The sequence below is a fragment of the Panicum virgatum genome, chromosome 6K (genome assembly GCF_016808335.1).
Source record: "Panicum virgatum strain AP13 chromosome 6K, P.virgatum_v5, whole genome shotgun sequence".
In the NCBI taxonomy this organism is placed as follows: Eukaryota; Viridiplantae; Streptophyta; class Magnoliopsida; order Poales; family Poaceae; genus Panicum; species Panicum virgatum.
The window spans coordinates 45,071,709-45,124,021 of NC_053141.1; the positions used below are offsets into that span (position 1 = coordinate 45,071,709).

General features: G+C 47.3%; 4 protein-coding genes across 5 annotated transcripts; 3 read left to right on the forward strand and 1 right to left on the reverse strand.

Moving 5' to 3' along the window:
• The first annotated feature begins 8,903 nt into the window (after positions 1-8,903).
• On the forward strand, positions 8,904-14,608 carry LOC120712968 (teosinte glume architecture 1-like). Its single transcript, XM_039998921.1, has 3 exons — positions 8,904-9,966; positions 12,750-12,880; positions 13,707-14,608. The coding sequence occupies exons 1-3, from the start codon at positions 9,440-9,442 to the stop codon at positions 14,393-14,395; spliced, it is 1,347 nt and encodes a 448-aa protein (XP_039854855.1). The 5' UTR covers positions 8,904-9,439; the 3' UTR covers positions 14,396-14,608.
• Positions 14,609-20,155: 5,547 nt separating this feature from the next.
• LOC120712969 (MADS-box transcription factor 7) lies at positions 20,156-25,311 on the forward strand. The gene is made up of 8 exons (XM_039998922.1): positions 20,156-20,700; positions 21,913-21,991; positions 22,759-22,829; positions 23,496-23,595; positions 23,749-23,790; positions 23,866-23,907; positions 24,468-24,610; positions 24,895-25,311. The coding sequence occupies exons 1-4, from the start codon at positions 20,516-20,518 to the stop codon at positions 23,557-23,559; spliced, it is 399 nt and encodes a 132-aa protein (XP_039854856.1). The 5' UTR covers positions 20,156-20,515; the 3' UTR covers positions 23,560-23,595; positions 23,749-23,790; positions 23,866-23,907; positions 24,468-24,610; positions 24,895-25,311.
• A 3,835-nt stretch (positions 25,312-29,146) lies between these two features.
• On the forward strand, positions 29,147-37,885 carry LOC120712970 (MADS-box transcription factor 51-like). 2 transcript variants are annotated; one of them, XM_039998923.1, is made up of 6 exons: positions 29,147-29,767; positions 32,133-32,229; positions 36,848-36,915; positions 37,016-37,103; positions 37,241-37,319; positions 37,415-37,885. In XM_039998923.1, the coding sequence occupies exons 1-5, from the start codon at positions 29,493-29,495 to the stop codon at positions 37,280-37,282; spliced, it is 570 nt and encodes a 189-aa protein (XP_039854857.1). In that variant the 5' UTR covers positions 29,147-29,492; the 3' UTR covers positions 37,283-37,319; positions 37,415-37,885. The 2 variants fall into 2 exon arrangements, with proteins under 2 accessions (XP_039854857.1, XP_039854858.1); XM_039998924.1 differs by having other exon boundaries at positions 36,857-36,915.
• A 970-nt stretch (positions 37,886-38,855) lies between these two features.
• Positions 38,856-41,024, reverse strand: LOC120712971 (nuclear transport factor 2-like). The gene is made up of 2 exons (XM_039998926.1): positions 40,610-41,024; positions 38,856-39,185 (listed from the first exon to the last, which is right to left on the reverse strand). The coding sequence occupies exons 1-2, from the start codon at positions 40,910-40,912 to the stop codon at positions 39,114-39,116; spliced, it is 375 nt and encodes a 124-aa protein (XP_039854860.1). The 5' UTR covers positions 40,913-41,024; the 3' UTR covers positions 38,856-39,113.
• Between the last annotated feature and the right edge of the window lie 11,289 nt (positions 41,025-52,313).

Genomic DNA, 52,313 nt, shown 5'->3' on the forward strand with positions numbered 1-52,313 from the left:
TTGAGTGATGACAAAGCTAGAATTGCAATCTATTTGGGACAACAGTAGTAAATATATTGTACCTATATTCAGTATTGGCATTTTGAGATAATTTAGATTGTTATTAGATCATCATAAAATCCAACAATGTATATTCTTTTTTTATTAATGTGGTAATTTCTAAGCTCTTACACCGATTATTGATGGAAATTAACGCTTTGTCTATCCCGACATATCAAGATTATCTTCTTTTTTTTTGACACATCAAGATTATCACACGTGTGCCATGGTTTAATTTACCGTGGCGTATGAAGGGTGCCATGCATTCTCCATTTGGGTATGGGCTCAACCACATTGGTGGTTGGTGCCATCCTATTCGTAATGCTGCTTCTTACTCTTTAATTAGCTCGACAAATAGGTTTGCGCGTGGAAGCCACGCTCCACAACATCAAAGAAAAACACCCGCAGGATGCCCAAACAGTCTATATGGTGCCGATAGATACACGTAGCACAAATATTTGAACCACGATTCCATTGTCTAGTACTGGCATGCAAGTCCTGCCTCTCGTTTTTGTTGGAGTGCTAATCAGCCTAATCAGTTTCTCAAGGCACAGCAAAACAAAATTAACTTGCACCTCGGATGGCAACGGCATCACTCAAATTGAGGTCATCACTCGTTGGATTGAGTTGTTTTATGCCCAAACGAAGTTCTCATTGCTAAATTTAATTGCTCCTTGTGTACATTGAATTTTCTCGACGCCGGATTGTGGCCTAGTCAACGCTATCGAGATCAAGTTCCTTTTTGGATTGAGCTTCTTTTCATCAATAATTGAGTTGCTGATTCTTGGATTTAGCTTGTCTAAATTGTCTCATTGTCCGGAGTACCCAGACCTTGATGCGAGTGACAAAGGACAGGTGGCGGTGGGTGAGTGGTACACAGATGAAGCAAGCGAGATGCGGGGGGGGGGGGGGGGGGGGGGGGGTGCTGTACGTTTGTGATTAGGGAAGGGATACATTGAGTCATCGAGTCCATGTTAGATAATAGATAGTAAAACTGAATAGATGCAGGGGGGCGCTGTACGTGTGTGATTAGGAAAGGGAAACATTGAGTCAGAGTCCATGTTAGATAGTAAAACTGAATAGTATTTTCTATAATTAGTACAAATGATGCAAAGTATTTTATATGGTCTCTTTAGGATAATATAAACCGTTAGATCTTCATAAAATCCGACGGTGCAAATTCTTCTTATTTTTAGATTAACATAGGAATTTCTAGATCCTCTCGGCGAACATGGTGGCTTTTTTTAACACTATTGTATTAAGATAATACGATGTGTTTGGCTTGATTGAATTCGGCATGAACCGTAGCGCCGTCGGAAGCTTCCAAGCATAAAAAACCGTGGGAAACACATGCCAAAGTTCAGTCTGAAAACCGCGCCGGCTGAGAGTTCTGCTACAACATCACACGCAGCCATCAGATCCCCTCTATTCAGAACTACTGTAGTAGTATCAGTACTACGATCGAGGTGCGGGGAAATGTGTCAGCGGTCTCCATCGAAGTGGTGATATCTACTGTCAACAGCGGGCAAAGGTAGACGCGCGCAAGCTCTCTGCATCTCTGGGTCTCTACGCAGCATCGTCACTGAAGCCTGATGATTGATGAAGCAACAGCTCGTACCCGAGACAAGCGGTGGCGAAAAGCAAACAGTGCCCGCGAAGCTGCGAAGCCACATCGATCGCCGTACTACGACGACGCGCTCGATCACGCGCGCAGACCGGGATCTCGATCCGTCCACGATCCATCCATCCCACGGGCGACGGCCAACTGCGATCAGCCAGCCAAGAACACCGTGCCATTGAAGATGCATGGCCAGTGCGTGGCCGCGCCGGACGCCAGCAGCATGCAGCAGCAGTACTAGGTTAACGGCCTCGGCAATAAATCGGCGCAACCAGACAGCTGCAGCAAACAGTGCCGGCGGGCTGGATCGCCGGCGGCGGTGGTCCGAACCCCGGCCGGCCCGGACCTTTTGTTCATGACTCCCCGAACAAAGTCGTAACCACTAGGGCATTCAAGCGATCGATGCCGTGCGTGCCGGGCCGGCATTGACGCCGCGGCAGGCAGCTAGGCTAGCGCTGGAGCCCCGACACGGGCCGCCCCTCGTACGCCCGCCGCTGCCCGTGTACTTGCAAGTTGAGCAGCGTGCCGGCGGCGTACTGCGCCCGGCCTCCTCTCCGTACGCGCTTAATACCGGGGCGGATCTACCAGCCGGGTTTTACCGTGGTCCGCGGTGGCGCGTCAGGCGGCGGAGCCTTCCGGGCTCCGGCTTTGCCGCCGGCGGCCTGGGTCGGAGGCAGCTGGCCGCCACGGCAATGCTGCCGTGCCGTGCCATTCCCCCAAGCCCGGTTGCTGTTGTCCAGATGCGCGTGCTACGGCGCGATCGGCAGGCGCCGCCCGCGGCCGGCCGGCAGAAAGCGGGATACGGCGCCCGGCGCACGTGGACGGTGGCCTCGGCGCGGCAGGCGCCAGGTAGCCCATCCGCCCGTGTCGCGGCGGAGCGGGACAGGACACGGGAGCGGGAGCGGGAGCGGCTGGCTGGCTACTCGGCTAGCCCGCCCTGTCCCTGGATGGAGAGGACCAGCAGCACGGCAGGCGGCGGCACCACTGCCACTGTGCCACATGGCCTCTCTGCAATCTGGATGTGCCGGGGGGCGCGGCCAGCCTGGGCCCTGGGCTCGCGAGCGAGAGGCCAGGCAGGCGGGCCGCGCATCAGAGGCCCGTCCGTACTTGGAGCCAGCCCCGGCCCCCTCCGCGCGCGCCTCACGTGCGGCATGGAGCCGTGGAGGCCGGACGCGGCCGCGCCGGGAAACACGACGGCGGGCGCGGCGCACGGTAACTTGGGGGACCAGGTGTACGGACATCGTAGACGTGGATCGCTTTGCTATTCCCACGCCCCGCGACAAGAGGCACGCACGCACGTACATGCGCCCGGGGGGGCGTTCGTCTACGTACATCTACACGCCACGCCAGATCTGTACGCGGAGCGTGCACGCAGTATGTTTGGTTCATGATGTGAAAACAATTTCAAAAAAAAACCAATGTATGCATGGAGTACTAAAGAAATTTTATTTGTGAAACCTTTTCACGGATGGGTATAACTTTCCGAGACGAATCTAATGAGTCAAGTTACACCATAATTGGCTACAGTGATGCTACAGTAACCGTACCTAATCATTCTCTAATTCTGCGGTCAAAAACCTTATTAGCTGCAGCACATGTTATAGTACCATAATTATGGATGTTGTTTTGTAATTAGACTTCATTTAATACATCTAATTAGTGGTCAAAATAACGAAAAGTTTTCATAAAACTTTTTCACCCCCTAATCAAACACGGCCATGTTCTCGATCAGCACATGTCGTCCTCGTACACACCCTGACACGCACGTACGTGCGTGGTCCGGCCCCCATGTCCGTACGCCCTCCGCCCACACGACGAGATTCCTCCCTCTCCATTGCCTGCCTGCCTGCCTGCACGCATGTCGACGTGTCCCTCCCTCGCCGTCCGATCGAGGCTCATGATCTGCGAATCATGCGCCCTGAGCTGAGACTGACGCCCGCGTAGATCGCACGTGCCGCGTCCAGCTAGGCATACGCGTGCTCGATTCAGACCAAGCCGATACGATTACGACGCGGTCTGCAGACTGCAGGGCCGTGAGGGTTTAAGTTCCTTTTTATTTTACCGCACCCCTTTATTACCACACGCTCGCTGTTACTGTTGAGCGGAATTTTACAGTAGTGGCCTAGCTGAGCTTAGCTGTGGCAGCAGCTCTAGCTCTGCACAATCAGGCACAGTAACTGTGTCCGTTTCCCCTGTAGCAACCAACGCGGGGAGCCGGGGACGGGGATGGCCGGATCGGATGGGCCGATCGATCGTGCTCTGCTGCTGCTCATGCCCTAGTAGGTGTAACTAGCTGCAGGACCACGCTGCACGCCTAGCCAGCTTCGTAACGTAGCTGTTGTTGCCATTGTTTCAGTTTTTCACCCCTCCTTTTTCAAAAAAGTTTTTGACCCCTCTGCTTGGATGGACCCATCGATCGACGCGACCTTGTTTTTGCCCGCCGTCGCCATGGCTGCTATTCTTCGAGAGACCGTACACGTCGTCATATTTTTATCTGCGTCAAAAGGAGAGAGAGATGACGACGAGAGAGAAAATCTAGCTCTTAGGGCAACATGTGAAAATGTTAGAGAAAATGAGTAGTGCCGGTGGATTGTAAAAACTTAAGCTATAGTGATCGGGTGAGCTAGAGATTGTAAGGGTTATTTGGCACAGGTACAGTCCAGCTCTAAGATTAAAGTGGGTTAAATCGTATATCTTTACCTATTTATAAAGAGCGAAATGTTTCTGCGGTGTATTAACTTTTGGTCCGTCACATGTTGTTGGTAGGTGGATCCGGAAGAACCAAGAGTCTGAAACCATATGGATATATATAGAATTTCTAAAGTAAGCAATAATTCCTTGGTCCATCGATTGAAATTCTAATTGGAAGGAGAATAAATCAATTGGAATCGGAGAAATTAATCGAAATCCCAATGGAAACCGGGACAATCAATGTCTCGCGCGATCACGACACAAAGTTGACGGTCTCATATATGTTCGGGCAAAATTTATATTACCTGTGGCAACATAGGAGCATCTTACTAGATCTTACTAGTTTACCCTAAACCATAAACTGCCCATCTAAATATTAGCAAGCATACCCTCCAACTTCATATCCAACCAATATCTAGCTTCAAAAGATGTACAGTGTCTGAATCTGGAGCTCTACCACACGCCCGGCCTCCTCCTCAAATCTATGTCACAAACAGCTAATCACGCTCACACTTTGCTCTAGCGTACTATAGCTAGTACTAGCCCTACTAGCTAGGTGTCTACCCAAAATGAGAGAGCGATGAAGGAGCCATTAACTGCCCAGACTTTCCCTTCATCGTCTGCAGGTCGGCCAATCAGGCTGCACGCACTCGCACACCCTCTTCCTCCGTCGCGTCACGCCTGTGGGGATTCCGAAAGTGACCAAGTGAAGCGTCGCTGTCCCGGCGCTGTCGCCGCCAGCGAGGCCGAGGCCGGCACGCAACAGGGAATTGAAGGATCGATCGATCTGGGCGCGAGGCTTGTTGCCGGGAAGCTCAGGACGGCGACGGCCAAGGGGGAATCTAGCGTGGGCGAGCCCCTGAAAACTTCATTGTAGCGTGAGGTGGACGACGAGAAGGAGAAGAGAGGAATAAGAAGAAGAAAGAGAGGAAAATATATGAATGTAGAGGAAGGAAGAAGAAAAGAACCCTGTAAGATGCATATCCGCTTGAGAATTGGGCAGTAGACCAGTTGGTCGCACCACTCCTGGCTGCATCCGCCGCTTGCGACGGCCACGAGTACTGACGCGTGTGGTATCTTTTTCGAGCTATGCCATGTACACGCTCGTCAGCTTCTTTTTACCACACCACTCACTTGCCAAAAAGGTCTGAAGAGGAGAGAGTTTATTCGATGGCTTGGCTTGGTGGGTCATGATTTTTGTCAAAAAGATCTCAGCTCCGTACCCATACCTTTCTTTCGGTGTAATCCTCCTTCTGTTGCATGATTGCAGGCCTAGACGGCTAGACAGGGACCTTCCCAAGAGAGTAGAAGATACGGAGTAGTATCTGTCAAGGATGTGCAGATCAGATCCTACAAGAATTCTGTGGAAAGATTTGCTCTTTCAGTTCACTTTTTCACCGAATAATAAGGTGATAAGGATGTGGATCAAGTACACCTATATCGATCCCTGCCGGAAGAGGGGGATCGAACCCATCGTTGCTCTGCTCTGCTTGGTTCATCTCCCTCTCTCACTCTCCGGGCAAAGCAATCCAGCAGTCAGATTTGATCATCCGTGGATGGGACGCGACAGGGTTCGCCACATCTCAATGTGCGGCACCTGTCATCTACATCTCATCAGACGCTCAATTTCGGCGCCACAAGAAACCGAGACTGGCGTCCCTATCAGAACAGATCTTTCGTATTTGTCCCTGCAGGATGGCTCGTTTTCAGTAAGCTACAGCTCCAAGGGCGAGCTTGACGACCGAGCTCTTCAAATTCTCTTTTGCTGAGGTTTTGGCTTTAAACAGTATAAAACACAGTAATACTATACTAGTAGTAGAACCTCCGATCGTCAGCAATCCAACAGTAATTTGGCTGGTCAGAACGTCATCCATTACTTTTTTCTTTTCTTTTTGGAAATAAATCGTCAGACCAGAGGTTGACAAAGATCCTTAGCTGCTTGCACAGGTTCTCACTTACCCGATGGATTCTTGCAGATCTCAAATCTCTACTCCACATAGTACCATGCATTCGAAATATCGACAAGGAAGGTGCCAGAAACCAGCCAGATGGCCGATCGAGGAGCTTGATTGCGCACAAGTGGGGCGATTAGGACCACGAAAAGAGGGGCAGCAGCACAGTCGCAGGCAGCTGACCTAGTACCAGGTACTGTCGTCTCTCGATGCTGTTGGATGGATCGCATGTAATGCCGGCAGCTTGATCCGTCGTCAGGACCGCCGGCGCCGGGGGTTGGGGTACGGCGGCGTACCCCCCGTGGATTCGCATTTCTTGCGAGCACGGCGTTGTTCCTGGATCCCCCAAAAGGCGTCCGCTCTTTCCGTCAGAGATGGTGGTTTATGATGCTCCCCGGGCTGTCTGTCTTTAATTGACAACCAGACGGCGTGGCTCCGATATGGTAAAAACTAAAGCTTTTTACTTCGGACAGGAGGAGCAGTGCATTTTCTTACATTCTGGTGAATTTCGGATCTGAGAACAGTTCGCTGTCCTGAGCCGAAGGTTGAAAGCCGCGGCGAATCCATATGGCAGCGGCGGCGGCAGAGCGCGCGAGTACTCGCTCGTTCGTAGATCGGCCACAACAAGGTGCCCGCAGCAAGCCAAGTTCAGGAGCCAGCCGAGCAGGACGAGCGCACGGAGTAGCTGATGAATGCCGCGACGGGGAGAGTCTCTCCCTCTCGTTGCTTCGCAGTCACACTCGCGTAGCACAGGAGAGCACCCAATCTCCCAAGCTCTCCATCACACGCGTAGCAGGAGCAGGCGCTGCTGCGGGCCTCCTGTCAGTACCCTGCCGCCCTGCGCTTCTTGGCGCTCCTGCACTCCTGCCTCCTCCCAGTAGCAGCCGGGGGCAACACGTTGACTCTTCGCCGGCGATTTCACGGGCAGTACGGCGGCCGGGGTCCGCCCCGTTCGACGGGACCTCCTCATTTACGGCGCCTGTCCGTGCGGCCGGTGACCGCGACGAGAGCGGCGGCCGGAAGCAGGAACCCGTGCACGCCCGTGACGCCAGGCCGGGCCGCCGCGCCGGCGGAGTCTCCGCGCGCGGTGTGGCAAGGCCAGGCCCAGGCCAGACCGGACTCGTCTTCGCCGCGTGCGTACAGTACAGCGGACTACACGCGGGCTCCCGGGCATGGGGCTTTCTTCTTCGCCGTCCCGCGATACGGCTTCCTGCGCCGCGCCGGCCGTCGCTGTCCGCCGCCAGCTAGCCGGCGGCGGCGGCGGCGGCGCTTTGCCCTGCGGGGCCGGCCGGCGCCGCAGCTACGTGCTATACTGCTACGCGCTTGACGAGCTGCTGGCCTCCCACCACCCATTGGCCGAACCATGCCCATGCACAATCGAACCAAGCGAGGCCAGTATCTTCATACTGTTCGGGAAGCCCACCACCTGAATGATAGCACGGCGCGCGCGCGCGCACACACACGCAAGCAGAGCAGTGACTCCACTCCACAGTGACACAGCTCCTCGCCGCCACGTGGCACCTTCATTTTTGGCAAAGAAAGCTGGGCGCGGCCGCCCCCTGTTTTTTCACAGAGGGGAGCGCCAGCGCGCCGGGTCGTCGATGATCCCTCACAGGGCCAGTTAGTGTTCCCCATCACGCTGCCACCGTCACGAACCCACAGGGCGGCCATCGGCGCATTATCGCCGGTTCCGAAAACAAAAAGGCTACGAGGACGCGCGCGAGCTAGAAAGAGCAAACGGACACGCGCCACGTCACTCGCAGGTCTGGATTCCCCGCTCCCATCCAAAGTTCCAAACCCCACCACCACCAAACCCAAACCGCCGCCTATCCTTCTTTTTCCATTCATTTCTGTCCTAGCAGTGCCACGGAACCTCACATGAACCCCTCTACTGCCCTTTCTTTTCGCAAAAGAAAACTATATATATATATACACAACACGCTAATTAACATTAGTCAAGGACTGGGAGCAGCAAGCCAGTAAACAATGCGGTGCAAGTGCAGTTCGCGGAGCTATAAAAAAGCTGGGATTTTTTTTTTGGGTAAGTGGGGGGCCGAATGTGTGGTTCGTGCGCTGCCAAACTCGAAAACATTCATCCCCAATCAAGCACGGTGACAGAGCTCTCTCTCTCTCTCTCTCTGGTGATGTAGGGATTAATCTAACCTGCCCGGGACCAAAAGTGGGGGGTTAGCAGGCTGATGAGGCCAGCAAATGGCGGTGTCGCTGATGATCCCGTCCTGATCAGACGGCACTCGAGCAATTTTATATTCCTGAATATGATTATTGTGAGCTGCAATCCAGCTTTTCTTGTTTTTTTTTTAACGAAAAAGACATGTTGCAATCTCAGCAGCAGTAGGGAGCTAGGAAAAAGAAATTTGTAGGAGTAGCAAGGGAAGAAGACCCTACGGCACCCTCCAATAATTGCTGCACAACACCCTTGCATGGCAGTGTGTGAACGTGGCGGCGGGGCCCGGCCCACTGTTCCTCCTTTAGAATACCTGTCAGGGATGGGAAGGCTGCGGGCCCACCATGGCGCCAAGTAATAATGTCGCCTGCCCTCCTCCTCCTCCCCCCTCCTCCACCACCTCCCCCCCCCCCCACCGTCTCTTTTCATGCACACACTCCCTTGCTACAGTCGCTGTTGCCTCTGCAAGTACTGACTGCTACTACCCCCCAGTTCCTGGCCTCCCGGGCCTCGCTTTTGTTGCCGCAAATCTTTGTTGGCCGCCGCCGCTATCTATACACTGCACCTTCCATTTCTGATTTCTCCAACTCGGCTCAGCCCGCAGCTCAGCAGCTCTCCCTCACTCTTAATAGTCTTCTCCACCAGCCTCTCAGGTCAATCGCTTGTTGCATTTGCTGGCCACCGGAGCTCGGGCTTCGATCTGGCCGAGCTCGTCTCGGACACCAATTAGCCTGTAGATCCGGTGCTGCCACTGCCATCTCCCCGATCGACCTCGCCCGTGGCAAGAAAATGCCCGCGGAATGAGAGGGAAAGGCCCGGGAGGGGAGCGGCCCGAAATAGCCATTCGAGCGCGTGCGGAAGAGGAGGGAAAGCGACAGCTTGAGCTTGGGCAGGCAGTAGATAGGTAGAGGAGAGCTCGAGCTTGAGCTGAGCTGAGGAGAGGCCGGCGTCGGCATGGACTGGGATCTCAAGGCGCCGGGCGCGTGGGACCTCGCGGAGCTGGAGCACGACCACGCGGGCGGCGCGGCGGCGGCGGCGGCGGGAGCGGCGGGGACGTCCGGCGGGCACGGCAATGCGGCCGCCTCGGCGTACCGCCTGCCCGGGGCGCCCGAGTGCTCGGTCGACCTGAAGCTCGGCGGGCTGGGCGAGTGCGAGCTCGGCGCGGGGCCGGCGCGCAGGCACCCCGCCGCCGCGGCGGGGAAGGCCCCCGTCTCCGCAGCCTCCGCGGCGGCGGCGGCGGCGGCGGCGGGCCCGTCGTCCTCGTCGCCCGGCCCCGGCGCGCCGGCGAAGCGGCCGCGCCCGGCTGGCGGCGGCGGGCAGCAGCAGCAGCAGTGCCCGTCGTGCGCGGTGGAGGGGTGCACGGCGGACCTGAGCAAGTGCCGCGACTACCACCGGCGGCACAAGGTGTGCGAGGCGCACTCCAAGACGCCCGTCGTCGTCGTCGCCGGCCGCGAGATGCGCTTCTGCCAGCAGTGCAGCAGGTAACCCCACCACCCCCGCGCTCCCTGACGCCCCCGCCGCCGCCATCAATCCAACACCTGCCGTACACAATCGAGCAGACAGGATGCACCTGCCATCGTGTAGGTAGCTGCCCGGTCGCTTCCGACCCTTTGTTCGTCAGTTATTAGCTGAGGACCAGCATCGGCTCCGTCCACCATTGCTGCCTTCTTCTTCTTGTACCTCTCTCCCCGCTGTCTCGTTTCAAGGATGCACAACTTTACCTTTTCCGGCATGACTTTTTCCAGTTTTTCAGTTCCGAGAAAATTCCTCCGATCCCTACCATCACTGTAGCATTGCCTGGTGAATTATTGCCACGCCTTTTCCTTTCTCCCCCTGCCCGCTGCTCGCCTGCTCCTGCACTGCGTGCTCAGCGCTTCACTTTCTGACGCGCTGATGAGAGTTAACGCTGCTGGCAAAGTGGTCAGCTGCTCCCCAATCGTCTGCCCAAGATCACCTACACACACAGTAACCCGTCGATGCTCTCTCCCTGACTGCCTGACTCCTTTGTCACCCTCTGTGTGTTCGGCGAAAAAAGAAAAAACGCGACTGCGAGCTGATAAGTCCGGAGGTCGAGCATGATTGCCTGCTTTGGTAGCTGGAAACGGGGGGAATCGACGTGATCCCCTGCGCTTTTCCCCCGTGGATGCTATGGCGGCGACAGGATGCTCTTTTTTTTTCCCTGCAGGTGTGGGGCGGCCAATCCCTTGGAGAATGGAGGCAGCACTGAATCTGAAGGCGCGTACAGCCAGCTTTGGTTTACCATCATTTCAGGCGGCAGCTGCTGGCCTACCACATCTGCCACTACTGCTAGCCGCTAGTAGCGGCGTCTCCTGTCTGAGATAGGGCAAAGGCGATATACTAGTATCTCTGCAGATATTGTGCCCATACCCAGAAAGTCAGTACTACTGCTGAAAGAGGTTTATATGATGGATCTAGGCCATATTTAGATCTTTGCCCGTAAATCTCGTAAACACAAAAAAAAATGTCACATCGAATATTTTGACACATGCATGGAATACTAAATGAAGTCTATTTACAAAACTTTTTGCATGGATGAGCTGTAAATCGCGAGACGAATCTAATGAGCCTACTTAATCCATGATTTGCAACAGTGATTCTACAGTAATCATCCGCTAATTATAGATTAATCATGGATTAATTAGCATTATTAGATTCGGCTCGCGATTTACAACCCATCTGTGCAAAAATTTTTGTAAATAGACTTCATTTAGTACTTCAAATTAGCAAAATTCCATCACAAATTTTTTTTTGCGTTGGAACTAAAAACGGCCCTAGCCTACTATACCTAAACCTTTTTCCCTGGGCCATTGCTATGCTTTGAAAGGGCCATGGACGAGTCATGAGTATGAATCCACAGTTTTATGGGCTATGGCTGCTGTACAAGTCAGTAGTCCTATATATGGCCTGTCAAAATGAGATTCTGCTTATTCTTGGGAGTTTAGGGGCTGTCTGTCCCTGTCTTCTTCATCTGTATTCCACTTCAGCCTTTGTACTTCTGAGCTAGCAATGGCAGCAAATATGGTTTTCTGGGCACTGCTAGTCGCGAAGACTTAATGAACCATGACCACAAAATTCAGCTACATTTCTGAGCATTATATACATTTTTTCTAGGCCACCACAAATGTTTCGCTGTTCATGTAGTCAATCTTCCAACAATATTCTATCACTGAATATTTTGTTTCCTTTCAGCCTGAACCATCCTTTTTTTTGTCTGATAGTAATTGAATTTTGGCATTATGAAGTATCACTACATTTGCGATCTTAGTTCGGTCCACTTTATAGTACAGCTGTGCTGGTTCCCATTTTTGTCTTGCTGATCAATAGCAGACGGTCCCTCTCTGTTGTGGTGGACCTTTACACTATTAACTTGATAGAGGATGCTAATGTGATACTTTCGTCATATATTCTGCGAATATCTTACTCAGTGGGGGACAATTCTCCATGATTGATTACCTTGTCTTTTGGTGCGAATTGCAGACTTTATAGATTAAGTGACAGTCAGTGTGCCAACAAAAATTTCAGCTTTCTTATCCCTTTGGAGAATGAAACTGTCAGTTTCTACCTATGTAGGTTGAGTGCACTATGTTGTGGTCCAAGTTCAACAGGTCTTTCAATATTTTCATGGGCTTGGACAGTTCTTTGGTCCAAAAGATAGCATCTAAGACAAGCCTCTCAGCACTGAACGGCTTCATTGACATAGGAACATTGGTCCCTGGTGTGCTGTGTATTAACTATTGCAAGCATATGTGCACAGTACATTAAATATTCTGACAATAATTATATTGATGATTCTTTAGTAAGGAGCATCTTCATAGGATCATGTGCCTGACTACGCAGGTCCATCCTATCTGCCCCATTTAAAAAAAATCCAAACTCGGAGTATCTTCCTTGTCTATAGATTAAAAAAAGAAGCGCGAGTATATTCTAATTCAAATCATCGAGGACGATCCTTGTGGTCCTGATCAATTATGCCGTATTCAAGGTCATGCGTTTATGAGAGCGGCAAACTACACTGCCACAAAATCTGCAATGACTGTAGGATAATTGGCACCATGCCATCAAGGTTTTTTTGTCAATTAGTCACTTATCAAGTTGATTATTTGAATTAGAATAAGTGTTGATCCTGACCTTAATAGACAATGTATTATCAAGAGAGATGCTGTTAGCATATTGACATATATAGCAACTTTCTCATTTGCCTAACTCAATTCAGTAGTCTCACCAAGAGATTATGTTTATTCAGGTTTCACTTGCTTGCGGAGTTCGATGACACCAAGCGCAGCTGTAGGAAGCGCCTAGATGGGCACAATCGCCGCCGCAGGAAGCCACAACCAGATACCATGGCTTCCGCAAGCTTCATCGCGAGCCAACAAGGTTTTCTTCAGTTTTACCAATTTTCTATGTTTCTTGATTCTGCACATGGTTCCGATACATCTTCGCAATTTCCATACCTTGCTGGAAAGGAAAAGAAAACAAGACTGTAAAATAGGTCTGCCCATACATGAAAAATAAATCAGAGGTTCAATTCTGCCTCTCTGCCTCTGCTCTTTTAAACTTTTCGAGGTTGCCTAGCACTTTAACATGTTGCGGAGTGAAAACTTTGTTCATAGCAATAGGTTAGCATTATCAGAAAGAGAGGGGATAGCACCATATTGTACATATAGATGCATCCAAGTTATTATGAACTAGTACCTTACACGCATTTAAATTTTCGGCTCATTAGGAAGCTCTTGTTTCTGCCAATTGTGTTCTCATAATTGATGCAAGGTCCTTCTAATGCTTTCTAGATCATAAAGGTCGCTACAGAACCACTTATACTGACAAACTGTTCTTCACTACTTCTGGTGCTTGAAGAACCACAACTTAATTGACAACCCATATGAGTTCATATGTAAAAAAAATGATGTGGGCTACGGGGAGGTACTAAATACCGCACCTGAACAAATGTGAGGAACCAGGATTTGAACCCTAGTCCGCTAGTTCTTTCCCAAGGACACTAGCCAGTTGCACTAAGGTAGCTTCTCTATGAGTTCATATGCAGGACTAGGATAACTACAAGACATATCCGATTCTCATTAAAATGATCTGAGAACAGTAGTAATTTGCTCATTTATGATTTGTGTTGCTAGATGTATGTCTAGCAGCTGGCAGCTGTATATCTTATCAGTCGTCACCTAATCAGCATTTCTTTCATATTCAGGGACACGATTCTCACCATTTGCGGCTCCGAGACTTGATGCAGCGAACTGGCCGGGTGTAATCAAAACCGAGGAGAGTCCATATTACGCTCACCAAATCCCTCTGGGCACCAGCAACAGGCACCATTTCGTCGGCTCGTCGTCTGCTTACGCCAAAGAAGGCCGCCGCTTCCCTTTCCTGCAGGAGGGCGAGATAAATTTCGCCACCGGCGTGGTGCTGGAGGCTCCGGCTTCAGCGCGCCAGCCGGTCCTCAAGACGGCAGCACCTCCCGAGAGCAGCAGCGGCAGCACCGTCGGCAAGATGTTCTCCGACGGCCTGACCCGCGTGCTCGACTCGGATTGTGCTCTCTCTCTTCTGTCAGCTCCGGCGAACTCCTCCGGCATCGACGTCAGCAGGATGGTCCGGCCGACTGAACACGTCCCCATGGCGCAGCCCGTGGTGTCGGGCCTGCAGTTCGGCAGCCCGTCGTGGTTCTCGCGCCCCCAGGCCTCGGCCGGCGGCGGCGCCGCCGCGGCCACGGCCGGGTTCCCCTCCTGCCCCGTGGTGGAGGGCGGGCAGCAGCTGAACACCGTGCTGAGCTCCAACGACAACGAGATGAACTACAGCGGGATGTTCCACGTCGGCGGCAGCGGCGGTGGCGGCGAGGGCTCCTCGGACGTGCCTTCTTCGCTGCCCTTCTCGTGGCAGTAGTTCTCACGTCCCAGCGGCTGTTCTTGCGTGCTTCCGATCTGGTAGAGCAATTCGCTTCAGTGAATGATCACTGATCAGCACTGGTTTCTGTCTTTTCTGCATCCATTTATTTTTCTCGAATCGATTCTACCCCCCAGCATTCGTGTGGACATCCTGAGCATAATTCGGTGCTCGTTTTCCTGAAATTGTCTTTGCTGTTGTGGTGCCTGCCGACTGCTGACCGCCTGACCGCAGTGTTGCTTCTCCTGTTTGTCATCGTCGTGCCTGATGCTTTCAGTTTCAGGCTGATCGTCTCGTCATTTTCTTGACCTTCACTTCATCTAGGCCGCACCTATCCGTCTATCCGACGCATTTGCAGGTCACGATCCAACGCAGTGGGTATGTGGCGTCAAGAATCACTTGCTAGATCTGCAAGAAAAAAGATTGGGTCGAGACTTGAGAATTATACTGCATTTCATTACCCTAAAATTAAAGGCTCGTCAGTAGTCAGTGCCGAGGGGCGTACGTAGCAACTTCAACAGGCGCGGCAGTTGGTGGTGATCGAATTGCTGGCGTGAAGCGTCGTCCATCCGGCTGGCCACGTTACACGGGGAGACGCGCGCCGCCGCGGGTGGGATTGGGGGATGCGCCGTGCGGTTTGTAGGCCGAGGCGCGCACTTGAGACTGGGCTTGTACGAATTTTATGGCGAGTTTTTTCATTTTTATATTTAAAAAAACAAAATTTTAAAAATATATGTCGAATAGGGAAATTTTCAAAAATGGGTGACGGCGACAGGGGGCCTGTCGCCCGTCCAGTTGGCGGCAGGACCTTACATTTAGGTCCTGGCGCTCAGAACGTATTAAACAGTGAATTTTTAAAATCGATATAAAATCGTAAAAACATTGGAAAAATATAAAATCAACTGTTCTGGATTCTATGAAACAAGATCTACAACTTTTGTTACATAAAGTTTTTTATTTGATCAATGTATCTTGCTCTATTTTAAATACCAGTTTAATATACTTTTATTTAAATCTCAAGATCCATCCTTTGGATGCATGCCATCTTTGGCCAGAGTGTTGCATGCGGTGAGTACAGGCTTGTGTAAAATTGGTAGGCCCAAAAAACACTTCTAGCATAAGTTTTTAAATTAGATCTTGCAATATATATAGTTTAAATGAGTTATTTATCCATGCTGCTATACTGAGTTTTAGGAGCCATAACTTTTACAGTAGCCTTATTTTATTTCCTAAGAGCTATAGAAAAAGGTTGGTAAATTTTATGTAAGCACAACTGGACCAAATGAATTATGACTATGGTAAATGCACTAAATCAAGAAAAATAGTTCTTGTAGCTAGAAAAATCTGAAATAATTCATTTGGTATAGTTGTGCTTATCTAAAATTTACTAAACTTTTTCTATAGCTCTTAGAAAATAAAATAATGGAACTGTAAAAGTTATGGCTTCTAAAACTCAGTATAACAGCATGGACAAATAACCCATTTAAACTAGACATATTGCAAGATCTAATTTAAAAACTTATTCTAGAAATGTTTGTTGGTCATAACAATTTTGCACAAGCCTATTCTCAACATATGCAACACTCTGGCCAAAGATCGCATGCATCCAAAGGATGGATCTTGAGATTTAAATAAAAGTGCATTAAGCTGGTATTTAAATTAGAGCAAGATACATTGATTAAATGAAAAACTTTATGTAACAAAAGTTGTAGATCTTATTTCATAGAATCCAGAACAGTTGAGTTTATATTTTTCTGATTTTTCTACGATTTTATATCGATTTTACAAGTTCACTGTTTAATGCACCCTGGGCGCCAGGACCTAAATATAAATTTGTTTTTACATTTAGGTCTTGTCGCCAACTGGATGCCCTGTCGCCCATTAAGGGGGCGACAGGCACCCATTTTTGAAAATTTCCATATTCGGCATATATTTTTGAAATTTTGTTTTTTAAAAAAAATATAAAAATGAAAAACTCGCAATTTTATGGGGTAAGACCCAAATGAACCCGCACGCCCAGTTCGGTCCGTCTAGACCAAACTGCCAACCTGTGCAGCCAGCACCGGTGCCAGCCCAGCTGCTATATACTGTGGACCCTCTAAGGCTATCCGCACTCGTCGTACTCCAAATTCACTCTCTAATCAGAATATTTTGTCCTCGTCATCAAGATTCTCTGATTTATATCCAGTTCTTCCGCACCCATCCATACTCTATCTCACTCTCTATTCCAACAACCAGCACCTGGGGTCCAGATGTCATACACTATTATATTTTTTATCCCCACCCACCCCACTCACCCGCGCAATGCCGCCACCGCCGGCGCTCCTCCAGCCCCCTCTCCGGCGCGGCGGCCTCCTCGCTCCTCCTAGATGGCGTGGCTGCGGCGCAGCAGGCCCGGTCCTCCCCTAGACCTCAACACGGTGGAGCAGGGGCCCTGCACCCGGCGCGAGCTCCGTCGGCCCATGGAGCTCACCATGGAGATGGCCGGGCGCGGCGCGTGCGGGGCGGGGCCCGCCTCGGCCCCCCGCGTCCATGGCGCACGCAGGGCGGGGGCCGGCGGCGGCGCGTCTCTGCCCACCGCGTCCAGGACGCACGCGGGGTAGGGGCCGGAGCGGGGCAGGGCACCCGGCGGGGCTCCCGGGGGCGTGGGGCGGGGCGAGCCTCCCCTGCTCCCTCCGCGCCTCCCCTGCGCCGGGCCGAGGAGCCTCTCGCAGCCGCGGGAGGTGGATGCGGCGAGGCCTGGCCGCCGCGGCGAGGCAGGGGCGTGCGCGCGAGGTGGGCCGGGGTGGCATGCCGGAGGTCGGTGCGCGCGGCGGGTGCCGGTGCACGCCAGCGGAGGGGGCACCGCGGGGTAGGGATGCGCGGCGACGGAGGCCCCTGCTCGCTGCGCCGGCGACCGTGCGGGCCAGCGGCGGCGGCGGTGGGGAGCAGCAGAGGCGTAGGCCTCCTCGAGCTTCGCCGGGCTCCATGGCGGGAAGGGCGGCCTCCGCCGGCGGCCATGGCGAGGCGGGGCAGGGCGGCCCCTGGCGCGGCGGGGCGGCCTCCGCTGGCGGCCGGTGGCTTGGAGGCCATGGCCGAGCCCCCCTCCGCCGCGGCCCCCTCCTCCCTCCCCATCCGGCGATAGGGCCCCTCCTCCTCTCCACCTCGAGCGCCAGGCAGGGAGGTGTCCATGGCGGCGGCCAGGCCGAATAGCGGTCGCGCGGCGGCCGGATCCGCACGCCGCACCGCCGCGCACCTCTTCACTGCTTCTTCCCCGCGGTGCACCCCTCCTCGTCGGCCGCAGGTGCGGCGGCTCGGATCCGGCGGCCATGCCTCCACCGGCGGAGGCTCGGATCCCGGCTCTTCCTCTACTCACGCGCGCACCGCGGTGGCCGGCCCCTTCGGCGGCCTCAACGGATCCGGTCGCCATCGCCTCCTCCCTCCTCCGTCCGTGCGTGGCGGCGGCGCTCAAGCTCCGCCCGCGCCGGCGGGGCTCGAGCTCGTCCGCGGGCGGAGCAGGGGCGGAGGAGCAGGGAGCAGAGCGCGGCCCTCGCGGTGGCGGTGCAGACCGCCCTCCTCCCTCCTCCTCTCTTCTCCCTTCTCCCTCCTCCCTCCTCCTCCGTTGCCGGCGCGGGGCCATGGCGGGCCGCGCGGTGAGACGGCCGCCACCTCTGCTCATGGAGCTCGGCGGCTGCGGCGGCGGGCGCGGGAGGAGGACGTAGTGTATCGGCCGGTGGCGGGCCCCCCGCCACGTCGCCGCGTTGCGGACGGCCGCTACCGCGCTAGCTTTGGCGCGCGGGAGCCCCGCCTGCAACGATAGCGCGTGGGGTAGAGAGTCCCGCTGCAGCAGAAAAAATGCGCTATGTGTGCGCTACATCAGCGGGGTAGCGAGTCCCACTGCGGACAGCCTAAAAAAAAGTTGGTATTTTTTCTTCACCTTCTTCTCCCGGGAAAAAAACGAGTATCTACCATAAACTTAAAATCACTTTTCTATCAAACAAAATAATTTGATAACATTTGATATGACTAGCACATGCATTGCTACGGGTAATATAATTGACCTATGCAATATCATTAACTTTGTGTTCATTCACTTCATGTACATGATTTAAAGGAGTATATAATTATATATCTAGCACGGGCAGCAGCAGGAACGTGATCGCATTAGTTGCACGCCAATAAAGGCTGCCTACGGGAATCCCGTCGTCCAAGTGTAGATCCGAACCCCCAGCCGATCGATCTCGCTCGGCGCCAGCAGCTCCGACGGTAGCTACTCGTATTCGTACACGCACGTATCGTAGGCGTACAGCGCGCACTGTGCGGACACGCTTTCCGCCATTCATGGCACGTAGCACGTACGCCGTCGGTACGTGTACGCACTTGGCTGCATCAATTGCAAGCGCTAGGAGTACAGCGGCGGGAACGTACAGGCACCGCTCGATCAATCCCAACCCAACAACCAGGGCAGGCTCGCTCGGAAGCAGAGCTCGAGGTCAGGGGGGTCGATCGACGAGGCGACAAGGATAAAAAGGTCAGGCGGGATCGCGGGTGCGTTCCGTCCACGTATGAATGATGCATGACACGCAAACTTTTTTTTCGAAAAGAAAAGTTGACACGCGAACGTCCGGCCCGGTCGATCGATCGATCGATCAAATCCGTCGTGCCGGTTGACTGATTGCACCTCGGCTCCGTGCAACGAGGCAAAGGCAACACGGATGGGACCGACGGGAAGAAAGCGCCCTTCCTTGCGCCCGTCGAGGAAAAGCGCGCGCGCGTGTCGTGAAGAGAAGCAAGCTGAAGTGCATGAAAGCGAGGAATATACCGCTAAACAAGCTCATTTACTATACTACTTTATTCGTGCTCTCATGTACGTGCTACAGGCCCCTGCAGGTACACGTACGTACGCATTCTTGTGTGTTCCCGTATACGTAGTACGCTAAACACAGTAAAATGACAGACCTTTTTCTCTGTCCCCGTACGTACGCTATGCGGCCAAGTTCTCTCGAGCGGACGGTTCCAACTCGCAACGCGCCAACCACGCACACACCTCAGCCACCCCCACGTTCTCTGATCGGAGGCGGCGACGGCGCGCTGGCCGGCGACGACCGTGGCGGTCGCCGTCGACCGGCGGCAGGCCCGGCGCGGCAGGCGGATCGAACAGTGGTGCCCGAGCATGCGCGCCCATGCACGGCGAGAATTAGATCGGTCGGTCGGCTGCTCCGCCCGGACCCCGGCTGCAAGTGCAACCAAGTGCGGTGGGGGCCGCAGGCGTGGTGGTCGCAATGCGGCATTGGCGGCTTGGCCGCTCGATCTCCGATCCTCCCCCGGCTATTGATGCCCCGGCCGGCGGATCGGGTGGCCGCGTGCGCACGGGGACCACGCCGCGAAGCCCGGGCCGGGGGATTAAGCCCCGATGGCTTGCAGCTGCAAGCAAGGTGGTCTGGACAGCGACCCGGCCGGGCCGGCCGCCGGGAGGAGGCGAGGACGCGCCCGCCGGGCACCTCGCTGGTGCGCGCGCGGCGCGGCTGCGTGCGAGTGGACGGCCACGGGCATTAATAAAGCGGGGCATGTGATCGCCCGCTCGATCACCAGCGGGGCGCGTGTGCGGAGCTGCTTGGCTGGCTCGCCGGCGGGCCCCGCCGAGGTAAAAGCCGGTGGCAGGCAGGGCCCGACGGCGACGTACACGACGCGCGGCGGGGCCCGCCCATGGGCGGAGCGAGTGGTGTGGTGGCGACTCCCATCCCATCCCCTAGCTTTCCGCAAACGCGCTACGCTGCTGGGGGCCTAGGGTTTCGCCCCCTACGGATGCTTTGCCGGAAACGGCAACCTGACGCCGCACCCTTGCGCCCACCGGCTACTTCCCTGAGCCGCCGCTGCTCCGCCTCATCCCACCACCACCACCTCCACCGCTAGGCTCTGGCTGGTAGCCCCGTGCTGCCCCCAACTTTCCCCTCGTTATTTAATCCCCGCTCCGATCCGTCTCGCCTCCGCTCCCCTCTCAAGCTCCCTCCCCGTCTCTCGAGTGTATCTCTCGCTTTTTGCTTTGCCTTTGCTAGCTGCTGCTTCGGTGAGGTCGGCGATCTGGCGGCGGTGGCGGGGGCGGAGGGCTCGGGGGCCGCGAGGAAGGCGGGGGCGCCGGCCATGGGGCGGGGCCGGGTGGAGCTGAAGCGGATCGAGAACAAGATCAACCGCCAGGTCACCTTCGCCAAGCGCCGCAACGGCCTGCTCAAGAAGGCGTACGAGCTCTCCGTGCTCTGCGACGCCGAGGTCGCGCTCATCATCTTCTCCAACCGCGGCAAGCTCTACGAGTTCTGCAGCACGCAGAGGTATATACACACACACACACACGCGCGCACATGTAGTAGGCAGGTTGGCCGTGGCAAGTCTCGGCGGATCTCGCCAGATCCGCCCATGGAACGCATGCTGCTGTGTCGACCATCGCGTGCTGGCAGCTTAACCGAGCTGCGCGCGTTCGATTTTGAGCTGCCGGGAGTGGGATTTCGCACGTACGCTTAGAGCTGGGTCTTCATGGCTTCTGGACACGGGATCTGCCTTAAGACCTCATGGGTTTAGGGTTTTCTTTTCGGCCCCTTTCCTAGCTAGCTAGTAGATCTTACTTAATTTCTCGCCTTGGGAACGTATAATACATTTTGATCCAGCGGTCTTTCAAGTGCACGTAGCAGTGGCTGTCGGCTCAAATTCATGATCCACTGGTTAATTTCTGTGGTACAATAATAATGGGATATAGCCTAAAGCTAAGGTAGCTCTCAATTACAACAATTTCCTGGGGATCCGGTTTTCATCCTTATGTTTCTTATTTTCATATGATAGCCTGATGTAATTACCCAAACTTCAAATTATAGTAGTTTAACAGACAGAAAGAAGGCATACAGACTCTTAGAGAGAAGCACAACAAATCGATCGAGCTGATCTATGAGCTAAGAGGTGTTTTGAAAATTTCGCCATCCCTGTAAAAATATGATTGTCACATGATTTAGCATCCTAGCTCCCCTTTAGTTACTCCATGATCCCACATGTCAGTGACATAAGTTAAGCTACGTATGGTCACTCGAAGAGAGTGGTAGAAAGTCTAAGGTTCGTTTATGATTAGATGAAAACTTGCCCATAGACACAAAAGAAGTTACCTATGCTTGTCATGAAAAAAGGTTCGTTTATGAGTTGAAGAAACTTGCCCAAACACAAAAGAAGTTACCTATATGCTTGTCATGAAAAAATAATTCTTACTCTCATGACATAGGGCATTATGCCATGTCAGCTCTTTATTTTGCTTACGTTATTGACTATGAAATGATCATTTTAGCACTTCAACCGAACTATGGATTCCCTAATTATGAATTGCAGCATTTTTATTAATTTAAAAAATTGTGCTACATATTTACAAATTACTGCAAAACCTTAGATCAGATTCAACAGAACATTTTTGCCTGATTCTTGTGCGTTTGCACACACTCTTTTAATGGCCTGGTTGATTTTTTTAATTCTAGGCATTAATTATATAATTTCTCATTTGCTTTCAGCATGCCAAAGACACTTGAAAAGTATCAGAAGTGCAGTTATGCAGGACCTGAAACAGCACTGCAAAATAGAGAGAGTGAGGTAAAGTCGTACTTTAAGTTTTTTTAAGTTTAATTAGTTCAGACTAATGTACTGTGCAGAAGTTTGTATTCATTTGAGCACAATTTAATATAAACTCATTTGTGTACCCCGCCAATATTATGTATAGATTTAAAAGAGGCACCTGTCAAAGGCTATTTTAGAGGATAGTATTAACATCAAGCAAATGCAAAAACTCCTAAACTTCTTCTCGATAATATATAGGAGTGCCGAAATACAGATGTTGAGTTTCTCCTGATTATTCACTGTGTACATTTCTGAATTGAACAACCCTGATTTTGTTTCGGTTTTGTAATAAATAAACTTGTGACAATATCATTTAATAACTCAGAAATACAATTATGATTGAGCTCTTATTAAGAAGATTTTTCTTGTAAGAAAAATTTAAGCACATTTCATGTGGCATATCAAATGTATATGAGCGTGGTAGCAAAGTTTCATCTATATATATATATGCGCACAGTTCTTGACTTGTATTCTGCAGCCAAAAACTCGCTGGTCCTATGGCCTTAAGATTCAGAACTACATATTCTTACTAACATTTGCATCCTAAAGATATATAAAGAAATATGGCAATTAAGGGGTATACTATCAGTGTGATAGTGCCTTGATAGAATATGCAATCCAGACAGTCATATCCCCTCTCCAATTAGTCAGTAAAATAATTTTCCAATAAAAAACATAAAGCATGCCATCATGTTGAACAATTCAGTCATCTTATGATATTCTTTCATTACTTTTTCATCCAGCAATTGAAAAGGAGCCGTAATGAGTACCTAAAATTGAAGGCACGTGTTGAAAACTTACAGCGAACTCAAAGGTTAGTTCTCTTTTTATAAGTTCAGGTAATTCGTCTTTATCTAAAAAAAATAATTAAAAAGAGCATTTTCTTTTGAAAATGAGCTTTGATATGGGAAAACATGCGTGAAAGGACACAACAACAAATTAATAAGCTTGCCTGTCTGTGGTTATTAAACTTTTATCAGAAACCTTTCTGAGAGCATGTTTCGTTTGTTCATCTAGATAAGCAAGTTGATGAAACAAAATAGTAAATTTCAAACGTTGCAAAAGTTGAAGGTTAAAACACTTAAGTGTTTTGTCGATATTGCTATCCTCCCCAATCAAATAGTATTAAAATTTTCTAAATCTTCATTTTGTGGACCATATTTGTTAGCAAATGCAATTGGTCAGATTCTGAAACTAATTACCATGAAGGCGCGTACGTGATCATAAGTAGAAACATTAAATGTTCAGCTAGTCCATATCATCTACTACTGGAGCAACAAGAATGGAATTGTAATTAGCCGGAATGAAAATGAAAATGAAAATTTCAAGTATTGTCGTCTACTAGCAAACAAAGTTTGCAGCTGTCTTTATAAGAGATACAAAAATGGTCAATTTTAATTCAATACATTTCCACAAATGATTTACAGTTCCACATTTTCATATCCATTTAAAAGTCTGCATGCTTTATGGACAATTATAGGAATTTGCTTGGCGAAGATCTTGATACATTAGACATTAAGGAGCTGGAGCGCCTCGAGAAGTAACTTGACTCATCCTTGAAGCACATAAGATCAACAAGGGTACTAAAAATTCTCAAAGTATCAACAAGTTACAAGTGTATATTTTGTGAACTATGTGTGGCACCAGGCATTCTTAAATGGTATGTCAGCCAGGTGCCTAGATCTACCTCCATGTATCAAATATTCTGACCATTATATATGTTCCTCTTGTAGACACAACACATGGTCGATCAACTGACAGAACTTCAGAGAAAGGCATGCTCTCAAAAATTGACCAAAATAGATTTGCCTTCCCTCAATCAGTGAATGACTTGATTTCTTCAATTGCAGGAAAAAATGTTTTCTGAAGCAAATAAATGTCTTCGTAGAAAAGTAAGTCATAGAACTTGACTATTGCCGTACCATTTGAAAAATGCATTCATGGATAAACTTGATCAAATGGTTAATTAGGTTTCAATGCTCAGTCCTTAGAAACAGAAGAACAAAAGAATTCAAGGGTATGCAATATTTTATCTTTTCTTTGTGTAAGTTTTATTGGGAAAGATAGAATCTAAGATTACAAGTTATTGTAAGAATTTTTGGTGGGGTTATTTTCTTTGACTGAATACTTTCATACACTCTCATTTCTTTTGGTCCATGCTGTCTAATGTATATTTCTCTTGTAAGTCTTACATTCTGTGGCGTGCAATCATGCATAGTTGCAATAAGATGCTAAAATTCCAGTGCAATGTTTTCAAACTAATTATCACACTTTGCTTATCAGGAAAAGGAACTATTAATTGGTCCAAGAAATAACCTATTCAGTCACTTAAAGGCTCCTTTATATAAAAAAACACTTCTCGGAGCATGAATGGAGATACACATTATTCATCTTTACATGATAATAATCATGTATAGGATGCTGACCATTATAATTGTTCTGATATGTGCAGCTGGAGGAGAGCAACCAGGTTATCTGGCAGCAAGCGTGGGAGCACGGAGAGCCACAACAAGAAGTGCAGCATCAGCTGCATGGCGGCAATGGATTCTTCCATCCCCTCGACGCTGCTCATGGTGAACCCACCCTTCAGATAGGGTAAAATTCCTCCTACCTTCAAATGATCTCTTCCTACTCCAAATCTCTTGGGAATTTCCCAGTCTTGGCTATCTGTCACACGACCGCGTATACTTAGCCAACGAAATCATGACATGTCATACCAATAGCTAGACAATTGACTCTCTTTATGCTCTTTGGTCTAGCTAGATATATAACTGCTAAAACTTCAAATACAAAACTAGCATAGTGTACCACTAATTAAGATCTCTCCAATTTGCTCTTGGAATGAAATTAAAGTTGATCCTTTAATTGTGCTACTGCAGGTACCCTTCTGAGGCACTGCCTAGCTCGTGCATGACCACCTCATTCCTACCCCCATGGCTGCCATGAGATCACACTACTGTGTGATTCTGAAATAATAAAGATGCGGCAGAGCCGCCCATGGCGCTGGCCATATGTTGTGCTTCGAGTGATAGATTCCACTTCAAGATTCTTGCGTGGCTTGTATGTGTGTAACATTTGTGATGAGAGCTTGTTGGAGACTATCCATTTGATTCTCGACTAATGTATTGGGTTTGGGTATTACAGTATTGTGACTGCTTTGCCTCCACTGTACTGTTGTAGCTTGTGTTATTTGAATTAATGGTGTGGGCTTGTAGCCGCACTACATTTATGTTGTAATCGTGACGACCTTTTGCCTAAATAACCAATGTCTATAGAAATTGGCTGCACTATAGCTACCTTGTATTGTGATGCTTGTCATATTATTGAAAAGTCATCCTGTGTTTGGAAACTTGGTAGAAATTAAGTAACGCATGGAAAGCAATAACATTCTTGCATGTGCTCATAAGAAAACCATGATAATCTGTAGCAATACTGAATCAGTGTTGGTTGCCGAACACCAAGGTCAGCTGGATCCAAGTGTTTTTGTTGTTGTTTGGTCTACTCAGCGGCGAACCACGCACAAGCGAAGTAACGATGCATATATATGATCTACTCGTTTAGACTGAACACTAAAACCTCCAGATGCTCATTTTTATCTGGATTTTTTTTACTTTTCATGGTATGCTGGTGCTAGATGCTGCTTAGTCGTCTGTTGTGGAGAGTTGCGAGGTGCGCGCTCGAGGGCAGCTGAAGATGAAACTTCCTTTCCCTGCATGAACTGTCCACTTCGACCCTGTTCTGCGGCGCGGCCCATCCGTGTTGGCGCCAACAGCGCATAAACCTTCAGTGTGCCTGTGGGCTTGGTCCGGGGAGAGTTTTCTTGGGCCCTCCTGAAGTTGGTGGGTTGGAGATAGGACGGCGGACGGGCCGCAGCAGAGGCGTGGATGGCAGCCCAAAACCGGAGCGAGCGGCCGCCGACGCCGAGGAGCCGTCCTCCTCCTAGGCCACCGAAGCCGACGAGGGAGGCCATGCCATGGCCATGCGAAGCACACGCCATTGTGCTTCCGTCGAGCATGCTCTCTGCTCTCTGTTGCGTTGCGACCGCCCGCGCGCGGCCCCGCGGTCTCGAGAGCGAGATCGCGAGCCTTCTGGGCTGCGCTGCATCTGCACCAGCCTCTGCATCCTCTGCGACACCTACAGGCTACAGTCAGGTAGTGCACACTTCTAGAAGCATCTTTTCTCGCACCTCTAACCTCTTGAAATTTTTCGACGCTACTAGTCTACTACTCCTACTCTGGGTCTCGGCCATGTTTGGTTGGAGGGTAGAAAAGTTTTGATGAGAGAGGAATGAAGCTTTGATCACTAATTAGTGGTATTAAATAAAGTCTAATTACAAAATTACCTCCACAACTGTGGTACTGTAGCAGTTGCTCTAGCTAATGAGGCCTTTGACCGTACGATTAGAGGATGATTGAACGCGGTTACTGTAGCATCACTGTAGCCAATCATGATGAAACTTGGGTCATTAGATTCGTCTCGAAAAGTTACACCCATTTCTAAAAAAGTTTTGCAAATAAACTTTGTTTAGTACTTTATGCATGTATTCGTCTTTTTGTACAAAAAATTTCATGGTTTTATCCAAACATGGCCCTCAACGACTACCTTCGCGAAGCCATGCCACGGTGTCACAACTCACAATCATCGCTTTTTTTTAAGACTACACACAAGACACAACCATCGTACTCCTTCGTAGGGGGATAAACATGTGATGGTACTGACAGAGATACTGTAGTGCTGTCAGGATTGCCCAGCACCTCAAGGGGCCAAAGGAAGGCGGGGAGGGATAAGGATGGATTTGGATGTTTATTCGAATGTCAGATTTTTTGTCATTTTTCTTCGATTATGGACAAATAAGATATAGAATTTACTATGTAAATTCATAGTCTTGTATTTAATATTGATTTTGTAAAGATTCATAACTCAAATTTATCATATATATTCTTAAATAATAGATATAAAAATTCGAATACGAATCGGATACGGATTTGAATTTTTTTCACCTTTTTAATTGTAGGGAGCAAATAATACATAAAAAATCTATACAAAATTTTATTCTTATGTGTAATAATATACTTGATAATATAAAAAAGATTAGCATAAAATTTTAAGCATATTTATTTTAAAATATCAAATTTGTTCTAAGAATTCGGATGTCTAGATCGGGAGGGAGCATAGCATTGGCCTGTTCCCTCTACTAATTAGGAAACTTTGACTGAAACAAAATCAATTTATAAAACCAACTTCAGGACCCCTACGATAGGAACTTTAAAGAATCTAATGAGCCTTTTGACTGCATGATTAAAAAATGGTTACTGTAGCATCACTATAGTCAATCATCGATTAATTACTGTCATTAGATTCGTCGCGAAAAGTTATACCCATTTCTAAATTTTTTTACAAATAGACTTTATTTAACACTCCATGTATGCGAAATTCTTTTCTCAGCTGGTGTGCACTGGAAGCACGAGTGAGAACCAGGCCATTATCGCACGTGGGAATAAGCAACGCGGACCAATCGAAACCTCCTGCCAGGCTGCCACTACAGCCAGCCTTATCCAAACTGGCCATTGGACAGCTCAAGGACCGCGCCCAACCAATGGGGGCAAACGGGACAGTGTGTATGGCGACAACTCCTTGCCCTGCCTTCACACGTTGCCTTTTAATTATAATAAATCCTAATTAAATAAATATTCTCATGTCTCGACCCATATCTTTAATTTTAGAGTTAGTTGGATCCATGCCACTCCAATTTCTTGAAATTGAATCTCATGTTGAAAATCATGCCATTGAGTGACATGATTTTCAACATGACACCCAAATTCACGGAGTTGTGGTGGCATGAATCGAATTTTCCCTTATTTTTATGATCTGGGAGGGCTTTGGCTTCTGTTTTCGGTTCATTTCAGAATGGCTTTTATGAGTTGTTTTATCGAACCTGTTTTTCCTTTCAAGTAAGGACTCCAAACAGGATTTCCTTTAACTAATATTTTGTCTAATAATTTGGATACTATGCCATATAGATTAATTTGATGTTAGTGGTATCTGAAAAAGAACTTTTATATGATGCCTATTTTCATGGTTCAATGTATGAGATATTAAAAGTACGTCCAAATGTAACGTCAAAGACCATGTTGTGTTACAGTACTAGCTAACAAGGAGATGTAACATGAGCATATATCCGAAATAAAATGGTTCTGCCACCCATTGAAATGCCTAACATGTTCTAGATAGAGGTTGATAGCTAGCGGACCTATGCATGACGTGATTTCCATTTCCTTTTGCAACTTTGCATTGTGATGGCACTGACCACTAGCAAAGCCTAATAATCATGATTCTACCAGTATTTTCTGAGTGACTCCAATTCTTCGTTGTGATGTCAACAGCCTAGTGCTACTGCTCCTTCAATTGACTTGTGTAATTGTGTTAGCCTTAAAATAAAGGGCTAATCCAATGATCTATCAGAGTCACAAAGTAATCAACGCTCGTATAAATATAATAAAGCATTTAATATTTAGATTTTGACACTGCAGCACTTTCGTTATTATTTAGTAATTAATGTCCAATTATAGACTAACTAGGCTTAAAAAATTCATCTCATGCTAATCAATTAGACTATGTAATTAGTTATTTTTTCAGCTGCATTTAATGCTCCATGCATGTGTCCGAATATTTGATGTGATGGATACTGCAAAAAATTTTTTGGAACTAAACAGGCAGTAACTTTGTTAGATTACACATGTCACATAGGCTACCAAACGAACCAAAATGACCAGTTATAGTGTTCGGCTGGTTGGTGCTGATTTTTTTGAGAGAAAAATACTGCTGGCTGGTTAGTGATAGACGTTGGTGTTAATTTTATGTGAGAGAGAAATACTGTTAGCCGGATGCAACGAGGATGCAGCGAACACACTGAGAGGCGACTATGGCTTGCTGCAGTGAAGTTGCTGCCGTTCCAGTGTTCCCAGCATTATTATATTTACGGTGAAGACGACGAGTCTGGGCTCCCAACAGTCTACAGCGGCGACACATGGACCATCCAATGCCGTTGCGAAACGCGTCCTCGCGCGGAGCTAGCTCCTCCGCTTTCCGGGGTAGGGGACCGGGACACGGACAGCCGGGCAGGGGCAGGATGGGCACTGTATCCTTTACCCATGACCTATCAGTCGAGCTCGAGCAAGAGATGGAGATGGAGATGGAAGCGGAGGCGACATGCACGGAGCCCACCCCCTCCTGCTGCCATCCACAACTTTCGCAGGAATCCATCGCCCCTAGCTCGCTCGCTCGCCTCGGTCGATCCCCAAGACAAGATTTGTTCCGATCCTCTCTCTTTATATCCTTCCGACGACCTGCTGCCTCCGTCCGCCTCCTCCATTCCATCGCCGCAGCCGCAGTCAAGTGTCGCTGCCAGTGAGTGAGCTCGCTCTCCTGTTCATTGCAAGGTTGGTATTGTCTTGGCGCTAGCTGTTGGGCGAAAGGGATGGAGCAGGCAGAGGGGGCTGCGACCGCGAGGAGGGCGGAGCTCCAGCTGCTGCAGCAGCTAGAGAAGGAGGAGAGCAAGGGGAAGAGGAAGCGCGGCCGGGTGGAGCTGCGGCGGATCGAGGACCGGACCAGCCGGCAGGTGCGCTTCTCCAAGCGGCGGAGCGGGCTGTTCAACAAGGCCTACGAGCTCTCCGTGCTCTGCGACGCCCGGGTCGGGCTCATCGTCTTCTCCCCCGCCGGCCGCCTCTACCAGTTCGCCTCCTCTGGCTCCAGGTGACGCTGATTTGCCTTAAGGCCTCTCATCACGCGTAATCATCTACCGAAGGTTCTGGTGCGGTTAGCAATATGCTGTTCCTGTTGGCTCTTGCGTTTTTTTTTCCTTTCTAAATCCACCCATGCTCTCCGGCCTGGCTTCTTCCTCGATCGCGCGCTTCCCGGCCATGTCTTTGCTCGAACTGATCGATTCGTCTTGAGATCTCGCGGGCGCGTTCCTGCTGCCGCTAGAGCAAAGCTGGATCTGTGCGACTCACGCAGCTTATCTACGCGTCGTGAACTGTGCAAAGGAGCACGCTATGAATGATCTACAGGTTGCAAGAAGAATATGACGATAACTCATTAATGCCAGCACTAGCAGGAAGCCAAGCCTTGACCATGCTGGCTGCTGGCTGGCCTTTAGTTTCTTCATCATGGGATATGGGTCCTGTTTGGTTGTGCAGCACAACTACGACACACATTTTTCGAGAAACGAATCTTCAATGCATGGAGTACTAAACGAAGTTTATTTGCAAAATTTTTTCACGGATATGTATAACTTTTCGAGACGAATCTAATGACGGTAATTAATCGATGATTGGCTACAGTAATGCTACAGTAACCAACCTCTAATTGTGCGGTCAAAGGCCTCATTAGATTCGTCTTGCGAAATAGCGCAGGGCTGTGGAATTAGTTTTACCAATTGCCTTCATTTAATACCCCTAATTAATACCCTGATGAGAGACAAGCATTGCTTAAGTTTGGGCCTCTCTAATATGTCAGCAGTTACATCATATATGCTGCACCAGATACTGTAATTGACTTGTGCCTGTTCGAAAACATGCATAAAATATATGTGGAAATGCAAATCAAGTCATTGTTACTGTGCCCTGGAACTGTTCACCACAACAACTAACCAAAACTAACGTAACATCATAGAGTTTTTTGCTAACAAACCCAGATTTATGTAGTTTTGGTGGAGTGATCTTGTTACACTACTACAGAACACGACATTAGTCCCGGTTGCCAAGTGCCTTTTGTCCCGGTTTTACAATCGGGATACCGTGTCCGGGACAAATGTGTCCATGTCTTTTGTCCCGGCCTCTATTCAACCAGGACAAATGTAATTTTCCAAAATAAAAAAATGAGCCCGCCAGCTCCCGAGGAGCCAGCTTCCCCAAATCCAAAAATTGGACCAAAATTGCAATATCAAAATCCAGATCTAATTCACAACACATTACACATCACATATCAAGATCTAGTGCCCACAAGTAAGAAAGTACAAGATCTAATCCACAATAATGAGATTAATTCACAACATATGAGATTGATTTGATTCACATCACATATAGATTCAACATCACAATCACAAACGAAAAAAAAATCGAAAAAAACCACGCGGCGGCGGCGGTTCGCCGGTGCCTGGCACGCGCCTGCCCGCCTCTTGCCCGCATCCTGCACGCGCCTGCTCGGGCCGTGCGCAGAGCACATGTCGTCGCCCGTCTTGCCCTTGCTGCCCCTGCGCTTGGCCGCGCCCGGCGGCGGCGGCAGCTCGCCGGGCCGCACCCGCACCCGTCCTGGCGGCAGCTCGCCGGCCCCCGCCCACGCCGGGCCGCGCTGTGGCTGCTGGCCTGTCCCCGGCGGCGTGTGCCTGGCCGCGCGCGTGGCGGCAGCTCGCCGGCTTGCCCCGGCACACGCTCGTCCCCGCCGGCGCGAGCCCGCGGCCGCGCCTGGCGGCTCGCCGGCCTCCACCAGCGCCGGGGAGGGAGCTGAGGGACCCCGCGCGAGCGTTGAGGGACGGAGCTGATGGAGAGAGGGAGCTAGGAGGAAGAAGCAAACTTGTGGCTGTGAGGAGATAGAGAGGAATCTAAGGGTGAGAGAGAAAGGGAGCTGGTGTTAAATAAATTTTGACTACCGTCGGTGCCCACACATTTTATCCCGGTTGGAGGTATGGACCGGGATCAAAGACTAACATTTAATCCCGGTTGGTGGCTCCGTCCGGGACAAAAGGGCCGAGGGGCCTTTTGTCCCGGGTGGAGCCACCAATCGGGATAAAAAAGGGGGTCTTTGATCTCGGTTGGTGCCTCCAACCGGGACAAAAGGTCCTTATCCTCTTGCTGGCCCGGCTAGCCGTTGGACCCGGGACAAAAGCCACCTTTTATCCCGGGCCCAAAGGCAACCGGGACAAATGACCTGGAACAAAGGCCTGTTCTGTAGTAGTGTTAATTAATTTGAAGTAATTGTAGTGAACATTTAACAGGATTGTGCATATTAATTTATGGAGCTTTTCATGCTAATTAGCAAGCTATTTTCTCTATGTGTGTATTACCCACCTCTCCATTCTGAGTTACTAAACTTTAAGCTTTTTATGCATTCTTCCTTGCAGCATTGAAGAAATTTTTGGTCGATACTGGGACCTCGCCAACACAATAAATGGTCTCAATATTGAAGCACGAGATTCAACGGTTGACTGCAACACACAGGTCAAGCATATATAAATAGTTGACAACATCTACTAAGTATAAAAAAATAAAACTAACTTTTGTTTATGATAAAGGTGCTGTCTGTTACTAATAACTGAATGCATTACCTTTGATTTAATACACAAACTTTTAACATTACTGGAAAAAAAGGAAAAAAATGCTTAAAAAGTAATGGTCAAAGGCGTGTGTTGGAGGTCGTGCCATTTTTTTTTGAGACAGTCGTGCCAATTATTACCAAGACACAAGTAAGAAGAGAAGAGAGGAAGTAAGCAATATAAAAAAAGGGTTTAGAAACTCATCAACTCTGCTAGAGATAATTAGATGATCAATTCTCTAGCATTAAGTCATATATCCTCGAAATACATGTTTTCCTACAACTTTATGTTAGACATATAGGCATTTTCGGACATATTTTAATTCTAAAATTAAACATGTAAATAAACAATATTTCCATGACCATAGTGAGTAAAACAAAGCACGTGCAAGTGTTAAAAAAAACACAAAAATAAACAGAATGAAAAAATATATTTTATCTCTCATGATAAACTCTTGCCTAGATGAACTTGTTTCATCTCTCATGGAAAAAATATTTTTTAAAAAAATGTAGCATCTCTGGACTCCATAATAGTACCAACATGCATGTCAGGTACTCCAGATTTTACTATTAAAAATCTATAACCAACACTATGAATAGTATAACCTAGAATGACACAATCCATAGTTTTAGGTTCAAACTTACGTTTCTTGGTTATTGGCACACTGACCTTGGCCAAATAACCCCATGTACGTAAGTATGAAAGTGTTGGTCTTTTCTTCTCCCATTCCTCGAATGGTGTTATCTTTTTATTCTTTGTAGGAACACGATTTAGGACATGACATGCAGTTAATATAGCCTCACCCCACCATTCCTTGGAAAGTCCCGCAGTATCTAACATGGCGTTGACCAAATCAGTTAGAGTGCGGTTCTTTCTTTCGGCAACCCCATTTGACTGAGGTGAATAGGGAGACGTCCTCTCATGAATAATACCATGTTCCTCGCAGAATGAAGTGAAATTATTTGAGAAGTACTTACCACCACGATCCGACCTAACTCTTTTGATCTTTCTCTCAAGTTGGTTTTCTATTTCAGCTTTATAGATTCTAAAGTAGTGCAAAGCTTCATCTTTCGATTTCAACAAATAGATGTAACAATATCTAGTGCAATCATAAATTAAAGTCATGAAATATTTTTTACCACTTTTTGTCAACACGCCATTCATTTCGCACAAATCGGAATGAATTAATTCTAATGGTGCCAAGTTTCTCGCCTCCGCAGCCTTGTGTGGCTTGCGAGTTTATTTAGATTCAACACATACATGGCACTTATAATTTTTGACAAAGGTAACTTTTGGAATTAAACTCAAACTAGGTAACCGCATCATACAACCAAAATTAACGTGACAAAGCCTCGAATGCCAAATATTTAATTCATCAACGTTAATAATACTGTTCACAACTTTCTTCAACTGCACGGTCTTTCCCGAAGTAAACTTCAGATTTACCGTACCAACACCAAGAACACGCACATATGATCTATTCCCCATCAACAAGGAGGCAGTCCCTCCGACCTGGTAAGAAGAAAACAAAGAAGTATCAGCACACACATGAATATTAGCCCTAGTATCCACCCACCACTCGGGCGAACAAAATACTAAAAGAACTGTAGGTAATAAATTACCATACCCCGATGTTCTTCCAGTCTCGCTAATTACTATGTTGGCTGATTTCTTGCCTTTGCGATTTGGACACTTAGCAGCAAAGTGATCCGGACTGTCACACACAAAGCAAGCTCCCTTCTTTTTTTTTGAACGTGGTTGTCTGCTTAGTCTTTGTTTGGTTCTGCGGTGGCTTCTTCTTGTTTTTGTGGGAATTGTTCTTCTGAACAAAGTTGGCGCCGGAAGCTCCAATAATTCCTTTTCCATGTGTATCTTTTGCTCTCGCCTTCTCTTCAACATCAAGTCCCAATGAGTCCATCGATGGTGAACTCATGTCTCTTGTATTTTAGTGAAGTAGCAAAATCCCCCCCCCAAGAAGGTGGCAACTTAGAGATAGTACCTCCGGCTACAAACTTGTCGGGAAGTACACATGGAGCATCTTTGCTGCAATTTTTGAGATCTTTTGCCAGCGTATGTATCTCATGAGCTTGTTCTACTACAAAACGGTCTTCAACCATCCTGTAGTCTAGAAATTGCTCCATGATGTATAACTCGCTGCCGGCATCAAAAACTCCATATTGAGCCTCAAGAGCATCCCACATTTGTTTGCCAGTTGTGAGACGGATATATGTGTCCAAAAGATTTTCAGCAAGCACGCTTATGAGACAGCCTCGGAAGAGGTTATCGAAAGCTTCGAAAGCACTCTCCTCCTCTGGAGTGTACTAACTAGGATTCCCCTCTGTCAGATACATCACGCGCATTACCGTAAACCACAATATAGCCTGTTCACGCCAACGCTTGTAATTGGAACCAGTAAATGGTGGTGGTTTGATTGATGATGCAAAGCTAGCTACCAAAAACCTATTAACAGATTCAGGTTTTTGGATTGTTAGACATATAGGCATTTTCGGACATATTTTAATTCCAAAATTAGACATGTAAATAAACAATATTTCCATGACCATAGTGAGTGAAACAAAGCACGTGCAAGTGTTCAGAAAAAAACACAAAAATAAACAGAATGAAACAGCCACCAGGAAGTAGAGGTTCAGGTCGCCAGAATGTAGTCGTTCTGGCCACCAGAAAGTAGATGACGTAGTCGTTCTGGCCACCAGGAAGTAGAGGATGTAGTCGTTCTGGCCACCAGGAAGTAGATGACGTAGTCGTTCGGGAGCCTTGCGAGCAGTCGCGTTAAGACGCTCCCCAAAAACCTGATTGCCCCGCTATCCCGTGCAGGACCTTCAGCGGGGAGAGGTTCCGGAGGCCTGCTCTCGCCAATACTGTGCGCGCAGTGCTAGCGATGGAAATGCAGAAAGCAGCAGAGAGAGAAGGGAAAAGTCTCCTAAGCATGAGTACCTGAGTCAGTGCTTGAGGTGTGTTAGAATGAGAGGGGGCTGGTCTCCTTATATAGTTGATCCTAGAGGAAGGGGGATGAACCTGGACACGTTAAGGTGCAACAATAGCCATCAATTTGCACCATTAACCAGCCATCAATCCTCTATTTTAATCACCAATAACAACCCAGCCATCGCTCTCCTCAATTACCAATATTTACCTCCTCATAATTCCCTAGCATTAGTAGTGGGCTTTAATTCTTTTCTATTGAATTATTGAATAAATTCCAACACTTTAGTCTACCTTTTTCAATCTTAACTCTCTTTAGTTGTATAATTTTATTGACCTCCTTAATTATTGTGCCCAACTATCCAACAAGTATTGCAAACCGGATAGTATAAGTATCTTGGATATTAAACTTCTATAGAGTATATACAAAAATGGTTTGAAATTCACCATTTTAAATTACAAAAAAGGTAACATTTCATTTGGTATTTTTCAGTTTTCAGGTTATCAACAGCATTTTATTTGTGAGCTTTCATTCTGTTTTCTCTTTTTATATATATATATAGCTAAATGTCATTATATTGATATAGTTACTTAGGATGCTTGTCATTATATTGAAAGGTGTTACACCTTTTCTTTTGCGAAAGAAGGCTGGAGTTATACAACTTACCAGGCAAAGTGATGCATCTACTTGTCATCAGAATGAAATGCTTTAACGGTACGGCATGGTTAGCATGAAGAAGGGTAAATAACTAACAAAATTTTGATGCTAAGATTCTGATATAATCTAGCTCAAAGTGATATATATAATCTAATTACTAAAATGACGTGGATTCTACTTGTTTATGCTAAACATAAAGTTACGCAAGTCTGTAATGTTTGTCAATCTAAAGTGGAACTTAATGCTGTGGACTTATCAGTCTCCGATCCTTTTCAAGTTAATGCAGACTAAAATCTCACCTTAACTGTTTTCTTTTGCTTTTGTCTGAATCTAAATTAAAACAATCCAGTACGATATTAACCAGATGTAGAACAAAACAAAAGAAAATCTGCACATCCAAGTCCTTTCGGGGAAATTATATCTCATGTTGTCTACCAAGTTGCACCGATATGATGCTATTAGCTAGCCAGATAAACTTCTCAACCTGTTTTGTATATAGCTAGTTAATAGACCTTGTGAACTTCGTGTGTAAACTCATATGGGCTGAATTTCTTCCACGACCGTGATCATATAATTCCGAAAATAGAATCGTCATGTATTTCTCTGGTTTTATTCCATACACGAATACCATCTGCAAGGGCTGTAGATCAGTAGACGCACCAGTGCCAATTTATGCAAATCTTCACATTCTGTTCTAGGTAATGAAAGGCCTGCATCTGCACAATTGTGGTTACAACTTTTAGCATCAGATTCTTTCAGACTTGGTATTTAATTTGTATATTGTTTATTTTATTATTTAAATAATGTAGGTTTTCTAATCAAGTTCTTTTTTGTATTTTATTTAGGTTCTCCGTCCCTGTAAATAATGTAGGTTTTCTAATCAAGTTCTTTTTTTGTATGTTTTGCGCATTATTCCCTCCTGGTTGTTCAGAAGGAGCAGCAGTCATCTGTCAGCTCTTTACCTGATCAGCTGAATATCATTGCTCAATGGTACACATGTATAGTTGATGAACATTATTCGGTTTTAGCTCATGGAAAACGTCCAATGTTGTGTTAATCGTTATCTAAGTAATAATTATGTAAATTTCAGGGGCATGGAAGCAAATGCGGAGGAGATGAGCATGACTGAGATAAGAAACTTGGAGGAAACAGTAACCTACGCTCTGGCCGCTATTAGGGTCAACTCTCAACTGCCCAACAGATATTTCTTCTAGTAGAACTGCATGAACTTGACCTGCGTCACAAACTCAAGACCATGCATCGTTCATGCTGCACATGTTAGATTTCTGAGAGCATCTTAATTCGGTGATTGCAGAATAAGCTGAGGATGAAGGTGGTTGGGTTGCCCCAAACCTAAGATTAGGTCTGGAACTAGTTTTTGCTGCAGGAAAAAGGTAGTCCTTTCAAGAAAACTTACCATCTTGCTAGCTCTCAACACGCAGTAATGTCATAGTGACCCTGGCTGTTGTGTTTTCTTGGTGAGTAAAAGGAGGAGAAGCCCTCTGAAGACGAAATGAGGGACCATCCCGGTTCAAAAAAAAAAAAAAGAGGGACCATCATGTAGTGGACTCCTACCCGGAGGAAGAGTGTGCGCAACTGGAAATGGGAGCCGCATACAGTATGTTTCCAAGCTTCAAGCCTGCAGGCATGGCGAGAAGGTTAAGCTGGGGCCCTAAAGTCGTAATCAGCAACTGTGAACTTAGGAAACTAGTTTCCCTTGAACAGCATGGTCCTGTATCTGTCAAACACTTTCAGCTGGTGTGCGTGTTCATACTTTCACTGCAAGCTGCACACGCCCATGTACAGCTAGCAAGTGTCTAACTTTCTAACCGTGGGTGCGCTTGCACAAAACGTGGAAAAGATTATGGTTTACGTCATTGTATATACGTGGTGTAACAACCCACTCTACGAAAAATTAGTATTTGATTGTTGATTGAAAGGATCAGACAATATTTCCATTTGAGTGGGTGTTGTGAAGAACTCATTTATCTGTTCCTGCACCTGTTGGCGAAGAGGAGCCATCGAACAATGAGTACCCAAAAGATCTGGAAGATGGCACCAACCTCAGATGCCATGTTTTTATCAAAAAAAAAAAACTCAGATTCCATGCTCGGCCACATATAATCTTATTCAGGCATTGCATAGCTAGAGCATTACTTTTCTGTCGATTGCATGGTTAGGTAATGGGTTTCAAACAAGGCAGGGACTCAACACATCATGCAGTCAATTAATCATGCGATCAGCACAAAGTAGAGAGTGCAAAACAACAAATAATATCGGTGTGACTTTTTTTGAGGGATAATATTAGTGTGACCTAACTAGAAATCCATCGTGGGCCATCTCCCCCCCCCCCCACCCCACCCCCAGGCCTATGATCACTGGGCCCTCGTCGCTGCCCAGTGCCCGCTTTTGGCCCATGAATGAGAGGAGCCTGTTTGACATTGCAAGCGCAGTTTTCTTCTAAGAAAAAAAAACATTGCAAGCGCAGTAGTATTTCCGAGCCATGTCACACTGTCAGTACGCCGCGGGTTCTCTACTCGAGGATATCACCGGCTTTTTTTTGCTCACCCATCTTGTTTGTCGTTGTCACTTGCCAGCAGGGCGCGCCTTCCCAGTCAAGGCCAAAGAATTTTTTTGCTGGTCGACCCCAATTTCGCCACTGGCACTTCCTTTGAAATTGTTGTACACTTCTTTAAATTCAATCATATTAAGTGCAGGCACAGAAGACAACCTTTTCTGCTGGTACATCTCGATTTTGTACCGGAAACTTCTTTGAATTCAGTTTTTTGTTGGTTCCAGGCGTACGAGAAGAAAAAAATTGCAAAAGGTCAGCAATCAAGTTGGCTGTTTATGCAACACAATTATGTTTCCTGCATCAAACTTTCTTGCAGGACACCAGAACGTCACCAGTATTGTGCCAAAAACGCGCATCAACCAGGGCAAACCGAGATCCCTCACATGAATAGATCTGGACCGTTTTCATTCACAATCCACAGAGAATCGGTGCCCACGCAACCAGAGTACATGATCCAAAATAAGAAATTATCCAACAAGCATATCAAGTCTAGCAATTTTCTTGCAATAAACAACAGCAGGCAACAAAGGGGCAAGAGTAGCAGCATCATTCATATTCATCAATTCAACATGAAACCCTTAATCACTTCGCTTCCAGCAACTCTTGACTGTCTTTAACCATAGTTCAGGCGGAACATGTCATTCTGCACGTAGAAGGAATTTCCAGCCGGCATCAAATGGAACGCCTATACAAAGAATTAAAACATGGCAACATCAACTTTGCTTACTGGAAAGGGTACAAAAAATGACAGCAATCAAGAGCCGCCAAGCAAGACATGCACTTCAAATGGTTCAGAGGGGGATCTGAATTAACTCTCGATGGAATCAACACATTGCACTTTCAAACAAATACCTAAATCAACATTCAAGACCAAAATATACAAGCTGCATGCCAGAATCGTATTATCATCGACAAGATTAGCTACAGGAACAGGAAGTAGGGCAAGTTAAAAGTTTTGTATTGCTTCCAACATATGATCGAAAGATACAAGTGTGTAAAACTTAGATTTAGAAGCTGTTACTTCAAATGAAGTATGTGTTTGTGTTTGTGAGGTAATAAACTGCACGTTTGCAGTCTGAGGTTATACAGAAGACATCAACACATACCGTACAAGCCATTCCTAAAGTCATAAGCTACATTAAAATATACAGATTGGTTCTAGTTACTGCACAACTTGAAACACAAAAGTATGTAAAATGCAGGTATATTTCACACCTGCAAGATAGGTTGATATCTAAAAGTCATTGAGCTTGTTCATGGTTCAGAGGCAACTAAACAACTTCAAGAGATAATCCCAAACCACAGGGTCTACATTTTTCTAGGAAATACCTACCATGGATACAAACACAAAAATAAAGTGCAATGCTAAAAGGATTCATAGAGTGTTTATGAGACTTAACACAAACAGAGCAACAAATCTGATCTTCTGGAATCTCTGAATCGTGCAAAATTGAAAAGTGCAGAGCATGACACATGCCTGTATCTCTAGCAGCAACCAGCAGTGTTGCATAAACATTGCCAAAACCAATGACTTTGCCATGTCACCATAACCAGTGACTTTACCATGTAACCAAAACCAATGACTGCTATCTAGCAAAAATTTCAACACGAGTGGTAAAGCTGTACATATGAAAATAGCCTAAGGCAATAAGGAGCATAAATATATACAATAGACACAAATGCATAGCTAAAGATCGAATTGAAACACAACTCAAAGGATTAACCATGGATAACCAAACAGGTGCATGTAGATCTAAACGACACAGATAACCTCGCAATACTACGGGACCAGCAGTCAGCAGCTAATCAAATGTTCCAATATGGAAATCGACTTGGATCAGTGAATGAATCCTAAACAGAGAGTAGTGAGAGACCAACCCATCACAACAGTAAGCACAGAACAAGCAAGCAATCCCAAAATAATAAACAAGCCGAGGCCCTTCTATTGAGTAGCACGAGATCGGGACCAACCCAGCCCAGGTACCACACGAGTGACCACAGATCAGCTGAAAGGTCAGGGCGGACTACGCGGTTTACTCCTACGCGGCGAGTGCGAGTGAGAGAGGCAGGGAGGAACCGGATCGAGGCGGCCCGCGGGGGGTTGCGAACCTGGGAGAACTTCATGGGGTGCTCGTCGGGGGCGGTGCGGATGGAGCCGGAGACGAAGACGAGCATGCCTCCCTGGGGCCCCGACGGCTGGCAGTCGACGGTGACGATCTGGTGCTCGCAGTGCTGGAAGGGGAGCGAGCCGAGCTTGCCGGCGATGGCGGCGGGGCCCTGGAGCTTCTGGCCCTCGAAGGTGAGCATGGAGGTGTCCTGGTACAGCGACACCAGCGCGGCGCGGTTGGTGTCGAACGTCCGGTAGTAGTGCTCCACGAAGGCCTTGGCCACCGCGTCCGGGTCCATGGCCATGCGTCGCCGCCCCCGCCGCGCGCGCCTAGGGTTTCGAGCTCTGGGCGGGGGGAGGGAGGGAGGGATAGGGAGAGGAGGCGTCGCGGCGTGATGAGGAAGGAGAGGAGCGGGGGGGGGGGGGGGGGGGGGGGGGGGGGAATCGTAAGGTGAAGGCGTGAGATGTGCTGGGGAATTTGGCCCTCGGGTGGGGCCGTGGGTCGGCGGGGTTTGCGTGGAAACAACGCCACGCTGTCTGGGCCGGGCCGCGTCTGGAAGTGTTCGTTGTGCTTGGGCTCCAACTTCGGCCTTTTTTCATTTTTATATTTTAAAAAAACAAAATTTCAAAAATATATGCCGAATAGAGAAATTTTCAAAAATGGGCGACAGTCGCCCCCCTAATGGGCGACAGGGTGCATGTCGCCCATCCAGTTGGCGACAGAACCTAAATAAAAAAAATTACATTTAGGTCCTGGCGCCTAGGGCGCATTAAACAATGAACTTGTAAAATTGATATAAAATCGTAGAAAAATCAGAAAAATATAAAATCAATTGTTCTGAATTCTATGAAATAATATCTACAACTTTTGTTACATAAAGTTTTTCATTTGATCAATGTATCTAAATCAAGAAAAATAGTTCTTGTATCTAGAAAAATCTGAAATAATTCATTTGGTCTAGTTGTGCTTATCTAAAATTTACCAAACTTTTTTATAGCTCTTAGGAAATAAAATAATGATATTGTAAAAGTTATGACTTCTAATACTCAGTATAGCAGCATGGATAAGTAACCCATTTAAACTAGACATATTACAAGATCTAATTTAAAAAACTTATTATAGAAATGTTTTCTGGGCCTACTAATTTTGTACAAGCCTATTCTCACCATATGCAACACTCTGGCCAAAGATGACATACATCCAAAGGATGGATCTTGAGATTTAAATAAAAGTGCATTAAACTGGTATTTAAAATAGAGCAAGATACATTGATCAAATGAAAAACTTTATGTAACAAAAGTTGTAGATATTGTTTCATAGAATCCAGAACAGTTGAGTTTGTATTTTTTTTGTTTTTTCTACGATTTCATATCAATTTTACAAGTTCACTATTTAATGCGCCCTGGGCGCCAGGACCTAAATGTAATTTTTTTTACATTTAGGTCCTATCACCAACTGGATGTGCGACAGGCACCCATTTTTGAAAATTTCCCTATTCGGCATATATTTTTTTGAAATTTTGTTTTTTTAAATATAAAACTGAAAAAGGCGCCCAACTTCGCGTCGTTTTTCTTGGGCTCCGACTTGGCGTCGTTTTTCTTGGGCCTATGAGAGGGACGGGACGGGCCGGAAGTGTTGGTTGTTGTTTTTTTTGAACAAACATACCTGTATTACTAGTTAAGGAAAAATACAAATACAGGTATATTGTATAAGGATACAAAGGACAGCTGTTCCACCCAAATAGCAAAAAAGCCTCTAAAAAACAGAAAATTGCATTAAGGTCCCTGGGCCTTCTGCTAGACCAGGCAGACCGAATCCGCCGACGTCGGTCGCCGCCGTCACCTGCAAATCCGGCCGCCGCCGCCATCCCTGAGCTGGAAGGAGCTCCTTTGCCCTGTGGCTTTGAACTGAGCCGAAGTAGACACTCGAAAACCGAGATTAGCCAACGCTGAACGCCCAATCGGCCGGGGTCGCGCCCCAAGCAGCTTCCAGCATGAACCAAAGCTGACCGTCGATAACTACCGCCGCCGCGGGATCCCCCAGCTCGATCCATCCTCCAGCCAGCCATCGATCCGCAACTCCCCCTGCATCCTTGCACCAAAAGGCCGGCATCCTCTTCACTTCGCTGACAACAAAGACGAAGAAGAACCGGCGGACGGCTCCAAAGCAGACCTCCCCGACCACACCAACGCCACCGGAAGAAAGCAGCATCAGTGGGAGGAAAAAGCCGAGGAAGATTATTCAAGGACGCCGCGACCACCTCCTCCTCGCCACCGGCGCCGAGAAACACAAGCCGCAAAGGAGCATAGCCCCCCGGCAAAACCAAGCTCCACCGATGAACAACGTCGGTGAGCAGACGCTAGACCTAGATAGAATACTAACTAGTCTATATACAACCGCACATCGATTCCTCAGCCCTCCTCCATCCTCGGCGCCGAAGCGGCCGCCGGAGAGGAGAAGAACCACACCGGCAACGCTGCTGCAAAATGTCAAAATGATACGGTGGCACGTACCATCAGTGGATATATACATGGAGTAAGATGCACTACCAGCCCTTGAATTTAGCTCGGAGTGTCACGCCAATTCGTAAACTCCTAAAATGCACATTTACCTCCTCAAACTTGCTATTTGAGGAGGTGAACGTGCATTTGGATATTGCATGAAACAATTAGTAAATTTGAGGAGGTCCAAAGTAACTGTGATTTGGATATTACATGAAACAATTGGTAAATTTGAGAAGGTGAATGTGCATTTTAGGAATTCAAGACCGATACCACGACAGTGCATTTTAGACGACGCCGCCCGAGTCGCCACGAAAGGTTGCAGACGTTTGACCACATGCAGACGAAGGTTTTCGTAGCTGTTGTTGCTTGCTGATTCTCATTTGTCGATAGAAGATGAGGTAAACTGACCACATGCAAATGCAACAAGTGACGAGGACATGCAATGTAAATCAGACAACCAAACACAATATACCCAAGACAGAATACAGAATAAGTTTAGCACAACAACCAAACAACCCGATCTTGTAGTACTGCAGTCAAGGCTAAGTCTGGCCATGTGTAACACCTCAGGTGTTTAAAAATAATTAGTAAGGTCATTAACCATGTCATCGTGCATAATCATCAAGAGTAAATAATGCATTTCGTGTATGTCTACAAATGCATGTGTATGTATGTATGTGTACATGTGTATTTGTGCAAGTATAGTGTGACTTTGTAACTTTTCATAAACAACTCAAAATTGGCTAGAAAAATACATCTACACATACCTATTAACAGGGTCTACAAAAACCTAGTTGACATCATGATCAAAATAATGACGACTCCACATGAAATGACAAGTATTTTTGAATCTTACTTTTCGAAAATTTAGAATAACCTTCAAACCATTGCTCGAATGAATTTTGGCCTGAAAGGAAAGTTGTAGGGTTTGAAATTTTGAACAACTTTCGTGTTCAAATATTTTTGAGTTACCATACAAATTTTAGGAGCAAGTTCAAGCAAACCTCGTTGACCTTGGCTTCTCTCTCTCCTCCTTCCTTCTCTCCCTCTCCCTCCTCTGTTTTCCCTGTCCACGGCAGCGCTAGCGGCGCTAGGCCTGCCGCCGCTTGCTGTGCCCTCGCTGCGGCCACTGCCGGCCATGAGTGCCTCTCTTGCACGCCCCGTTGACCTTCCCTCCCATCCCATCCCATCACCGCCGCAGCACGCCTCCTCCTCGCTGCGCCCCTGCCCCGGCGTCAATGCCGCACCGCGACGCTGCCGCGGCGACAAGCAAGTCCTGCCGCGTGCACGCTCGCCACCACTGCAGCTCGCCCCGGCCCTCCCCTTTTCTTCGAGCCGAAGCTCACTCACCCCTCACTCTCCACTTCTCTTGCCCAAGAACCAAGCCCCAGCCTCCCCTACGCCCAGGCACACCTCCGCCATCACCATGGCCGCCGCCATCACCTGAGCCGCTGTGGAGCCCTCTCTTACGCCCTCCCTCGACTTCAACCAACACCGGGAACGGGTTCCCCTCGCTCCCGTGAAGCTTGCCGACGCCTCCCCCGCCTTGCACGGCTGTCGGAGCGCCGCCGCTGCCGCTAGTCACCGCCGCCCCCTCCATTGTGCCGCCGGCGAGCCCCTTCCCGGCCGTCCCAACCCCAACCAAAACCACCCTCGGGTAGCCCTCAAGCCTCTCGTGCTTTTCCCCCTCTTTCCCCTCGCCGCCGGTGACCGAACTTACCGGAATCTGGCCCGCACCGTCCGTCCCTACTCCAAGTCCGGCCAAGGGCATGGATGCGAGTCCCCAAATCTTTCCAGGGGCCTAGCCGCAAATCTTTATTTTTCCTTTTGTATAAAATTCAAAAAATGCAAACTCAATTGATCTGAGTTACTTGTTACTAGATCTACAACTTTCATTACATGCACTTTTTCATTTGCTCAGTGGTTTTTGTTCTAGATTAAATACAAGTGTATTAGGCACTTAATTAGATCTCAAGTTCTATGCAGTACATGTCTACCATTTTTGGTCAGTATGTTGCATGTTATAAGATTAGCCTTGTGTAAAAGTTTGGTGGCCAGTCGACACTCCTAGCTATAGGTTTTATTTAGGACTTTATGTATGCCTAGGATAAATAGTTTTATTTATCCAAATTGTTCTGCTATGATTCATGAGCTTAAACTTTTACAGTTTCTCTATTGTGATGCATGTATTCTTCAGAAAATTTTTGGCAATTTTTAGTTAAGTCAAACTGGTCCAAATAATTTATGGTAGGAAGAAATCTACTAAATCATGAAAAATAGTTCCTTTGCCTGGAAAAATCTAATATTTTTAGTACAGCCTTTCCTTAAGTTGGGAACCATTATTGTAAATTTTTAGGCTCAGAATCTTAGTATAACAGTCTGTGGAATTTAGTTTTTATCCATGCAGCTATATATTGTGCTATTTTTCATGCCTTGTGTATTGCTTAGTTAAATCTGAAATTTTTACAGTAGCATGATGATTAAGTTTTGCATCCTATGTAAAAAATTTCATGACCGTAGGATCTCTGCAACTTTGAATTTTGATTTATGCTTGTTTAACTAGTGTGAGTAAAAGTACTTGAATTACATGAATGAATAAAAGTTTTGAAGCTCAACCCTAGTTTTCTTTAAGAACTAAATCATGTTAGATAATACTCGATAAATGATTGCCCAATGTTTTGTATATGAGATGCTTAACAACTAAACTTGAGTTGTTGTATTACAACTCTATAGTGAAGAAATGAATAAATCGTTGCCATTAAAGTAACTCATACATGTGCATTTCATATAGAATCGACGACTCTCGCTGACGGAACGTACGAGCTGGTACTGGAGTCCGAGAGTGAGCAGCGTGAAGCTCAAGTGAATCTAACTGAAGCCACTGAAGACCCGAACCAAGTTTCGAAAGAGCCCAAGGCTAGGTACGGTCAGGAAGGCAAGCCCCAGAGCATGACCTATTATTTTCAACATTATGCCACTTATTGTTTCTATATACTTGTGCATTTAAGTTTACAGGAGTTGATTGAAATCTTAGTTGCATGACCGTAGGTACCTATGTTTGAACACTAGTACGTGTAGGTCGCTAGATAGCTATGCTAATGATTCGGTAGAAGTCGAGTGATTTTCTGACACTCGCAAGTTTATATGAGTTGAATGTCTACTACATGCTGCAATCATAAGGTCCATGGGCGGGGCTATGGTACTTATTGATGCCCCATCTGTTTAGTGAAAAATGTTAAGGCCGCAGTGTGTGGTAGTGGTGGTTAAGCGTTTAAACGTACTAACCACATGCCGAGAAATATGGTCATTGGTAAGCTTAAGTACCTGATGGAACTGGCCATAGAACATACTCCCCACTGTCTGGTTTTTGTTCACGCACAGGTGCAGGGCACCCCAAGGCGGTGGGCCTGTTCCATGCCCGGGGAAAAAGGGGAAAAGTCGCGTGGGTGACTTCATTCTCCATGCGTGTGTTTAGGCCTGCCTGGCCAGGTTAACAAACTCGATTCGAATCGTCCGTTTCTCGCGGTTATTGAGACTGCTTAACCCTTTTGCCACATAGAGTAAGAAGTGGAATAATGATGATGATGAATATAGTTGAATGATGAAAAATAATTGTTTTCCACCATGTATGCTATTGGATAGATGCTCACTTAGAATGGAGAACTGAACTAGAATTTTGAAGCTAAAATCGGCAATTAAGGATTTACTCTTAGTTGCTTTTCGGCGAAACAAACCCCTCCAGCCAAAAGCCTTGTATGTCTAGATAGTGGGTTAAGTATACCCATAGTCGGGTAAGCCTTGCTGAGTATTAGTATACTCAGCTTTGCTTGTGTCTCAACTTTGTTTTCAGGTGATACGTTTGAAGATCAGATAGCTAGCTTGACTTGGCCATGTACTTTACCTCCTGGTTGGTCGGTGGAGTGGGATCTGACTTCGGCCAACGATGACAATGTTGAGTGATGTCATGTACGGGCTTCATCATGACATTTTGCATCGTCGTTTAGAACTCGCTTTATTTCCGCCGCAATTGAACTCTGAACTACTTTAAATTTGAATTTTCAAGTATCTTTCTAAGATTTCGAACTTGGTTTGTAATAATTAAGTTAAGATTCTGTAATGTAATATATTTATGAAATGTTGTACTCTCTGGACTCACCTTCATGTGAGTTGCATGTAAGGTTTGGGTTTCGATTGCAGCTCAGATGGTTTGATCGGGACTTTACCCGACTGGACTGTCGAATTACTCTGTTTGATGTGCGTGTTAGCCGGGATTACCTTTATGGTGATGGCTAGTGCACTTGAGCCGGATTAATTCGGGCGCTTCTGCCACAGCATGACATCAATCTCGAGGATTTGCCGGCTCAGTATTCGAAGATGCCTATAGGGGTAGGATTTACGTACGTGTATTCATATGGGTGTGAGTGTGCGTGTGTTGTGAGTGTCGAAGTTGTACTGTGTGATATAAAAAAATACTAGCGAGGCTTACCAAGACAAACAAGTGAACAACCAATCGCTACCACTAGAAAAGCCTCGAGGCATTGCCGCGAATGGCCAATTGTAGGGTCAGTTGTGCTATAGATGGATATTTTGGAGACAATGATGCGAGGTAGATGTGTTGTGCCGTTTTTTTTTGTTTGTTGGCAAATTCCACACTGTTGATACACAGGATGCTTCTGGAGTATGAGTGTAGATACGGTGTCTTCTAGGTTCTTCCAGGTTCCCAGCACCTCCGTTGTTTGGCGTCCGTGTTGCGATGAGCTTGCCTGCCATGTTATGTGTTAGCATGGTAGTGCAATGTGCTCGTCGCTAATGAGGCTGCCCTCGTGAATCTCTGTAGCGCACTTGTGTGTGGTGTAGTGGAGGTGTTTGACTCATAATCATTAATAATATCTTATATATACTTGGTTAAACCTAGAGATGTTTTTTTGTATGGAGGCAGTACGTCGACAATTTCCTGTATGCATGCAGTTGGTTCCAAGCTTGCAAATAGTTTGAGCAATATACAAACAAATGGATGTTCAGATGAACAGATTGGCAAATAGGCAACCCAACACTGATATCAGTAAGGGCATCTGACTACTCTCCTTCTGATATTGTAGCACAGCTAATTCCTTTATAATGTTCAAGTATAAATGATTATATATATGATTAGTGAAATAAAGATCGGCCATAGAAATATGTAGATGTTACTTTAGCATAAGCATGCAAGAGACAGAAATAATAAACTCGAAATCTTGAATTAGAGGAACCTTGCGTTTGGCTACCAAACTGAGAGGGGTCTGCAATTGCATTGGTGGGCTGCTGGGATTTGAGTCATATGGGTTCCACGGTTGCAAATTTATCTTTTCTCATAATGGGCCGTGCAGGTGGGTCAGTCGATGGGCAGCAGGGCAGGAAAGCACCTTCCCCGAAGCTTCACAATCACACCGGACGGAAGGCATCTGCTCGGCTGCCCATCATCTTCCAGCCTTATCTTCTCGACCAAGGGCACAACATCGGCCATCTTTTCCTCCTCATGGGCAGTGAGAAGCCTCCGGCCCGGCGGAGCTGCTGGCGGCGGCACCAAGCTCCGCGCGAGGCAGCCTCCTTCGGTGGGAGGGGTCGGACCTCGCACGAGCTGAGCCCAGCTGCCCGCGCACAGCTGGAGGAGGGAGCCGGAGGTCGAGGTGGACGGTCGCACGCACCGGCGCCCCCAGCTTGCATCCCTCTCTAAGAAGATGTCGTCCTCTGCGTTGCCGTCATCGTCGTCGTCGTCACTTCAGCCTAGGGCGGTGGCGGTGGCGGTGGCGGTAGCGCAGAGCATACAGGACCCAGTGTACCAGCGGAGACAGATCTGCCCAGGCTTGGGCGGGCCTCGGTCCTACAAAGGCTGGCGGAGGTGACAGCTGGCGGTGCAGCGGTGACGATGAGCCGGCAGCACCGGAACAGGCAGGGGGATGGACCCACTGCCCGAGTCTGCCTTAACAGGCGGGAGTTTATCCAATTTCTAGGTCCGGTTAAGCGGACAGATGGTCTGATCCGACGGTTGATATAAGATTTAGATTTTTTGCCGTCCGAATCGTAGGTGCAATAGATCTCATATATGCATTTGTGTGAACGATTTATGAGAACTATTAGAATTTTAAATTTTGATGCATACGAAAGATTTTGGTTATTTTTTGTATTGGACACTTCTTAATTTGAGAATGTTTTGTTGTTTGAATTGTAGGTATGACGGGTTGCATGTAAACATTTTTGCGAATGATTGTGGAAGTGTTTTGAGTTTAAAAATGTGCTCTATAATAAAGTTATATATTTTTAAATGTTAAGTAAATTTTATGTTGGACATCCGACGGTTGATATAAGATTTTATTGTTGCTGTTGTAGTAGTAACGATTGGAACGGATTGTTACGTAATTTAAGTAAAATTTGAGGGTCTTTCAAAGAAAGTTCCTGAGAGAGAGAAAGGACGGCGTGATGAGGACATCCCAAGTGATGAACAAGATAGCCCACATGATGGACAAGATAACGATGTCTACAAGGGACCGTTGACTCGAGCAAGAGTGCAACTACTACAAGATGAGGTGAATCTAGTACTTAATGAATGTGAACATGCCTCTACTAAGAATTATTTACTGCCTAATGGAAGTGCATTTCTTGTCCTTAGGTTCCAAGAGGAGGCCATGGGAAATCTGTTCCTGTGATGGCACCAGATTTTACAACAGAAGTTCACGGTGAATTCTGTATCATTCTATTAGGTTATACCCCATGTATTATACATGGATGGAAAGCTTATCAAGTCTACTTTCATATGCAAAGGGAGTTATGCCCATTTTCGTGAAGACTGTTCGGGAACAATGTAGTTCAGACTGGTCCGATCTGACCAGCCCGTGAGATGTTCCAACTCATGTATTTTTGGATTGGGCCTGTTTCTAAGGCCTCCGTCCTAGCTAGGAGGGATGTTTCTAGTATAAATATCACTTGTGCACCTGGTGGAAACCCTAACCACGAATTGAACTCAGAAAAATAGAGAAGTCAAGTGCTCTTGTCCTTAGGGTTGTGCCATAGCTGCCCCCTTGAGGATTGGGAGTTTTCTCTACCATTTGTTCTTGTATTTCCTTGTGATTTGAAAGAGTATTGCCTCTACCTTGCGTGGTTCAGGTTAGGCATCGACCAAATCGTGTGGTTGGGTGAAATCATTTGTCACAGGTGACTGTTCGAGCAGCTGTTGGTGCCATCGATTCGTCAGGTTGCACGGGTCAAGTTATCCCCAGATCCTACACGGGAAGATCGGGCAAGTCCCCGCATCATCTTGGTATTCAGGGCTACGGTTTACTCGGTAGGATTTTTACCCCCCCAAGTTTCCGTTTGGTTTACTGTCCTAGACTCGAAAATACCAAAAATTTCCACTACCCATAACCCGATCTGAAATTTCAGTGAGTTTTGTTAAGTTCTAGTCCAATAGATCGAGTTTGGTTGCTGAACCTTTGTGTTTCCCCTCGTTTTCCGCCTCTAATTTGTTTTCCCCACTTGTTCCCCATCAAGATCTGTATTTTCCCCTTCGTTCTTGTGTTCTTGTTCAGATCTATTTCCATCCTAAAGTCATTTTGCATGCAGATCTGAAGTTTGAGAAGGGCACATGAAAATCAGCTTAACTTCTTCATCTCAAGTCCGATTTGAGTGTTCTTGCGCTTGTTGGAAAGCTTATTTGAAATCCTATAAGAACACCACATGATTGCTTTCTAAATATTAGAGCTGATCCATGCTTTATCCACAAAAAGTTTCAGTAGTGAACCAAATCCATCCTTTGTGGAAACTTTGAACCTATTGAGACTAGCTGTAGGTTGTTGCTTGTGGGCTTTGCACTCTGCTCTTTCTGAAATTTATCTCAATAGCAAGTGCTAATTTGTTTATAATCTGGTGGCTGATCTTTGTAGCAAAAGAAGAAAAAAAGAAAGAAAGAAAGAAAGAAAGAAAGAAAAAAGAGATATTAAGCGTTGAGATCACCACAATGATTGGACTTGATTGATAATGTTCAGTTTACATATATCTATCATTAGTGCAAATCTTGTAGCCCTGTTGATCTTGTAAGCAATTAGCTAGCATCTCTCCATAACTTTTGTAGCATGAGCTTTCTCTTCAATCAAAACTTCAATTTAGCTCTTTTCTTGGCTGCAATAAGTTTTTCCCATCCTTGTGTGTGAGTTGCTAAACACGTTCTACAATTCCTCTATTTTCAGTTCAGCAACTAGACATCTTTCTTGATTGGATTCTTACTTAATTTTACAACATCTTGAAGTTTCAGATTACACCACCACATACATAACCTTCCAAGCTCCACAAATAAGCCTATGTTTAGGATGCACTGTGACTTTGATTTCGCTTGATCTATCACTTTTGTCGTGCCTACTACCACCAAAGTGAGTGCAGCTCGCAATTCAGCAAGGACACATAAGAACTTCGGTGGTGAGAGAAGGTGAGATTGAGTGTTTCCACAAAGCCACATAACTTGAATTTGTTTCTTTTCTCATGCTAACCATGGCAGGTGAAGATGGAGAGCATCCACCAAGCTATGTCACACATGAGGAACTACAAAAGCTACTGCAAGGCTTCAATGACCAACTTAATGAGAACATGGTTGCAGCCCAAAAGAATATGATTGCTGAAGTTGTGAAGGCATTGAGGGCACAAGGTGCTACAGTGTCGTGGTGCTGCAAACCATGGCCGGGTGGCGGAAGGCACCCGCCCTAGCCCAGAGGGTGTGTACTCGGGGGTTAGCTAGTCCTAGTTAGATCTCACTCAAGAACACGATGAACACAGCAAGATTTAGAGTGGTTCGGGCCGCCGCGGCGTAATACCCTACGTACACTGTGTGTTGTATTGCCTCCCCACGAGAGTGAGAGAGTTCTCGAGAGCTTGAGTCGTGTGTCCGGAGAGCCTGTAGTGCGCAGCGAGCGCCTCCCTTTTATATCTCAAGGGAGGCGCGTACATGGCTGTTGGGTCCCCGACAAGTGGGCCCAACGATGTAGTATAAAATAACGTACTGTTCATACATCATGGCGTCGCAGGCAACGGGGATCTCTCTCCTGGAATCCCTTGCCTGCTCCTGGAGTCCCTCGTTCATCATGTCCAGGCGCTGTCTTGTCGGGACGATGCCAGACGTAGCTAGTGGCGTCGCCTGCCACGTAGCTGAACGAGCTGTGTAGCTTGCGGCGTAGGCGG

Bases quoted from the DNA above. Each gene is read 5' to 3' on its own strand.
- LOC120712969 (XM_039998922.1), top strand. From the start codon at position 20,516: ATGGGGCGGGGCCGGGTGGAGCTGAAGCGGATCGAGAACAAGATCAAC. The intron at 21,992-22,758 runs GTAAAGTCGTAC...TTTTTCATCCAG, and splicing joins TGCAAAATAGAGAGAGTGAG to CAATTGAAAAGGAGCCGTAA. The intron at 22,830-23,495 runs GTTAGTTCTCTT...GGACAATTATAG, and splicing joins AACTTACAGCGAACTCAAAG to GAATTTGCTTGGCGAAGATC.
- LOC120712968 (XM_039998921.1), top strand. From the start codon at position 9,440: ATGGACTGGGATCTCAAGGCGCCGGGCGCGTGGGACCTCGCGGAGCTG. The intron at 9,967-12,749 runs GTAACCCCACCA...ATGTTTATTCAG, and splicing joins TTCTGCCAGCAGTGCAGCAG to GTTTCACTTGCTTGCGGAGT. The intron at 12,881-13,706 runs GTTTTCTTCAGT...TTTCATATTCAG, and splicing joins CTTCATCGCGAGCCAACAAG to GGACACGATTCTCACCATTT.
- LOC120712970 (XM_039998923.1), top strand. From the start codon at position 29,493: ATGGAGCAGGCAGAGGGGGCTGCGACCGCGAGGAGGGCGGAGCTCCAG. The intron at 32,230-36,847 runs GTCAAGCATATA...TATTCCCTCCTG, and splicing joins CGGTTGACTGCAACACACAG to GTTGTTCAGAAGGAGCAGCA. The intron at 37,104-37,240 runs GTCAACTCTCAA...CGGTGATTGCAG, and splicing joins ACGCTCTGGCCGCTATTAGG to AATAAGCTGAGGATGAAGGT.
- LOC120712971 (XM_039998926.1), bottom strand. From the start codon at position 40,912: ATGGCCATGGACCCGGACGCGGTGGCCAAGGCCTTCGTGGAGCACTAC. The intron at 39,186-40,609 runs GTTCGCAACCCC...TTCTTTGTATAG, and splicing joins ACCCCATGAAGTTCTCCCAG to GCGTTCCATTTGATGCCGGC.